A 72,089-nucleotide genomic window follows, 5' to 3' on the forward strand; every position below is an offset into this window, starting at 1 on the left:
TGTGGCACGCTAAATATAGCTCTTCATAGAACATCTTGTTATTCATCATCTTTTACAGTATCCACCTCGCGTCAATGGAATTCCTTGTCACAAAGTATTAGGTTCCGCAAGACAATAAACACCTTTAAAAACAGCTTAAAAGATAACCTTATTAGCATTCCACTCCAATCATACTGATTTAAAATATCACGGACTACATTGTTACTTCTTTCTTTAGACATCATCCTGATAGTGCTGTATTTTCAAAATTGTCTCATAATAATCTCTTTCTATTATCTAATATTATTTGAAATATATTAACATTCTACGTAGTTTAGCTTAATTCTGCTACACAGTTTATTTCAGGGTTTAATTAACAGTTCATAGTATTTTGTTGTTTAATTCGTAAATAATTATTGTATACATGTAACTCTCATCTAAATCAAATTGTTGAATTCTTTGTAAGTTCATGCATATGTATATATACTTTTTGCTGGTTCAGTGGAAGAGAAGGCCTAACGGCCTTAACTCTGCCAGCTAAAATAAATCATTAGTATTATTATTATTATTATTATTATTCTTATTATTATTATTATTATTATTATTATTATTATTATTATTATTATTACATCCGAAGTTCGATGTTTCGAAATATTTTTTATGTTTTCCTTCTGAAGATCAGAAGATATTTACTGCGCAGGCGAAATTTATTGAACTTTTTTTCGCCTGCAATAAAATTGAATTTCCACAGCCACCATCTCGACTAACATCCTGTCATCAGAGAATAATAAATTAACTTCACTACAGCACGAACGGAATTCCTAACGATGCTGGGCTGTGGTGAGTCTGAGGAGTGTACGATGTCTGGAGTCATTCAGAATGTAGGAACTGTCCCAACATTAGCGTGTCTTTCAAAACCGTAATCATTGGCATTATTATATTTATCACCACCATCATCATACATGCTGCACAAGAAATATAAAAATGACTATGGAGAAATTTATAAAAAAATAATTACCGGTAAATTAAAAACCTTCCAAAGAGACTTTATAAATATAATCAATTTAAATACTATTTATAAAGAGTTGTTCGAATTCTTCACCTGACATAATTAGGAGCATTAAATCCAGACGTTCGAGATGGGCAGGGCATGTAACACATATGGGCGAATCCAGAAATGCATATAGAGTGTTAGTTGGGAGGCCGGAGGGAAAAAGACCTTTAGGGAGGCCGAGACGTAGATGGGAAGACAATATTAAAATGGATTTGAGAGAGCTTGGATATGATGATAGAGACTAGCTTAATCTTGTTCAGGATAGGGACCGATGGCGGGCTTATGTGAGGGCGGCAATGAACCTGCGGGTTCCTTAAAAGCCAATAAGTAAGTAAGTAAAGAGTTGTTCGATGTTACTTATTAAATTAATAACGGATAATGTTGAAAATTTAGGGTAAATTTTGATTATGGAGTTCTATAATCTTGGTCATAGACTAATTCTCTGTTTTAAAACTGCTGTTCTGAAAAATTGACGATTATCATATTTGAAATCTCATAAGCTCTACATAACAATTTTAATGCATCACCACTGCAGGTCTTGAATAATGTATAAATACAATGTATGTATTTTTAGTTGGTTATTTTACGACGCTTTATCTGAATGAGATGATCTGAATGAGATGAAGGTGATAATGCCGGTGAAATGAGTCCGGGGTCCAGCACCGAAAGTTACCCAGCGTTTACTCATAGTGGGTTGAGGGAAAACCCCGGAAAAAACCTCAACCAGCTAAATTGCCCCGATCGGGAATCAAACCCGCGACACCTGGTTTCGCGGCCAGACGCGCTAACCGTTATTCCACAGGTGTGGAATGTATGTATGTATGTATGTATGTATGTATGTATGTATGTATGTATGTATGTATGTATGTATGTATGTATGTATGTATGTATGTACGTATGTACGTATGTACGTATGTATGTATGTATGTGTGTATGTATGTATTTTCATCCTTTTACTAGCTATCCCTAATCTCAAATTAATTATAAATGATTGAATTAAATTAGCTCATAAATTAAGTTACTACTTTACCTTATAGGTTTATCTAAATTTAAATAAATATGTAGTCTACTAGTCGTTAGCTTAACTGAAGAATATTGCTGGAGAACCTTTTAAGTGTAGTGTAAATATTCGTAATTTAAATATGTATTGTATTGATTAAAGCTGGTTGTATGGAAGAGAAGGCCTTATGGCCTTAACTCTGCCAGCGAAAATAAAACATTATTATTATTAACGGCTAGCTCTGCCATCTTCTTCCCTGAAGAAGATGGCAGAGCTAGCCGTCGAAAGCTTGGAAGCTAATCTCCAACTCACCTGGCTGAGAACCCGAGAAGAGTTATTCTACATCAAACGCCGGGAAAGCCTCAAGTCATACATTATTATTATTATTATTATTATTATTATTATTATTATTATTATTATTATTATTATTATTATGTTTGTATTATGTACGTATGTATTATGATAATAAATGAATGAAAGAATTTTAGTTTTGTCCTTTAAATGGGCAGAAATTTGATCCGGACAAATGTAACATTTTACAATTTATTTTCAGAACGAAAACTTACTTTTGTTTGGATCAAATTTCTGCACATTTAAAGAACAAAACTAAACTTCTTCCAATCATTTTTTATCATAATACACTGCTCTCTTAAAATTACTGAGCTTATTGGAAATTAAATCAATTGCTTTCTCAAAACACGTCATGAAATATTTGATACCAAACAGTTTTTTTTTCTCGAAAAAGGAAGCGAAAGCGAGCAAAATTGTATGAAACTTTTTTGTTTGAATCTTTTGGCGAATCCTCGGACCTCACTTTATCAATTTGGAAAATTACTACACTATAAAACTGTAAAAATTGCAAAATATTGTAAAAATTTGTAAAAATTGTAATTGTAATATTGTAAAATTTTGACTTGTTCCACATCTTAAAGCTTCATTGCTCATGTAAGATCTATGGAATAAAATGAATGAATGACATTTGACAGCATAACCCCCTGAAATGATTGACATTACTTACGGATCACCCTGTAAGTGCATTCTTTTGTTGTGAACTGGTTGGTGCGCGGCATAAGGTGTAGAGCTTCTGTGTTGCAATAAATGCAAGAGAAGAGAAGGAGTGGCTTGGAGCATCCAATATTCGCTGTGCACAAAAAGCTCGAGTGTATGAGCTGCAAGAATAACAAGCCTCATGTATTCATAATGAAATTATGCCTTGGTTCTTGGCTCGGAATTGCTAATCAACTGTTTTTTTCAGCCCGCCTACTACACTAGATTCATTTGCAGTCATGGCGGTATCTCTGTCAATCCAAGATCACACGTGCACAGATCTTAAGCAGCGATTCCTAGATTGTGCATCGTGACACAAACTGATCTGTTCTTCTCTTGCATTTTACCGATTTTGGTACTTTTCTGTACGTCCATTTGGATACAATGTAAAGCTTATAGAACCTTACAGGAAATTTTACTAAAACTTTGTGATAAAATAGTAATATGCGTTACAAGAGCGGCATGTTGAAGTTTTCATGTTCGAGGTAAAGTTTGAAAAAGCGAAACGTAGTTGAGCTTTTTTAATTTCCGATAATTGAAAGAAAACATACCGCTCGTGTATCGTACATTATTTTGTGCGAAGATCGTTTATTACATACCTGAAAGAGGAATTTCTAATTAGTTGCAATGAAATCTCCATCTTGGTTTCTGTTCAATGACGGCAAATTTGCAAAACAAAAATATCTATCTTCAACATTGTTGCTTTAAAATGTTTTCTGTATTTACTATACTCCAGCAGGCCGTGATATACGTATGTCTTTTTTTTTCCCCCAGTCTATGATGAGTCTGGAATCTTGTTGATTTATTTACGGCTTCCTTAATGTTACTTGCATCACGAATGCAGTAACTTTAGTGGAGTTGTAGAGTTTATTGCAAATATTTAAAAACAATAATTCATAGTGCAATTTAGGTGAAATTGCAGTGGTAAGGTTCCAATTTGTAATTATTACTATATTGAACGTCTCTAAAAATGATACGTTAAATGCCTAAAGCAGTAAAATCAATATGTCACTTAAGCGGTAAGAAGAGGGAAATTGTTATGTGTGTTACGTTGGGAATACTGAATGTGGAATTTTATACTTTCCGCGGATTGGTTTTGTGCGGAAACCAAGCAAATACGCACGATCTCGCACAATGTTAATTTATATAAAAAGTGACTAGAGAGGTACTTCTTTACGAGTTGATTAAATTAGAGTCCGTATTGCAACAAGCACCGTTTAGTTACGAGTCCTATCCAGTTTTTTCTTCATTATACTATTGTTTGCAGTAAAACATACGTCAATAACTTTTTTTTTAAATGTACAAATTTTAGTTAGCTATGAAAAATGAAACAGAAAAAATTTAATTGTAATCATTGTATTTAGATACGTCTCCAGAAGGCTGTGGTGGTTGGAAGTTTTAATGGTTACCATAGTAACATTTTCCCAACAGCGTAAAAAATAAGAGTAGATATTTGTAATTTCGTTGTTAATTTGTTTTCGATAAGTAGTGATAGTAAAGAAATACTTTTGTGCTGAACCACGTAGCTACCGGTCTGCTTATATGAAATTAATTCATACCCATAAGATCAAATTTGGAATTAAATCAGACAAGTAATAAGATTATCATAAAACGGCTCGCATTCGCTAAGATATACGGGCATGTTGGTATTGCATTGACACCTGTGGTTTATCGCTAGCACACTGATATTCCAACGAGACAGGTCGGTTCGATCCCCTTTCAGGTCGTAATGGAATTTATGTTGAAGAAACAAACGCTGAAGTTCTTTTTTTCTCTGGATGCTCTCGTTTTTATCTTTCAATGCATCAACATCCTCCGCTTCCTCTTCATTTCAACTATAATCTGCAATTGTTAAAAGTAGGCATATATAAGTTTTGTGGGTAGTTCAGCTTCCACCAAAAGTTTAAGGACACCCATTCAAAAGTGTCCGAGGTCCAACGCAGAAAGTTACCCAGGAATTGGTTAAGGGAGGGGAAACCTCGGGGAAACCTGAATCAGACAATTTGTCCTAACCAGGATTTGAACCCAGTACTTCTCGTTTCAGAGTCAGACATGCTAACCGGTACTCCACAACAGGACTTCTAAGGACTTGGGTCATGATCTCGTCTAGGATTGAAACCTTTTCCTAAAGGACTGATGCAGGATGTCCCTCTTGTCAGCGTCGGATTCACGAATACCATAGCCACTCGTCGGACTTGGGAAATCATTAGGTATATGGCGCACAAGAGGCAGTTTTGAGCCGAGTGTATTGACCCGGTCCAAGCCAAGCTTGCATTGACTGTGGACAAACATCCATTCCTTTGGTGACATTGAAACAGACAGCCTAGCTTTCAGCCGACTTCAAAGCTGCAGTGGACTCCGTGATATTTGCTGTGAGCGCATATCAGTGCCGCTGGCCTGTCAGTGCTTGCCCACGAAGTGAAGAGAGGTCGGTGCTCGTACAAACACCTGCTGTATCTACGGGCCACGGATTTCAGTGCTGAAGTTTCAATATTTGAAGATTTATCATCCCTACTATCTGCATAAACAACATAGAATAACTACTACCTTTTTAATTTCATGTTGTATGATTTATCCAAATTCAAATTCAAATTTTCAAGTTCAAATTTATTTACAATTTACATTTGAATTTACATTTGGATAGATACCCGAAATGAGCATATGCTCGTGCTCGGGTACAGTCCAGTAGTCTACATAAATTTTACAGGGTTCAAATAATAATGCTGATGATATAAAATAATAGTAACAATAATAATAACAATAATAATAATAATAATAATAATAATAATAATAATAATAATAATAATAATAATAATAATAATAATAATAATAGAATAGTCGTGACAGATGATACAATGATTGTAATACAAAATAATTCAATAATAATAAGGGAAGTGTGCCTAATATCGCACCCATTTTGAAAAAGTAGTTTTTCAAGTATTAATATATGACATAAATTTGAAATAAATACGGATTTTTAATACGGGTTTATTATACTTATATCAGTGAGGTCAAATTTAAAAATTACTTTTATTTTACATTTGTTTTTCAAGTACAAAAGGAAAATTGCAAAAACGGTATAAGGAGAAATAGTGCTCCTAATATCGCACCCCTCATTTTGTGAAAAATGTATAGGACAAATGTTAAGTTTATTGTATAGAAACAAATTTTATTACATATTTATTATATATCTGTTGTATTTAAGCACAAAACATGTTTTTTTAATAACATACGAATACAACACGGAAATCATAAGATTTTCTGACACAATGTGTTTGACAGTAAATAACTACATATTCAGCTATCAAGGTATAGAATGAATAATTTCGAGGGAAAATTTGTTCCGGGGTCGGGTATCGAACCCGGGACCTTTGGTTTAACGTACCAAAGATCCCGGGTTCGATACCCGGCCCCGGAACAATTTTTCCCTCGAAATTATTCAAATAAATGTACAGGGAGTTATACCTGAAAGCTTGATATGCAAGCTATAGAATGTTTGTTAATTAAACATAATCCAGATATTTAGAGAACTAAATCTAACTTTCCAAACAATAACACAATGAAACTTTTGTAGTCATCATCCCCAGAACACTCTTCATGGCACCAAATTCCACATTTAGTGCATATGATCCATTTTTCTTCCCTCTTGTCAAAAGAAAACTTCCCGTTGCATTATAGACATACTGCATCATTTTCGATATCTCCATTATCAATGGAGATGTATACTGACTCATCCAACTCTTCGTCTTCTGAATCTGAAGATACCTGACTTTGTTTCTTTTTTTGTCTCTTCCTCTGAGTAGGTACTTTATCAGTCTGCTTCTTTTGAACGCCTTTTCGTTCATAAGTCTCCTTATTTGTGAGTAATTTCCTCTTAATCATCAGCCAATTCGTTTTTATATTGTGAACTCTTTAGTAGAGCAGCAGAACCACTTTTACGTTCTCTATCAGTTGGACTTTTTTTGTTGTAAGTTATTTTAGGAATTGGTGAAATGTCAGCAGGTGTAACAAAAGATAGAGTTTACCACTAGACTAATTTTGTGGAGATTTTGGCCCGTTGATACTGCTAGAGCCTGGCCGAGGTAGGGAAGTGTTGGCATCATCTAATCTATTTGGTAAAGCTTCAGATGAATGATCACTTGCTTCATGGGTATTAGGAGAAACTTCTTGAAATTCAAAGTCGCTGAAGATATGGCGATTGCAAGGATACAGACCGCTATTTCTGAAGCCATTTGTAGCTACAGCAACAGTTGCTCCTTTATTGAAAGCTTCTCCCAATACCATACCAACCTGGCAGTGAGTCACTACTCTGCCTGCATTTTGTTTGAGCCACTGTTCAATTGCTTGAGCATATTAAGTTTTGAAAGGTAGCATGAATGCCACACACAAGAGTTGCATCTTATGCGTGCAATGTGGAGGTAAGCACACAATATGAGCACCATTAACACGTGCTAGTTCGAGGAGTTCAACAATTCTAGTGTGGGAATAATGCCCATCTATTACTAGAATTACTGGGTCATCTTTTGTAGGCTTCGCATTGCTGAGAATGTGATGACACCATTGAACAAAACTTTCATTCTGAATCCAGCCAGATTTGTGACAGACCGCTAAGCTACCATTTGGTGCTCCATCCAAAAGTTCGGCTTTCATGTTGATCCTAGGAAAAACCAAAAACGGGGGCAGGAAATGGCCAGCTGCACTCATTTGTGTCACTGCAGTCACTAAAGTCTGCTGAAGATACAGATCCAACCTGCCTCCTACCTTTCAGAATAAGTAGTTTGTTGCCTTTGTGTTGAATCACTGTCACGTCTGTCTCGTCACAGTTGTACAGTCTGTTTGGTGAATGGTTGACAGTGTTCATCAATGGTTCCCAAATGTCAAAAAAATTAATTACGTTCTCCTATTGAAACCTCTGATCCTTGCCATAGGCGTGCTTTGTGGTTTCCGGAGACTCAATTCCTGGTGTCTTCTCAAGAAAGTGTGCAGCCATTTCCGTCTTGCGGCTTCATCGTTCTTCGAAAATGGGTGGTTCAGACCTTTCATAAATGCTAACTGAAAAGCCATAGTTTTTAAGTCCTTTGCAGATAAACCATAAAATCGCTACTCCATTTCTAAGCAATATGAAACCAAAGAATCTTCCAGTTCAAATGGAAGTACAGGTTTTATACCAAGTTTCGTGCTCACTAGTTTATATACACCCCTTTGTTATTGACTTTATCTTTTAAAGTATACTTGGGAACATTGAAAGTATTGGAAGCACGTTGCAATCCCCATGACTTTGTTCCTAACTGATATGATTGCAGCCTTCATAACCTCCTCTTTCCACAGCTTACGACATTTTGGATTCATCTGCAATGACAATTTTTTAAGAACCTTCGAATTACCAGATTCATTGCAGGATTATATTAGTTTGCAGTAACATCGTCCTAATATCGCACCTCATCATCCTAATATCGCACTGTGCGATAATAGGAAAACAGTAAGTGTGCGATATTGGGCAAATAACATACACGAAACATAATAGCTTGTTCCAATAAAAATAAAAAGTTCATAATATTTCCATAGCTGATTAAAAATATTACACGACTGACTAAATCAAACTAACAGTGTATAAAAGTATTGCTCCTTACCGTTGGCTGTATACTCGTCCCGAACACCGCACACTACAAATACTTTCACATTGCCTATTCCTAACTCAAGGCGTGTAGTGTGTATTGAAGCCCGTAGCAATCCATCTGCGGGAGCTAACGCTTCTTTTAATTGAACTGAATAAGCTACTACTCCATTCAGGGTCTTATGCCTGTTCTGAGCTCATAAACCATGGGGTGCGATATTAGGCGCATGTGCGATAATAGGCACAGTTCCCTTAATAATAATAATAATAATAATAATAATAATAATAATAATAATAATAATAATAATAATAATAATAATAATAATAGAATAATCGTGACAGAAATGATACAAAGATTGTAATACAAAATAATTCATTAATAATAATAATAATAATAATAATAATAATAATAGTGATAAAACAAAAATATTTACAATAATAAAATAAATACTAAGACGGATAAAATAAAATATAAAATCACTAGCGAGAGTTAACACAACTTAAATAAGCATATAATAATCGGAAAAAATGCCAAACTCTAAAATCAACAGAAAAGTTCGTTGTATCGCAGACGACAGCAACCGCCGTATTGACATTGTGTTGTGCATTACTGGTAGTAGGGGGGAGCTGAAAGTCTACGTAACTGCCGTTCTGTTCGAATCTTCTCGTACAATCATGGGAAGTTAATGCTGAAAAAACAAAATGTCTACGAGTCAAACTGTTCATTATTACCAGGATAAATACAAATAATACTGAAATATATTAATCTAGTTTCAGTTATAGATCTCTCCTTTTGTGCAAGAGGTATCATATCAAAATATTTGATGAATGGCGGGGAAAATATAAATTTCAAGAACTCTCTAGTGACAAGAGATAGTGACAAGTACAATCAAGTGTATCTGTGGCGATGCTAAGAAATCATTTATTGGAGATATACACTGTTATTAATTAAGAAAATGATCTATTTATATTTATTACAATGTTTTATCTTGTAGGTTACATGCATCAGATAAATACAATATATATTAGTACCATATAATGCTAGTAACACTTAAAAAAAATTATAATAAAATTTATCAAATATCATACAAACATTTTCACTTTATTTTTAAACTTAAGAATGTGTAAATTGCTTAGGTCTGGATTATTATCCGATAAGCAGGTTGTAATACAATATTAAAATTGAAATATACCGTCTTTACTTATCTAGTATTATATGATTAATTATAACATAAACGTTTTCGGCACTAATGTGCCATTTTCAAATGTATGAAAATTTGCCTAATTACATGTTCAAATAGGTGCACATGAACTGTGTGAATGAAACATATAATGTGTACCCTGGTGATTTCATGTCACATATAAAACAATCTGTTTGTAGATAATTAATGATTAAAATTAAAAACACACACTTAATACTAACATTTAAAATTTGTTTTCCTGCTGCAATTATCCGTCAATTTGTGGAACACTGGGGTTGTCTTGACGTATTGTGTGGTCAAATGCAGTTATTCATTTACTTGAAATGTTGTAACCTTACACTAAGATATTCACTATTAAAATATTAAAATTGTTTATGTTGATTCGTTACTATTGCACCAAGGTTTCTTGTTGTTTGTTCACTTTCACATATCGGAGCACTTTGCCATAATCGAATGTGGTGCGTAATATAAGTTACATTGATACCTGGTTATTGGTTTCCTGTGGTTGGATTGTTACATATTCATGGTTGTCACCGTCCGATTATCAGTCAAGCCTTTACGCTGCGAACATAAAATTTGTTGTTACGTATTTGAATATGCTGATGGTTAAATGCACTGAATTGAACTAGTGACTTACGTACAATGGCTGGACATGTTGCGTGCTCGACGTTGGCCAGGCTATGAATTTTCATACATTTGAAAATGGCACATTAGTGCCGAAAACGTTTATGTTATAATTAATCATATAATACTAGATAAGTAGAGACGGTATATTTCAATTTTAACATTGTATTGCTACCTTTTTATTGCTTAGAATCAATTTGACACTGACAAGCCTGAAAAGTACATTTTTTTCAGTGATTCTCTCTCTCTTTCTCTCTCTCACCCTCTCTTTCTCTCTCTATCTCTCTCTTTCTCTCTCTCTATCTCTCTCTCTTTCTCTCTTTCTCTTTCTCTCTCTCTATCTCCCTCTATCTCTCTTTATCTTTCTCTCTCTTTCTCTCTTTCTCTATCTCTCTCTATCTCTCTCTTTCTCTCTCTCTTTCTCTCTATCTCTCTCTTTCTCTCTCTCTCTCTTTCTCTCTCTCTATCTCTCTCTTTCTCTCTCTCCATCTCTCTATCTCTCTCTTTCTCTCTCTCTATCTCTCTATCTCTCTCTTTCTCTCTCTCTCTATCTCTCTCTCTTTCTCTCTCTCTATCTCTCTCTTTCTCTCTCCCTATCTCTCTATCTCTCTCTATCTCTCTCTTTCTCTCTCTATCTCTCTCTTTCTCTCTCTATCTCTCTCTATCTCTCTCTATCTCTCTCTTTCTCTCTCTCTATCTCTCTCACTTCCTCTCTCTCTATCTCTCTCTTTCTCTCTCTCTATCTCTCTCTCTTTCTCTCTCTCTTTCTCTCTCTATCTCTCTCTTTCTCTCTCTCTCTTTCTCCCTCTCTATCTCTCTCTTTCTCTCTCTCTTTCTCTCTCCCTTTCTCTCTCTATCTCTCTTTCTCTCTCTATCTCTCTCTTTCTCTCTCTCTTTCTCTCTCTCTATCTCTCTATCTCTCTCTTTCTATCTCTATCTCTCTCTTTCTCTCTCTATCTCTCTCTTTCTCTCTCTCTATCTCTCTCTTTCTCTCTCTATCTCTCTTTCTCTCTCTCTATCTCTCTCTTTCTCCCTCTCTTTCTCTCCCTCTCTCTCCCTCTCTCTCCCTCTCTCTATCTCTCTTTCTCTCTCTCTATCTCTCTCTTTCTCTCTCTCTATCTCTCTCTTTCTCTCTCTCTATCTCTCTCTATCTCTCTCTTTCTCTCTCTCTATCTCTCTCTCTTTCTCTCTCTCTTTCTCTCTCTAAGTATACTCGAATCGACAATATTTTTGTCCCATAAATTTATAGAGAAACAACGGTAGGATTTTGCTTATCCTCACTATCTGCCAGTCAACTTCTCTGATAATAACATACATGAAATGTAACAATGAAGCAAATGAAGGTTAAAGAGAAAGAAAGAGCTTTGTCTACCTATTTTCAAAAATAGGTCATGAGTTCGCCCCGTAATGAAAATAAAGTGGTAGGGTTGGGATTATTATTGATAAACCCAATTTGATTCAATAGAAAATGTTTAACGCAGGACAGCAAAATATATGAAAATGGGGAAGGGACATGGCGAAGAGAAAATGAAAGACTTTGTGTAGGAATTCTTCGAATCAAGACGACGACAGGCCAGGCATTGTTTAAGGCACAACTGGGACACGAAACATGGATTACCGACATGAATGCTAGACACCATCATGCCTCGGCAGGGCTGATCATATTAGGAAGTTTAACTGCAGAAAACAAAGAATGGACGTGGCAAAATTTTCTTTCGTTAACTGCACTATAGTAGACTGGAACAGCTTACCTGCGGCAATCTTTCAAGGTGATCCTCTCAAAATCAGTACATTTAAGGACAGGTTGAGACATTAGACTGAGATTTTAATTGTAGGTGCAGTGTAATTATCTAAGTTGTGACATGTAATTAAGTTGACATAATTAATTAAGGTGACTTGTAGTTATTTATTTATTTAATATGACAGGATTAAGGCCATAAGGCCTTCTATTCCATCCTATCAGGTAGCACACATAAATACAAAAAAGAAGTGCAAACACTGATGAAAATAATACATATTAAATTAAAGTCCTAGGTATAGAGGTTCAACAGAGTCAAAAGTACACTATAGAGCTCTCATCGAGCTAATACAAGAAAAAATAAAGAAAAACAGAGATAGCAATGATGATAGTGATTAATAATAATAATAATAATAATAATAATAATAAATACATTACATATTGTGACAGCGACGTGAGATTCGAACTCACGACCAGCGTCCCGCAAGAGAGAAGATCGCGCGGAGCACTTTGGGATGGCGCGCGGCGGAGAGGGGAAAGGGCCAACGCGGCGAGAGAGTGGAGAGAGAGTGCGCGCGCATCTGGTGCTGGTAGAGAGGAGAGGCTCTGGATTTTTCTGGAGTGCCATCTCTAGAGACGCGTGGAACTTTCGAGGCTACGTCGCTGTGGTTATAAATTAAGGGCGCGAAGGAACGACAGCAGTTTTCAGTTGATTAGTCAGCCAGTCAATGAGAAAGCCAGAGCAAGCAAGCCAGTCTTGTGTACCGGAGTTCGACTCGAGTGTGCGTCCGCATCTGCGTCAGCATCCGAAGGCCTGAGTTCGAGTGCAGTGGACCGCAGTTGGAGGGACCTGAGTTCGAGTGCAGTGGACCGCAGTTGGAGGGACCTGAGTTCGAGTGCAGTGGACCGCAGTTGGAAGGACCTGAGTTCGAGTACAGTGAACTGTCTCTGGAGGTCTGTGGTTCGAGATACTGTGAACTCGAGTGACTGAGCTAGAAGAACTTTGAACTGAGAACTGATAGTTCTGATTTGTAAATAGTGCTTTGTAAATATTAGTTAAGATTAACAGTTCATTGTTGTTCATAATAGTCCAAGTAAATTGTCATTGTCGTCGGTGGAGTGCTATAACGAATACTGTGTTGAGTGAAGATCCAATTGTTGACGAGAGCGTTTAAGGCGAATTGTAGAAAGGAATTTTTGTTGGAAGAATAAATTACATTGTTGTTACTAATAAAATTCACAATATTAACTGTCAATTTTACAACAGCATAGTTACAATATTTACTATATGTCATGGGTTAAGCCGAAGTTACGCAACCTGACAGGTGTTCAACAAGAAATTCCATGAACTAGAATGTGATTTTTAATTTAAATCTGAATTTTGATATTGTCCGACAGTCTCTGACATGGTCAGGGAGAGAGTTCCAGAGGCGTGGAATCGATATGCTGAAAGATGATGAGTACAAGGATGTTCTGTGCAGAGGAATAGAGAGAAGGTACATGATACCTAAGTTGTTAATAAAATTGTTGGATTTAATAGAAATACTACGTTTATTTATGAAGATTTACTTTCTGCGTAGGTATGCTTTATAGCGTAGTCTTTATTATTGAGTAATAATTCTATTGCAATTATTTATTTGTAGTTAGGAGGAGTCCATAATCGTACCTATTTTTAAGAAGGGGGATAAGACTAACTGTAGTAACTTTCGAGGAATATCACTTTTGTTGACGTCGTACAAATTTTTGTCGAATATCCTTTTGAGAAGGTTATCTCCATATGTAGATGAAATTATTGGGGACCATCAGTGTGGTTTTAGACGTAATAGATCGACTATTGATCAGATTTTTTGTATTCGACAGATATTGGAGAAAAAATGGGAGTATAAGGGTACAGTGCATCAGTTATTCATAGATTTCAAAAAAGCGTATGACTCGGTTAAGAGAGAAGTTTTATATAATATTCTTATTGAATTTGGTATTCCCAAGAAACTAGTTCGATTAATTAAAATGTGTGTTAGTGAAACTTACAGCAGAGTCCGTATAGGCCATTTTCTATCTGATGCTTTTCCAATTCACTGCGGGCTAAAGCAGGGAGATGCACTATCACCTTTACTGTTTAACTTCGCTCTAGAATATGCCATTAGGAAAGTTCAGGATAACACAGAGGGTTTGGAATTGAACGGGTTACATCACCTTCTTGTCTATGCGGATGACGTGAATATGTTAGGAGAAAATCCACAAACAATTAGGGAAAACGCGGAAATTATTGTTGAAGCAAGTAGAGCGATAGGGTTGGAAGTAAATCCCGAAAAGACTAAGTATATGATTATGTCTCGTGACCAGAATATTGTACGAAATGGAACTATAAAAATTGGAGATTTATCCTTCGAAGAGGTGAAAAATTCAAATATCTTGGAGCAACAGTAACAAATATAAATGACACTCGGGAGGAAATTAAACACAGTATAAATATGGGAAATGCCTGTTATTATTCGGTTGAGAAGCTTTTGTCATCTAGTCTTCTGTCAAAAAGTCTGAAAGTTAGAATTTATAAAACAGTTATATTACCGGTTGTTCTGTATGGTTGTGAAACTTAGACTCTCACTTTGAGAGAGGAACAGAGATTAAGGGTGTTTGAGAATAAGGTTCTTAGGAAAATATTTGGGGCTAAGAGGGATGAAGTTAGAGGAGAATGGAGAAAGTTACACAACACAGAACTGCACGCATTGTATTCTCCACCTGACATAATTAGGAACATAAAATCCAGACGTTTGAGATGGGCAGGACATGTAGCACGTATGGGCGAATCCAGAAATGCATATAGAGTGTTAGTTGGGAGGCCGGAGGGAAAAAGACCTTTTAGGAGGCCGAGACGTAGATGGGAAGATAATATTAAAATGGATTTGAGAGAGGTAGGATATGATGGTAGAGACTGGATTAATCTTGCTCAGGATAGGGACCAATGGCGGGCTTATGTGAGGGCGGCAATGAACCTACGTGTTCCTTAAAAGCCAGTAAGTAAGTAAGTTAGATTTAATTTTATATTTTTGTAATGCAGTAATTATTGTATATTAGATATCACTGCCACCGGAAGTATAGCCAATGTAGTGATAACACATACATACATACACACGCACGCACACATTTGCACACTTATTGTGTAGGGTAGGAGTACAGCAATTTAATCCTAGAAATGAAACACTTTGACAATGTGAGTTGCCTAAGTGGAATGACAGATGTTAGATTTTGCGTAGAAGGAAATGTACTGAAGACAGACTTAAAATTGTTCTCCTGAACAATTTGCTAAGTGGACATAGCTCCTTCTTTCCCTGCACCTTTCAAATACTAATTTGAAACGATAGATACACAATGGCTCCCAACATAATCGTCAAGCGATTTCTTCTTGTTTTTTATATTACGTAGAATAAACGGACAAATAAGAGGGAAGATTTAATAGTCTAGCGACTATGTGAAATCATCATGTGAAGAATTATTTCTGCGTTCCATTGCGAACATCTACAAGTCCCGAACCCCTATGCGATGACCATGGACGCAACAAACGATCAGTCTGTTGTTTGTAAGAGGATTACTGTTCTATTGTAAGAACATTTGTTAAGCGTGGCTGAATTGAGAGAGAGGTCTTAACGGCTTGGGATTACGTGAAAGCAAGAGACTTGCACAAAATCTGAAAATGCACTAACATACTTTCAACAGTAAATAGGAAAGCAGCATTAGAAATTATTGCAATTTAGGTCTACGTAGTCTACTGAATTTAAGGGGACACTGTGGCCAAATAATGATGAAAAATTAAGAAAGTCCACTTAAAAATTTATCGTGACTCTGTGTTTAGGCTGAGCTCAAAAAGCTAATTAATTTGTATTCCCATGATTATTTTCAAGGTTTTGAGCTTATGATGTGAACTAAAAATTTCGAAAAGTTTGTCGCAAGGAGCCCTTTTAGTGACATTAATATAAGATATATTAAAAAAATATAATTTCAAAACTGTTAGTCCTAATTGCACCAAATTTTTTACACATGATAGTATTGTAGGCATGTTTATGTACCCAGTTTAAAATTAATATTTGTATGTATTTATTTACACTGCAAGTGGGCAAGCACCCGGTGGCAGTGGTATATACAATATTAACAATACACAATAAAATGATAACCAATACACAATAAAATTTACAATACACAATACAATTTTACAACACATATACAATTTTACACACAATACAATAATAGTACACAATACAATTTAACACAATAATAATAAAACATAAAATAAAATACCTAATTTTACAATACAACCTACATAATTATCTATAGGTCCTACGTAAGTTTCAATAGTCTTTCACTTTACTCTCATCTCATTCCCTGTAGTGGCACTATGACGCATTTCACTGACACTTTAGCACACATTTCACTGACACTCTGTAACTCATTTCACTGACACTATAGAACACATTTCATTGACGCTATAAATTATCACTGATCGGAACTGTTCACTGCACTGTAAAACCATAACTTCACTGACTCACCTCGCTTCACTGATACAACAGTTCAAATAAGTCAAATAATTACATCCTTATGCATATTTATAAACAGAACTACATTTAAACTAAACATTTCTAGTCTAAGGCCCTCTTACACGCTAGTTTTAAATAATTTACAATTCAAACCAAGGAAGTAAACTCGTCAGGCTAGATAAATACATGTCACCTTAAAAAAATTAAATGTTGAATTTCACCTTAATTTTAATTTTCACTTTATATACAACTTTTTAAATTATTCTTGAATCTCCTTAAGGAAGGACAGCCCTCAAAGACCGCTGCAGGTAGGTCATTCCAATCATTTATAGTTCTATTTAAAAATGAGAATTTACCTAGATCCGTTTTCTGTTTCCTACATTTGATTTTAAAATCATGATCGTTCCTACCGTAGTACGTTGGCTTTTCTAACCGAGCCGTTATGTCTACCCATGCTTTCTGACCTAGATGTGCTCTATACAATGATGTTATTCTAGTTTTCCTACGTCTGTTTTCCAAAGTTTCCCACTTAAGTTCTTTTATCGTATCGTTTCCATCTTCTCTTTTACCTTTAACAAATTTCGCTGCCCTATACTGGATTCTTTCTAAGGAATTTATCTGGTATATTCTATAGGGATCCCAACATGTAGTTCCGTATTCCATTAACGGTCGCACTAACGTTAGATATGCTATTTCCCTCGATTTGGGGCTAGCCTTTCTCAAGATTCTCATGAGCGGATTACTGTTCTATTGTAAGAACATTTGTTAAGCGTGGCTGGATTGAGAGAGAGGTCTTAACGGCTTGGGATTACGTGAAAGCAAGAGACTTGCACAAAATCTGAAAATGAACTAACATACTTTCATTGTGAATAGGAAAGCGGCATTAGAAATTATTGCAGTTTAGGTCTACGTAGCCTACTACCTTTAAGGGACACTATGGTCAAATAATGATGAAAAATTAAGAAAGTCCACTTAAAAATTTATCGTGACTCTATGTTTAGACTGAGCTCAAAAAGCTAATTAATTTGTATTCCCATGACTATTTTCAAGGTTTTGAGCTTATAATGTGAACTAAAAATTTCGAAAACTTTGTCGCAAGGAGCCCTTTTAGTGACGTTAATATAAAATATATTCAAAAAATATAATTTCAAAACTGTTAGTCCTAATTGCACCAAATTTTTTACACATGATAGTATTGTAGGCATGTTTATGTACCCAGTTTAAAATTAATATTTATTTTATGAAAATTGTAGAACTTTTAAAACCAACTTACGTGTCGTCTTATTTTTTTGTGGTTCCTGAAAACTACTTACACATTGTATCTACTTCAACCATATACAGGCGTGTACGAATTGGTGTTACAAACTTTCAGGAATGATGGCAAAGGGTACATGTATAAATTTGAGATAAGGAACCCTGGTCCGGAAATGACTGAGTCGAAAGTTATAAGCAAAAATAGTTGCGTGGAAATGGAATTGTAATTTGTCACCACGTGTCCTCCTTCCCTTAACTTTTGGAGTAGTCGTGAAAAAATAATATGGGCCGGATGTCTCCTACGTGGGTAATTGGATTACAATCTGTGAGCTTGTCTACTGTTCCCATTGGCTCATGCATATTGGAAAATCAGGTCTGCTTATTCCGCTCTCGTGTACTCCTCCATTTCACTAGGACTGATCGACTGTACTGTACGCACGAATGAATAATCCCTTCTGTAGCTCACTGTAGACTGAGGAGAACCGCACGAATGCTACTCCCGACAAACAGCGACGAGCTTCTTCGAGTATGACATGCAAGGCAAAGTCTCTCTGTGTCCCATGGCATCATATACAGGAGAACCTGTAAATGCAATGTACCCAGGGTTGCCAGATTTTAGATCTACCAAGGAGGGACATCCTTTTTTACCATATATAGTACTTACATTTGTCTTAAAGAAAGAGTAATATGAATTTGGGCATAGTTGACATTTTCATGACTATACAAAATAAATAAATAAACAAAAATAAAAAAAAATATCCCGCAGCTGAAGAAAGTAATCTGAATCTCAAAATTGCAATTTCAATAAAAAAGACATATTATAGATATAGCTATCCCAGTACAAACTTTATCTGGGAGTCAGTTGCATCACGTTTCTCTGTCTTTCTGAAGAGCTTGTGGCAATAATATGTTAGGCCTATGCCAAATTATAATAATAATAATAATAATAATAATAATAATAATAATAATAATGATTTATTTTAGCTGGCAGAGTTAAGGCCGTAGATTTAGATGAGAGTTACATGTATACAAGAGTTATTTACGAATTAAACAACAAAATACTATGAACTATTAATTAAACACTGAAATAAACTGTGTAGCAGAATTAAACTAAAATACATAGAATGTTAATATATTTCAAATAATATTAGATAATAGAAAGAGATTATTATGAGACAATTTTGAAAATACAGCGCTATCAGGATGATGTGTAAAGAAAAAAGTAACAGTGTAGTCAGTGATAGTTTAAATCAGTATGATTGGAGTGAAATGCTAATAAGGTTATCTTTTAAGCTGTTCTTAAAGGTGTTTATTGTCTTCCAGCCCCTAATACTTTGTGACAAGGAATTCCATTGACGCGAGGTGGATATTGTAAAAGATGAGGAATAACAAGATGTTCTATGAAGAGGTATATTTAGCGTGGCACAGATAATTGATCTGGTATTTACGTCGTGGTTAGAGTATAGATAAGAGAAAGGAGACGAAAGGTAATTTGGTGTTGAGGTGTGCAGAATTCGAAAGAGTAAAGATAAAGAGTGTAAAGTTCTGCGTTCTTTAAGTCGGAGCCACGAAAGACTTGCGAAGGACGGTGATATGTGATCATATCGTAGGATGTTGCACACGTATCTGACGCACATATTCTGAGCTCGCTGTAACTTGACTGACAGTTCAGAACTTAGGTCACTTAACAAAAGTCACAATAATCGAAGTGCGGCATTACTAGGGTTTGTACTAGGGTAAGTTTTAGTTGCTGGCGCAAGAAGTTTCTCAAGCGACTCAAAGAGTGAATGGAGGAACAGATTTTTTTATCGTTTCTTTAACTTGAAAATTCCAACTTAGATTATTATGAAAAAAGAAGCCAAGATTTTTTACGACAGATGAATAAGGGATTAGCGTGTTGTTAAGGGTAACAACTGAAAGATTACTGTTATTAAGGGAGTTAACTAAACGCTTATGTCCGATAATTATGGCTTGAGTCTTACTTGGATAGTCTTATTAACTTAAGTGACTTAATAGTCTTGCATCTCATGCGACAAAATATTTAAATTTCTATGTTTATGAATTGATAACAATTACAAAATTTATTTATACCTAAATTCATATTTAGTTTGTGCCTTAGCATATTACTGCTCCATAACCATCATTTATCGTACAGTAGGCCTATACATTTTTAAAGCTTCCTACATATTTATCACTGAACTTCAGCATTTTCAACAAGCTTCTGTCCATTCTCTGTGCCATGCATTTCTGATGAGCGTCTCTTTTTAAATGTTTATAAATATCATATTCACCGCTGATTTCGCGGCTACAAACCTTACAGTTGCCAAAATGTTAGTTTTTTTTCCAATATGAAAACCTACATTGTTAAGAAAATTAATACAAATTTAATGTAATTATTTAGGCCTAGAAGAAAATGGTTACTACATAACGATAAAATTATTCAAGTGATGTTAATTCTCTAAAGGAGGGACCTTCATTGAAGCGGGACTCGGGAATTTTATATGAAAATCGGGACATCTGGCAACCCTGAGTATAACTTTATTTTTCCATCCAGGCAGTCCGAATTCAACAAAGCAAATGTTGCAGATTTTTCCTCTCGTTACACTCCCATTTCCTTCTGTCTTTCTAGCAACGCTCTTCACCTCACCCTGATTTCATCTCTCTGGAATAGTAAAAATATGCTGCAGTGAACTATTTGGGGTAGTACGGGTTTCAAATGCTCATATATAAAGGGATTTAGGCTCCGGGTCCTTGGGACATATTATTATTTATTATTATTTATATATTTATTTGTTTATTTAATCTGACAGGATTAAGGCATAAGACCTTCTCTTCCATCGCACCATATAGCATATATAAATACAAAAAAAAAAATACACACGCTGGTGAAAATAATACAAATTAAATTAAAGCCCTGTAGAGGGTCAACAGGGTCAAAAGAACGCTATAGAGCTCTTATCGAGCTAATACAAGAAAAAAAGAAGAAAGAAAAACAGAGATAGCAATGATGACAGTGATAACTGATGATGATGATAATAATAATAGTAGTAGTAGTAGTAGTAGTAGTAGTAGTAGTAGTAGTAGTAGTAGTAGTAGTAGTAGTAGTAGTAGTAGTAGTAGTAGTAACCCATGTATTGTGGGTCCCTATCACCACGGTATGGCGCGTCCTCAGGTTGCGGATCGAGGAGACTGCCTCCAGATATGGAGGGTAGTTGTGAATATATTGAATAAGCAGACGTGGACAGCCGATGAGGAGTGGTCCTCCAGCTTGGGGGTTGGGGGAAGGGCTAACAACCCATCACCGTAAAAACAGCTTGTTACAAATCCTTCAAATAAAAAGTTACACAACACAGAACTGCACGCATTGTATTCTTCACCTGACATAATTAGGAACATTAAATCCAGACGTTTGAGATGGGTAGGGCATGTAGCACGTATGGGCGAATCCAGAAATGCATATAGAATGTTAGTTGGGAGGCCGGAGGGAAAAAGACCTTTAGGGAGGCCGAGACGTAGATGGGAAGATAATATTAAAATGGATATGAGGGAGGTGGGATATGATGATAGAGAATGGATTAATCTTGCTCAGGATAGGGACCAATGGCGGGCTTATGTGAGGGCGGCAATGAATCTCCGGGTTCCTTAAAAGGCATTAAGTAAGTAGTAGTAATAATAATAGTAGTAATAATAATAATAATAATAATAATAATAATAATAATAATAATAATAATAATAATAATAATAATAATGTTACTCGTCTGAGAATGGGACCTGTTCTATCATTGCTGAGGCAGGATGGCCCACCTGCCAGCGTCGGTTTCACGATGCTGATTCTTGAAGGGCTTGTAGCTCCGGGCCCTTGAGGCCTATCAGACTACTCGTGTGCGGGTGGAACCTAGCTCTATCAAGGACTGAATCTGCCCTTTATCTAGTTTTATTATATTCATTTACAGCCTGTTAGCCCTATTTTATGAGCTAGATTCTAAATGAATACGATTACTCTTACATTAAATATCCAAAAGAGTGTGCTACACCATGCATTCTGTTAACCCATTCAGAAACTTCCTCCCGCCAGAATTAAAACAGACTCTAGTGCAAACCCTCGTACTACCACTGTTTGACTATTGCGACGTAATACTTACAGACTTGACAACTGACCTTTCGAACAAGCTGCAGCGTGTGCACAATATGTGTGTCAGATTCATCAGCAATGCTCACAAATTTGACCACATTACACCCTCGTTCAAATCTTTATCCTGGCTGCAACTTAGTAACCGTAGAACACTTCATTCGCTGTCTCTTCTGTTTCGAGTTCTCCACACTTCTACTCCAAATTATCTTCGTTCCCGGTTTAACTACTTATCCTCCAGTCACAATCTAAACACCAGGTCACAGGAGAGCCAAATCCTAGCGATTCCTGCCCATAGAACATCCCACTATTCATCCTCTTTTACTGTTAAACTGAAGTTATAATTGTCATCGAGTTTAATAATTTAATTTAATTTAGGTATGACTATCATTACTATTACTATTATTATCAATATTATTATTATTATTATTATTATTATTATTATTAATATTATTATTATTATTATTATTATTATTATTATTATTATTATTATTATTATTATTACATAATTATTTTATTGGTGTTGTGAAGATAAAAAGAATTGTCATTATATTATATTAATCACATTATATTTTCTTGTATTGTAGTATTGTATTGCTTTGAATTGTATTGTATTGTATTATATTGTACAGAGTGATTTAGGTAGAACTAACACATTTCTTTCTTTCTTTATTTAAAAAAAGAATGCTGCTAGCCACAATTTGTTATACCCCAAATGTAGGGTGCCTTTGGGAGATTATTAACCTCTATAGAAAATGTTGAAAATTCTTTATTTATTCAGCTGGAAATTCACTTAATTGCCAGTTTTTAACTTTAAATTAAGCAGGAGTTTTGATTCCTTGTCACGAGATGCGCAGATATTTACGGTTATGGATTACGATGTTTACCTTTTCCACTCACCAGAAATGAGTTGTTTTCAATTTGTTTACCAGTCCCAGTATTGTGTTTCTTTGGGGGATTACGAATACCAAATTCTCTCTGGTATACCATTTGAGTAGCTGTAATTGAATTCGTAATCCCGTATTGCTTCACAAGGAAGAGCCGTTGATTTAATGTGTACTGCATTTTCAGTGACTAAAACAAAATGTCGAAAACAACTGCCAACAATGAGGAATAAAGAATAAACATCTGCGCATCTCGTGACAGGGAATCAAAACTCCTGCTTAATTTAGCGTTAAAAACTGGTCAATAAGTGAATTTCTAGCCGAATAAATAAATAATTTTCAACATTTATTATACCTAGGTAGAGGTTAGTAATCCCCCAAAGATACTCTACATTTGAGGTATAAGAAATTGTGGCTAGCATAATTCGTTTTGAAATAAAGAAAGAAATGTGTTAGTTCTACTATTGGGTTCAGAAAGTTCCCGGAATTTTACTACCATTTTTCGTATTAGTGTATAACAAGGGATATTATCAGGGAACGGATTTATATGGACTAAAAATATATGAAATATGTAAATATATATGTAGTTATTTTTACCAAAATATGGAATTAAATATGGATTTTTACCAAAATATGGAATTAAATATGGACTTAAAATTATAAAAAAATGACTATGTACGTTAAATATTGGTACATTTTAATCAAACTAAACAAAAAATATAATGGACGTACCTTATCTTCCAATGTAGTTTCAACAAAACACAATTTTTATTGTCTGTTACCATAACAATAGGTTACAAACATTTCTTTCAAGTGCTGAAAAGTGAATCTTCTTCTATTGTCTCTGAGGATAGATTTATACTGACTAAAAGAGCGTTCGACGTCACAAGAAGTAACTGGTACATAATTCAATTTCACAATGTCTGCTGGGGATAAGTCCAAGTTAATCTTCACTGTTGATTCACCACTCATCACAGCAACAACCTTTTGTAGTTCTTCATATCCAGGGTTTTTTGAAAGTACAGTGTCCACCTTAGCTCTTACTGCATCTGCAACTTTACCTCTACCACGATTCAGTTGTTCCACAGTACTATTTATAATTTCAAAACTTTCAGATAGTGAAAGGTGCCTATTTTGGAGACTTTTGAGCGTTTTTATGATGCATGAAAATGTATGCTGAATGTGAGCTAAGTCATTCTTCACACTTATGTCACAGGTAACTGTTTTCGCAGTATCAATTGAGACTGCATCTTCAGAGTCCAATGCAAGGAGAACATTGTTAATAGAGTCTATATGTTCGGCATAATATTCAACTGCTTCTAGCCATGTACCCCATCTAGTTAAAATTGGCTTTGGTGGCAATGGAATTTCAGGGTACATTTCTTTCAACACGTTAACTCTACTGGGAGCTTTGAGAAATACTTTTTTCACTGATGAAATCAACAAATCTACTTTAGGGAAATTGTCTCTGACCACTTCTGCCACACGATGAAATGCATGCGCCACACAAGTAAAATGAGTCAATTTAGGATATACAACAGATAATGCTTGTCCAGCTTTGACCATATAAGGGGCAGCATCGCTAATAAAGAATAACACATTATCGTACATAATACCCTTTGGCCACAGGATACCCATAGCTTCGTTGAACAGTTTAACTATAGTTTTGTTATTGCACTTTTCTAGAACATCACAATGTAAAAGAATTCGTTCAGAATATTGTTCACTTAACAAACCGATAACTACATTACCAACAAGTCTACCTTCTTTGTCGGGAGTCTCATCAATGGAAACCCAAATTGAACTATCTTTAATTTCATCTCTTATCTTCTGTATTGTCTCATCGTAGATGGATGGAGCATACGTCTTCCTAAGTGTTGACTCATCCGGGATTGTATGTTAAGTATATTTTTCAAGGAATTCCCTGAAGACCTTATTCTTTAGTTTGTAGAGAGGAATATCAGCAGAGATGAGAGAACGGCACAGGTCGATGTTAAACTCAGATCTTACATTCGATGTTGTTGGTTGTGTTAAAAACAATTGTCTCTGCTTGGAATTTAGTTGTTTGTTGGCCTGATGTTTACTAGTTGTAATGTGTTGTTGCACCAGGAACTTTTGTGTAGATGATACTGCACACTGACACAAATTACAAAATAATATTTTATTGTCAGTTGATAAACCATCTTCTTTAAATTCTGAAATGTAACTTGTTAGTTTTGATTTTAAATTGACTGAATGACGTACTTTTGGCATATTTACCGTCTTTATAGTATGATTTACAAAACTGAACCTATGTGTACTCTGACTGGCATTTAACTGTTGAGCTGCACAACTGAAGTCTGTTAAAAATTTTAAATTAAATTAATACAGTTTTGTAACTTACTTTCCCATTGTTGATAGGACTGCTAATTTTCAAATAACTCTGATGTTAAAGGGATTACTGAACATGTGTTTAAATCTCTATTGTTGAAATGTATTTTTAAAAGTCAATGGAATTTTGTTTTGTTTTATTGTTAAACCTAATATAATATGGACTGTTTTATATGAAATATGGAAAATATATGGAAATTAACGAAAATATGTACTAAACTCTAAAATATGGAAAAATATGGAAAATAAAAGTAGGATTTTTCAACCCTACACATTGTGAAACATAAAGATAATGCAAAATATAAATTATATTAGCTTTATAAGTAAATATGTATTTACATATAAATCCTTTCCCTGGATATTATACATTTATTTTGTTGGTAACATTCATGATGTCATTTCCTTAAAGTCTGTTGATAATGGCGATTGTTGGTTCTGAGTTGTAGGCAATTGTTTATCATAGTGTTTTGTTTGTTCGTCGCATTTTGTAATTATGTCCACAGAGCAACGTACAAACATCAAGTTCTCTGTTTTGTTACACAAAACTCCTGCAGAGACATTAAGATTGTTGGAAGAAACATATGGCGAACCAGCAATGAAAAAAACTCAAGTGTATGCCTGGCATAAACGCTTTTCTGGTGGCCGTGATAGCATCAAAGATAACGTACGCAGCGGCCGACCAACAACTGCAACAAATGAAGCAATCGCTCAGCGTGTGCGTAATGTTGTGAGGGACGACCGACGTAAAACCATAAAAGAGATAGCAGCAGAGGTCGGAATATCAGTCGGAAGTATACACAATGTTCTTCACAAGCATCTCAACATGATATTACGTGTCTCAGAAGTTAGATCCGAAAATGCTGTCGGCAGAACAGAAAGAAACAAGAATGACTCTTGCTGGGGACATGATCAGTACGGCTGATGAAGATGGTAATTTCTTAAACAAAATTATTGCTGGTAATGAAACCTGGTGCTACTTGTACGACCCAGTCCCTAAACGACAGTCATCTGAGTGGAAATCGAAAACATCTCCTCGGAAGCAAAAATTTCCTAGGGACACTTCCAAAGGCAAAGTTATGTTGGAAGTTTTCTTCGACTCTCAGGGTCTCATCCACCATGAGTTCATTCCAGAAGGTCGTACTGTAACGAAAGAATTGTACGTAGAAATCCTCCGTCGTCTCCGGGACGCAGTGAGAAGGAAACGTCCAGAAAAGTGGGTAGAAACAACTGGTTCCTTATGCATGACAATGCACCTGCTCATCGCGCAATTATTGTAAAGAATTTTCTTGCCAGGCACAACATAACTGCTTTGGATCACCCACCATACTCTCCTGATCTCTCACCACCTGATTACTTTCTGTTTCCCCGTCTGAAAAGTCATCTGAAAGGACGGAATTCAATGCTGAAGAGGTTATCGCAAACGCGACGAGAGCACTAAGACGGGTTTCATAAAATGGCTTCCAGGCCTGCTTCCAGGAACTCTACACGCGTTGGCAAAAGTGTGTTGTTGCGGAAGGCAACTATTTTGAAGGGAATGCTGTAGAATAGTGTTTAAGGTACGTTGTTTCTATGATACTAGCAAATTCCGGGAACTTTTTGAACCTAGTATGTATATAAATCACTCTGTACTATATTGTATTAATTATGTTATATTCATAGCATTGTAGTAATTTTCTATCATACTGGTTGAGTGGAAGAGAAGGCCGAATGGCCTTAACTCTGCCAGTTAAAATAAAACATTATTATTATTATTATTATTATTATTATTATTATTTTTATTATTATTATTATTATTATTATTATTATTATTAAGTAACAGTTGTCGATTCAACCTACACGAAGCACTTAATTTGGAATAAAAAGCCTTTTCGTGTTTTGTGCTTAACAGCATTCATGATAGCCTACTGAGTTGCTTCTTCTTTTGCTAGCCACGTTTTTCTGGCCTATCATTTCACTCAGGTCTGTCGACATGGCTTGAGGAGTTGTAGTTATTGCTCGTATATCTGATAAATGGTCGCGCCGGTATGTTAATAGCTTGTATGTGGCGCAGTTATTGATTCATGACGCACAAGGGACAATCCGATACAAACGCTATCATATTTATTTTGAGAACAAATTGACAATCATAAGTTGTGAATCGGTATAATGGTTCACAAAAGTATGGTAATATTTTTCAAGAAACAATATTTGACGTTTCCACAAGATACTCGTACAGCGTTTGTGTATTAAGACATTGTCAACAGCGATAAAAATACTGTAACGGAGTTGTCATAGATTCTTCAAAAGGAAGTAGAGATTTGATTTCCACGATCGGTAGCCTATTACGACATGTGAGAGAAGACTCTCCCTATCTGTACTGAGAGATTTTCAGGCAAATTCAGGCTTCCTTCTCATTAGCGTTCATAACAAAAGATTCTTTTATAATCCGATATACAGGGACATCATTTTATTTTTACTTCAATTTTTATTGTACCTGAGTTTTTTAATGTACTTCACTCCCACCCCTTCTACTAGTAAACTTCCAACCGTTCTCCACACAGAATCAAGCGTATACAGTCAAAGTCGCCTTATGGTCATAGAAACACGAACAGTACTGAGTTAGTGAGTATAGTACGTTCCAGAAATATGTTAGCGTTTTCCAGTGACGAAAGAGCTTTCAATATTGAATTATATTTCCTGATAGGTACTGTCGTCCGTTTGCCTACGTCACATCTCGGTTTCTCCCACCCGCTTCTGCTCGCCCCTCTGTAAAGGCTAGTGGCTGAGCTGTCTTAGCTCTTTTCTGAAAACATTAATTTATGTTAGGAATTGGGCGTCTACGTAATATTATACAACTATTTTAAATAACTTAAACAAAAGGCCTCGTTAATTAATTGTCACGTGATTTCCCCCTTTCTGCGATCCTGCCACAAAACCACTTGGACGGACAGTAGATAGCTTGTATTTTATTTTTTATCTTAGTAGGTTATTTTACGACACTTTATCAACATCTCAGGTTATTTAGCGTCTGAATGAGATGAAAGTGATAAAGCTGATGAAATGAGTCCGAGGTCCAACACCGAAAGTTACCAAGCATTTGCTCATATTGGGTTAAGAGAAAACCCCGGAAAAACCCTCAACCAGGTAACTTGCTCCTACTGGGAATCGAACCCGGGCCACCTGGTTTCGCTGCCAGACTCGATAACCTTTACTCCACAGGTGTGGACGACAGTATATAGCATGTCTGAGTAATTTTATGTTTTCGGATCGGGCAGAAGTGAAGATTGAATTTACAGTACGTAAGGTACTCTTTTATAGAGAAGGTACAGAATTATTTCAACATGAGTTACTAGTACGAAGAACGAAGCTGGTAATTGGGATTAGGTATAACAGTCTATAGTGCGATAATATGCACAAAAGAACTGAAGCCTGTATCGAAATGAACGGCCACCATTTTCAGAATTGTTTTTAAATATCCATATTATGATTATTTTTCAATTTAACTTCATTCTCTATATTGTACGCTAATGCAGTACTGTGTTTTGATTAAAGAAAAACCTAATGGAAATTATCAAACTCAAAATCGCGATATTTCCTAGTTTACGTAAATGGATGAACTACTTTTCTTCCCTTCTATACCCAGCCAAGTGATTTGTTTTTATTTTACGCCAGTATCATCGAACTCCAGTCGTGGAAGGAGGTAGCAAACGGTGTTCTCAGCCGCTGATCCAAAGGTATAGTCAGGTTATTATTAGAAATGTTAGTAAAAATAAAATGATGTCCCTGAAGAACCAGGAGGCCTAATGGACTTCTTGCAACACGCTGTAGTGCTGTCTACAAATCTAATCGATTCTATAACAATTTCGTTATTGAAATACATGCCTGTGTGTTGTGATTGACGAATATTTATATAACGGCAGTGAAACGTTGTTTAATACTTCAGAATATCTGAGTAACTAGGTAAACATCGAACCGTCTTCTCAGTTTTCGAAACTCAGTCGTTCTGCTGAATAATTAACTTATACTTCAGACAACGAAAACACAGGGAAATGAATATACGTCATAAAAAGGAAACGAAAAGCGAGTTTAATTTTTGCAATGCCTTGCTTTGTGTTCACAAAAGCGTAAATTCGGTTTGCCGTTGGGAGAATTGTTCTTTTCCACAGCAAAGTCTTTCAACATGATACCTACAAGAAATTCACTTGCTTCACAATCAAGCTTCCAGACTTCCATACCGAATATTATACATTTACAAAGAATTCCGATACCATCTGGCATACAGTATGTTTTAGTCTCTTTCATTTCAATATTAAATACAACAATCAGTTGTGCTGGTATATTATTTATTGTAAGCACCGCATTTTCTGATTACAAATAATTTTTCTTCCTTCTAGGTCATATAGGCCTATATTTAAGATCATTTTTGTTGGTTACTTTGTGATCTGATCACTATACATATTCGCACTCAATGTAGCTGTATTTATTACTTTTTTGTTTTCTTTCGGACTTCAAATATGCAGAAGAAAGCGAAATAATGACGCAGATTCAAGGGAACCATAGACTACATAAAATTAAACTAATGAATAGGAACCGGATTTTTATGTAATATCAAGGTGTGAAATATGTACATATTTATGTAAGAAAAATAAGCTGAATATGTACCAAAATACGTAAAATCATCAAAATATTTAATATCAATATCTGGCAGGTATAGGATAGATAAGACTCTCCAGTTGTGATTTCATAGAGCACCTGACTTTTTTTACCGCACACTTGACACATTACTATTTTTCCATCTGTAGTGTAAGCTTCGTCCATCGCAATTCATGATTGTATTTTTGTCGTTAGGGTTGAAGATACAGGGGCCATTTTATTTAGTTAAAAGCAGTAGATAAACTCACTTGCACTTTATGCTGTAAGTACTAAAACTAGAGAACTGAGTGAAATGAATGACACAACAGTACTGCAAGCACTGTTTCGCTTTACTGGATTAGGAGAAAATAAGAGGAGATGTGGGACACACTCATTTTAGCTGCTCCCTGTAAGAAACAAAGTACCTACTAAAATCTCAAACTATAGGCATATACAAACTGTTGTTTGAAAAGTGACATTCCTGTCTCATTCAGTAGGGTAGGATTATTCCAGCCAAGAACCATACTTTCTAATTGCTCGGAAAATCCCATTTCCGTATACGTCTACTAAATTTAAAGTAAAGAGGTCAACATTTTTCCAGTTTGTTCTTTTACTCCAGCTTCTTTTCAAAAGTCGGCTACTTTATTGCGGCTCATGTCAGACTTGACATGGGTTTTCCCTGCAAGGATTAGGAAGAGGGTGGGTAAGGTTGCAAATTGCATGGGAACGGCTTGTTAAGACGTGTGCAAAACAATTATAGTTGGAGACAAATCATGTCGTCCTCGTCCCACTTCACCGCATGAAGGCAACTCTACTTTCTGAGGAATTTTTAAAATACAAGGTAGTTGTATGAGAAAGGTTACCTTTTGTTCACTCAGATTTACAGTGGGTGGTATGGGGTGAGTGCCTCTTTTACTTCATGGAATTAAGAATGTTATGTTTCGTCCCAAAATATGTCCTTTCTTGCGTAGGTAAAAAGGCTTTCTAAATCTGTGTATTTCAAATTGTAAACTTCCCCAGCAGGAGTTTTTTTTTGTTCCTTTTAGGGAAGTAAAAATGAATAAAACCTCTAAATATGTAGATTTATGTAATACCAAGCCATAATATGTAATGTGGGGTAAATATATAAAAATATGTAGTATCAAATTTTAATATATTGTACATTTTTATTAGTAACAACAATGTAATTTATTCGTCACAACAATAATTCCTTTCTACAATTCACCTTAACCGCTCTCGTCAACAATTGGATCTTCACTCAACACAATATTCGTTATAGCACTCCACCGACGACAATGACAATTTACTTGGACTAGTACGAACAACAATGAACTGTTAATCTTAACTAATATTTACAAAGCACTATTTACAAATCAGAACTATCAGTTCTCAGTTCACAGTTCTTCTATCTCAGTCACTCGAGTTCACAGTATCTCGAACCACAGACCTTCAGAGACAGTTCACTGTACTCGAACTCAGGTCCGTCCAACTGCGGTCCACTGCACTCGAACTCAGGCCTTCGGATGCTGACGCAGATGCGGACGCACACTCGAGTCGAACTCCGGCACACAAGTCTGGCTTGCTTGCTCTGGCTTACTCACTGACTGAATAACTGAAAACTGCTGTCGTTCCTTCGCGACCGTAATTTATAACCACAGCGACGTAGCCTCGAAAGTTCGAATTCGCGAGTCTTCCACTTCGACGGATTTCTCGGCCTCTCTAGGCAAGCAGAAGATGCGCGCGCAAACTCCCTCTCCACTCTCTCGCCGCGCTGTCCCAAAGTGCTCCGCGCGATCTTCTCTCTTGCGGGACGCTGGTCGTGAGTTCGAATCTCACGTCGCTGTCACAATATTAATGGTAATTACAATATTCGCGAAGATTTGTTATTTATATACGGTTAGGTGGAAAGGAATATAATATGTAATTACATAAAAATTCGGTCCCTACTAATGAAAACATACTACACGTTTAGTAATTACATGCACGGTTAATTAGTAAATTAAGTTTCAAGTTTATCAGTGTGGTAACATCGCCGGTCGCCTACCTCAACCTACGTACAATCTGTAACCACCTGCGAGTCTTTGATGCAAATTAACGGAAACAAAAAATTTCGTAACTTGGACATCTTCATTTCTTTTTTAATGTTATGTATTGATAATATAACGAGAATTAAAAACAATGTTTTAACTGTAGCATCATTAGACATAACACATAAGAACAGTGAAATTAACTGAAGCATTTCAAGTCACTTGCACAACACATGATATATTTCGAGCTTTCAGAGATGTTCAAAATGACCACCATTCACTTGTGCATATAATTATACGCTTCACACCTTTTCATCTACTGTATTATAGTTCTCACGCTGCCTTGAGAGGATCCCTGCGTTTTTCCTATATCCTTGGCTGCCTGGAAAATACTAGTTAGCCTATACAGAAGAGAATAATTATTAAGCAAAGTGTTAGAACAAATAGCTTTTGTCGTACATAACAAAAAATTATACTCCTAATACTATACTGTTGGGAAGTTCATATATTTCTAAAAAAAATGCTTTTCCGAAACACCTTACACTCTTTTACTCTATGATTATTACAAATGTGATGATGATTTTGTCGATGCTGATGGGAAATATAATAAATAATTACTTATGCCTATGGCGTATTTCAATTGAGTTGACGACTTTCGTGAAATTTAATAAAAAAAACACTAACTTGAAGCCACTGTAAGAGGCGAAGATTTTTTCATGACTAATTTATTAACTAGCGGATTTACTCGTGTTAATTATGTAAGTTTGTGCGGCTTACAGCTGTTTCGGTGCTTATCACCCCATCCTCAGAGCCTACTAGATCTCGGCATCATCTCGAACTTCGCTGCCTGTTGTGTGGGTGCGTTCGATTGTTGAAATGTGGTGTCAAATAGTGTGTGTGTTCTGAAACACACTGTTTGACACCACATTTCAACACATACAAACTCACATGCAATAGTTGCGACAGTTTCTACATTGGACAGACAGGCAGATCATTCCAAACTCGATACAAAGAACACATTAAAGCAATAACCAGAGGACACAATACATCTACATATGCCGAACACATAACTAATGCTAACCACACATACAATAACATAAATACAGACATGGAAATCCTACACATACAACCCAAAAACAAAAAAACTCAACACACTACAACAATATGAAATATACAGACACACTAAAACACAACCCCAGTCAAATTCTCAACACACTATTTGACATCACATTTCAACACATACAAACTCACATGCAATAGTTGCGACAGTTTCTACATTGGACAGACAGGCAGATCATTCCAAAATCGATACAAAGAACACATTAAAGCAATAACCAGAGGACACAATACATCTACATATGCCGAACACATCACTAATGCTAACCACACATACAATAACATAAATACACACATGGAAATCCTACTCATACAACCCAAAAACCAAAAACTCAACACACTAGAACAATATGAAATATACAGACAAACTAAAACACACCCCAATTAAATTCTCAAAACACAGATCAATTTCAGAACACACACACTATTTGACACCACATTTCAACACTTTTCAATAATCGAACGCACCCACACAACAGGCAGCGAAGTTCGAGATGACGCCGAGATCTAGTAGGCTCTGAGGATGGTGTGAAGAGGCACCGAAACAGCTGTAACCCGCACATGTTTACACAAATAACACGAGTAAGATCGCCATTTAATCAATTATTTTTGATTTCACTTCTTTTTGTCTTCTTCTCATTCTTAATATGATTAAGTTGAACAGTTCGTTGTGTGTTTTGTAACTTAATCATTTATTATTATTATTATTATTATTATTATTATTATTATTATTATTATTATTATTATTATTATTAGTGCGCGATGACGATGTGAGAGCGGTTGTGCAGTCCATTAAGTTGCGGGGTGTTTGTTCTGGTGTCGGGTTGCACGGGATCCAGCCATTAGTTGGCGACATTGATAGCCCGCCGCCTTCTCTTACTAAAAGGACATAAGAGCGCCTGAAAAACAAACACATTAGCCATGTCTAGTCGACGAGACGAGGCGTTTTGTGTCCGCTTTGCATGCACCGGCACTCGGATCGATGCCTCATTCTGCTAGTCATACGTACGTGCGACAATTGCCACTCTGCCTTGTACGAGCATCTCTGAGCCTGAGGGCACAAGAAGTACGAGGACTCGTACTGGATTCCTCGACAGGTAATGAAATATCACCTGAGTGTCTGTGGCCTTGTGCCTGTCTGTGTAGCGTTGGTTGAGGACAGAGGATGGTTAAAATTGATTTTTCCCCCCTTAATCGATGCACAATGTTCTTTTTTTTCTATGCTACAATTGATTTTTCCCCCTTAATCGATGCACAATTTTCTTTTTTCCTATGCGACAATTGATTTTTCCCCCCTTAATCGATGTACAATGTTCTTTTTTCTATGCAACAATTGATTTTCCCCCCTTAATCGATGCACAGTGTTCTTTTTTTCTATGCAACCACTGATTTTTCTCCCTTACACGATGCACAATGTTCTTTTTTTCTATCCTACATTTGATTTTTTTCCCCTTAATCGATGCACAATGTTCTTTTTTTCTATCCTACATTTGATTTTTTCCCCTTAATCGTTGCACAATGTTCTTTTTTCCTATGCAACAATTGATTTCTCCCCCCCCCCCTTAATCGATGCACAATGTTCTTTTTTCTATGCAACAATTCATTTTTCCCTCTTAATCGATGCACAATGTTCTTTTTTTTCTATGCTACGTTTGATTTTTTCCCCCTTAATCGTTGCACAATGTTCTTTTTTCTATGCAACAATTGATTTTTCCCCCTTAATCGATGCAGAATGTTCTTTTTTTCTATGCAACAATTGATTTTTCCCCCTTAATCGATGCACAATGCTCTTTTTTTTCTATGCAACAATTGATTTTTTCCCCTTAATCGATGCACAATGTTCCTTTTTTCTATGCAACAATTGATTTCCCCCCTTAATCAATGCACAATGTTATTTTTTTCTATGCAACAATTGATTTCCCCCCTTAATCGATGCACAATGTTCTTTTTTTCTATGCAACAATTGATTTCCCCCCTTAATCAATGCACAATGTTCTTTTTTTCTATGCAACAATTCATTTCCCCCCTTAATCGATGCACAATGTTCTTTTTTATGCAACAATTGATTTTTCCCCCTTAATCGATGCACAATGTTCTTTTTTTATGCAACAATTGATTTCCCCCCTTAATCGATGCACAATGTTCTTTTTTATGCAACAATTGATTTTTTCCCCCTTAATCGATGCACAATGTTCTTTTTTTATGCAACAATTGATTTTTTCCCCCTTAATCCCGGTCCTATAACTTATGCTTATACTTATAATTGCTTCCAATAGCATAGCATCAAGCAGACGTCAAAATTATATTCAAGTGCTAATACAACTAAAAGTAAATAATGCTTACCTACGTATAAAATATTATGCGTTTTTCTGAGGAAAATTAAGATCCATTTATCGTAAAAACTTCCCAAGAATGTTGTTTTCTCTAATTCGAGTTGAGCGTGCACTCCGTTGCCTAGCAGCAGTTAATGAGTGTTTCAGTGGGAATGAAGGGCGAACTGGTGTTTAAGTCCTTCATGCTCTGGGCAGTCACAATACAGATTTTATCTTGGACCCCAGGGCAGGCAAATAAAAATGTTCGAGGCCTAACACTTCCCCATTGCTGAGTTTCTTCAAGTGTTTATTCAGAGGGGCAGATGGACGTATCTGGTCAGCAATCACAATGCCATCGTCATATTGCCCAGACCTTTATCCCTCATGCTATGCTTACTAATAGCATATAACGTGTGTCGTAAGAGCAACAGAAAACTCGTAAAGTACTGCATTTAATAACTATTCATTGGTGGAATCAATCTTCACATATTGTGTGTATGAGTATGTGTATGTGTGTGTGAGTGTGTGTGTGTGTGTGTGTGTGCACGACCTAGACAAGATATTCTAAAAGGAATCAAATCATCTTGTATTCCACTATTCAGTATGTCTGCCATTCAGACAGAGAGTGAGTCGATAATATTTTATTTTTTATTTTATAAGTAGCCGTACCCGTGCGCTCCGCTGCACCCGTTAGAAATAAATATACAGTAATTACATAATTAAAATAGGACATTTGATCCAGGGAACATTCGTGTTTGATAGAAGGATAAATCGTTTAATATGTTACTTAATTTAAATTGTATTTAAATAATTAAAATGCGATCATTTTGGTCCATAGACCACTCATTTGGTGCAATGACAATTCCTATAACATGTTTCTTAATTTTTATTACATGCAACTATAGTTTAATGAACATTGACATCATTTAGATTTAATGTGTTACTTTATTTTACTTGGTAATAACTTAATTTTTACAATTGTTTTCTACGCATTCAGTAAATGGCGCTTGGCCCACTATGGTTCTGAACCCTTCAAATAACTTATTATATTATATTATATTATATTATATTATATTATATTATATTATATAAAATGTATGTTGATAACGGATGTAACTTACATAAATATTATTTTAAGAAATACAGGAAACGAATATACAGAATAGCCTATCAAGTTTTCTGTGCATAAGAAGCTATTTTAATCTTACTCGTCCTCGATTCACTCAGAAGTTACTGTAATAACATTATAGCATTATGTCCATCTAGAGAAATTACACTTTCAAATGGTGAAATAATAATTAATTATACAAATCGGTTAATTTAGCTTCCGATATTACTTCATACAAACACAGAAACATTCTCTGTAGGCTCTCTTTCATAGCTTTCGATTGTTGCTGTCCAAGGCCCCTTATAGACGAAGTCATTTGTTTTTTATTTCATTACACCGCCTTAGATGACAGTTATTTTAATTTTAAAACTCATTTATCTCATTAAATATCAGTCCTATCAAAATTTTTCAAAGATTAAAACTTATCGGAAATGATTTTTAAAGAAACGTTTGTTATGTAACATTTTGCACAAAAATCAATAATAAGCGAGGTATTTCGATTTATTTAATTCAGGCCCCCTTATAACCCCCCTTTCAAATAACGTATTTTGAATGCCATATAGCCTAAAATCTAAGTTACAACGAACTTAATTTATATTCTAATTTTCATCGAAATCCGTTCAGCCATTATCGCGTGAAAAGGTAACAAACATCCAGACAGACAGACAGACATACAAACACAAATTACAGAAAAGCGATTTTCGGTTTCAGGGTGGTTAATTATATATTTTAGGACCAATTATTTGTGGAAAATCGAAAATTACCAGAAATATTTCGGCTACAGATTTATTATTAGTATAGATTTGTCTCGATAATCCTTGTTGAATCTTTCGTACACTACTTTTAACGCTTGAATATAAATAATTGATTAAATGGCGATCTTACTCGTGTTAATTATGTAAGCATTTGTGGCTTACAGCTGTTTCGGTGTTACTTGACACCATCCTCAGAGCCTACTAGATCTCGGCGCTATCTCAACTTCGCTGCCTGTTGTGTGGGTGCGTTCGTGTGATGAAGAGTTGTATCAAATAGTGTGTGTGTTCTGAAATTGATCTTGATAATCCATGTTGAATCTTTCGTACACTACTTTTAACAATTTCAATTTCAGAACACACACACTATTTGACACACCTCTTCATCACACGAACGCACCCACACAACAGTCAGCGAAGTTGAGATAGCGCCAAAATCTAGTAGGCTCTAAAAGATGGTGTCAAGTAACACCGAAACAGCTGTAAGCCACACGTGCTTACATAATTAACACGAGTAAGATCGCCATTTAACCAATCATAATCACAAAAAAACATAAGAACACAACACAAACACAAGAACACAAAAAATACATCACACTAACACACGAAAACAAAAACGGACAAAATTGCAACCTCATTTAAGAAATTAAATTACAACATGGCATACAGAACAAATAACACTGTACAAAAACATCTCAACTCACAAACAACACAAACAAACAAATACGGGTACAACCACACAGGCGTACACAAACTCAAATGCAACACCTGCAACAACTTCTACATAGGACAGACCAGGCAGATCGTTTCAAACACGTTACAAAGAACATATCACAGCCATAACAAAATTACAAAACACCTTCACATATGCAGAACACATCACAAATGCTAACCACACCTACAGAGACATCAACACAGACATGGAAATACTGCACATCCAACCAAAAAGCCAGAAACTAAACACACTAGAACAATATGAAATATACAGACACACGAAAACACACCCCAAGGATATTCTCAACACACAACTCAATTTCAAAACACACACACTCTTTAACTCTACACTATACCACAGGAACACACCCTCACAGGAAACAGAACAAGTGGCGCCAAGACCAACAACGACCAGTTCTGAAGATGACCCATAAACACGTCGAAACATGTAAACGAGGTACGTTGAAATTTAAGACAGGAAATTCTTACCATACATATTCTGGAATTATTTATAATTTGTCTTGTAATCAGCAGTGTAAAAGTGCTGTTGTTTTATTGCACTGAATTTTTTTGTTGGGTTATTTTACGACGCTGTATCAACATCTACTTTATTTAGCGTCTGAATGAAATGAAGGTGATACTGCCGGTGAAATGAGTCCGTGGTCCAGCACCGAAAGTTACCCAGCATTTGCTCATATTGGGTTGAGGGAAAACCCCGGAAAAAATCTCAACCAGGTAACTTGCCCCGACCGGGATTCGAACCCGGGCCACCTGGTTTCGCAGCCAGACGCGCTGACCGTTACTCCACAGGTGTGGACTATTGCACTGAATATTCCATGAATTTTTGCAAATGATATTTCCAAACTGAATGTGAAAATGAGTACTCAATCTTCGTATATGCGAGTGAAATAATATTGCCGGCTACATTATGTATCATTCTCAGAGTAGCATGAACTGTGGAATGTGACAAATTATACAGTATAGTGTGCTGGAAACTCGCATTCGATCCCTTGCAGATAATTAAACAACACGATTGTATGTTCGTCACACGAATAATAATCATCGGAAATATGTTTCGTGTCTGAAACACGACTTTTTCCATGTAGCGACATGGAAAGTTAGTCGAAGCTCAGATCCAATTAAAAATACATTTTACACAATAGTCCCTACATTGCAGGTAAAACTGAGCACAGACTGCATAGCGTGATTTGATGGCTTGTAGTACATAGCCAGCCTATGTAGCTTATATGACGATATCCTGCTAACACTGCAGTATTTTGATTTCATCGTGTGTAAGGGTATCAGTTGGACACATGTTATTCATATCCAATTTCTCATAATAACTTACTTACAATTGGCTTTTAAGGAACCCGGAGGTTCATTGCCGCCCTCACATACGCCCGCCGTTGGTCCCTATCCTGAGCAAGATTAATCCACTCTCTATCCTCATATCCCACCTCCCTCAAATACATTTTATTATTATCCTTGATCTCCAGAGAACAAGGTGCCGGTGCAGGTGTTACGTGCTGTCTCTTCTCACTTTATAAATCTCTTGGATATGGAACAACAAGTTTTGATGGAGAAATCGTTGCAATAAGTGAAAGTCTCGGGAATCTTATATTTCAGATCAATAAATTTAAGAATGCAGTTGTATTGTCAGACTCCATAGCCGCTATTCTATCAATAGTCTCTAAACACACACCTTCATCTCAAACAGCAGAAATAACTAAAATGCTCTCTCAATTAATATCACTCAATAAAAGAATTGTATTCCAATGGATACCATCCCATTGTGGAATCCTGGGAAACAAGAATGCGGATGCATTAGCAAAGAAGGGAAGCACTGCTACTTAAAGACCTGTTACTAAATCCACATATTACTCTGTGAAAAGATTTATTAAGTCTACATACTTAGACTTCAAAAACAAAATTCCATAACACAATCTCAAGGGAAAAAATGGAACTCTCTGCATCATAATCCACAGTTAATTCCCGATTTACCACGAAAATCGTCTGTAGCTGCATTTAGATTGGCAACAGGCCATGATTGTTTGGCTAAACACCTGCATAGAATTGCAATATATCAGTCCCCTAATTGCCCACTGTGCAACTCAAACCAAGAAATGGATTCGGAACACTTCAAAATCTGTGCTTCAGTGGCTGACCATGATAATATCTTTGAAAAATATTGGAGTGCAAGAGGTCAAATGACTTTATTGTCAAACGCCTGGCATTAGAAAACAACAAAAACATACTATCCTCCCATCTACGTCTCGGCCTCCCCAAAAGGTCTATTTCCCTCCGGTCTGCCAACTAACACTCTATATGCATTTCTGCAATCGCCCATACGTTCTACATGTCCTGCCCATCTCAAACGTCTGGATTTAATGTTCCTAATTATGTCAGGTGAAGAATAAAATGTACGCAGTTATGTGTTATCTAACTTTCTCCATTCTCCTGTAACTTCATCCCTCTTAGCCCCAAATATTTTCCTAAGAACCTTATTCTCAAACACCCTTAATCTCTGTTCCTCTCTCAAAGTGAGAGTCCAACCATATAGAACAACCAGTAAAAAACTGTTTTATAAATTCTAACTTTCAGATTTTTTGACAGCAGGCTAAATGACAATAGCTTCTCAACCGAATAATAACAGGCATTTTCCATATTTATTCTGTGTTCAATTTCTTCCCGAGTGCCATTTATATTTGTTACTGTTGCTCCAATATATTTGAATTTTTCCAACTCTTCGAAGGATAAGTCTACTCTCTGCATCATATTCCACAGTTAATTCCCGATTTACCACGAAAATCGTCTGTAGCTGCATTTAGATTGGCAACAGTCCATGATTGTTTGGCCAAACACCTGCATAGAATTGGAATATATCAGTCCCCTAACTGTCCAGTGTGCAACTCAAACCAAGAAATGGATTCGGAACACCTCAAAATCTGTGCTTCAGTGGCTGGCATGATAATATCTTTGAAAAATATTGGAGTGCAAGAGTTCAAATGACTTTATTGTCAAACGCCTGGCATTAGAAAACAACAACATTTTTATATTTCCATTTCGTACAATATTTCCGTCACGAGACATAATCATATACTTCGTCTTTTCAGGATTTCTCACAATAACAATAATCACAATTCTTGACCATTATTATGTACACTGACTGGTATTCAAAGATACCTGACCTGCAACTTTCGAATCGTGTAAGCGAACTTTCTAACCGCGGGATGTCAGATATAACAAATTGGCAATCTTTGAAATAGTTCCGCTAGCTGTCGATAGATGACACTATTATTGGGAACGTTAAGAAAGGATTTTGGGAAATGTTGATGTAGATTAAGTAAAAGGTAAAGGTATCCCCGTAACATGCCATGAAGGCACTTGGGGGGCATGGAGGTAGAGCTGCATGCTTTCCATAACCTCGGCACTAGAATGAGGTGGTGTGGTCGGCACCACGCTCTGACCGCCTTTTACCCCCGGGAAAGATCCGGTACTCAATTTTATAGGAGGCTGAGAGAACCTCGGGGCCGTTCTGAAAGTTTGGCAACGAGAAAAAATTCTGTCACCACCTGGGATCGAACCCCAGACCTTCCAGTCCGTAGAGATTAAGTTAAGTATAAATTATTATTCTCATAATTGACAATATCAGCGGTTTCCAGCTAAATGTAGTTTTTTTTTTATAATCACTAGAGGGGGATGATACAGTAACTTCTCTCTCATCCGGACAGTAGGGTAGGTAATTATTATTGGCTACTCACAGTACAGTACGTGCCTCCTTTCCCCCCGCCATATACTTCCCCCCCCCATTTGCAACCCCGTCGTGCTTTCAGTAAATCACAGGTTGTGTGTGGAAGAAGTTCACTATGCTTTCTAAGACATTTACTGATAAACGCTCCAAGTTTAGTTATTTTTTAAAAGACAAACTGGATATTTTGAAGCGGCTGGATGAAGGGGAAACTATTTCTGGTATCTCAAGAAGTACAATTTGTGACTGGAAGCGTAATCGGGCTGCATTGGAAGAATATTGTGCATCCACGAGCTCTAATGTCAAGCGCCGTGCATTGAAGCAGCCTAGTGTATTCAAATACGATAAGGAACTGTTTCTATGGTTTCAAGAACAAAGAAGGAAAGGTACTCCAATATCTGACTCGATTATGAAAGAGAAAGTGCTTGATATGCTTAAGAAACATGGAGGTGATAATTTCTCTGCTAGTGATGGGTGGTTGTCAATGTGGAAGGAAAAGTATGGTGTTCGTCCACTGGCAATTTGTGGAGAGAGGATGTCAGCTGATACCGTTGCAGCTGAAGAATATAAAACTACATTCCGAGATTTGGTGAGTAAACTAGAACTATCTCTCCAGCAGATATACAATTGTGACGAAACCGGTTTAAATATCAAATGTTTACCGAAAAGAACTTTAGAATCTACATCATACGAAACTGCGCCTGGTTTCAAAATACAAAAAGAACGTGTGACTGTATTAGCTTGCTACAATGCATCAGGGGCAAATAAGCTTCCCTTGATGTTAATTGGAATAAATTTAAAAACATACTGATTGTAACTACTGTAATCGGTGATTTAATTATTGTATTATTCAAATTTTCACAAATATTTTCTTATCGTATTTACTCATATCAATTATGCAGACGATGGAGGGATAGTTAACTAATTTCCGTACCGTCTTGCAGTAAGACGTGGCCTATGAAATCACGTGAATGCCGGACGACGAAGCGGACGGACGACATAGCAACGGATCACAGAGAATTACTGTATTTTGAATTTTATAATGGAGGTATATTTAGCATATACTATTGGCGACACTAACTGGTATCTTCGCCATCTGTTTATAGAAGTAATAACTAATACACGAACCAATTATCGGTGACTATCGATTAGTAGAGGTCAAGTATCTTTGGACGTCAGTGTACTAGAATAGTCGAATACAGCAGTATGCTGTGTACGTGGCATGGAACGAGTTAAGAGCATTGTAGGGGTGGAGTTTGAGAAAGGGATAAGAACTTGCAGGGACCTAAAGACGCACGGATGTAATGAGAATATGACTTGTGTAAATTATATCCAAGGGATTAAAATTATAACTGGAACGGTGAACTGTGTAAGTTAATCCAGACAGAGCACAAATGAAATTAATTGTAAATAAACTATTTTAAATCGTATAAGGATTAAATTATAATGACGCTCTTTTTAGGGGAAAAAAAACCGAGACACACTTTTATTGCAGTAAATGTAACTATGTAGCCTATATACGGATACATACATAGCTTGGATAAAATGTTATGGCAACACTGCTGTCCCGTGACGATGGTACGTTCGAGAGCTGGCAGCTGTGTGAACATGAACAAGGACTGTTAGATGAGTTAGTGCAGCCAGCGGCGACAGTACTCTGTCAATCTACTGCAGTGTGTAGAACGTTGACTTTCATAGGGATAGTGCGAGCGCCCTAAGACCACGTTTACAAAACTACAGCAACGTTCCTGGATCAAAATTGAAATGACACGAGGTCGTAGTGCACAAGAAAGTTTTTAGGAACTGCGTGAAGCATGTGCCGATGCAGCGTTGCCATATCGCACAGTGGCACGATGGGTTAAAGCGTTCCGGGAAGGCAGGGATGCCGTTCAGGACAACCTCCGTACAGGACGACCCCGCGTGGAGGACAACACAGTTCAACTCCTTGCTTCCCTGTTGGATGCTGATCGCCGATGGACTGCGCGTGAGTTAGCAGCGGAAATCGGAATACAGTAGAACCTCTATTATCCGTGATAATGAAGGAGATGGACTGAACTGTTAATCGAAAAAATCGGATAATCCGTACCATGAAAGATTTTATAATTTTTTCCATGGTCTAGTATGTAACTCGTTATGTAGTTGATCAGAAGGTCGCTAATTTAAGTCTGGTTGTAAACGACTGCTTTTTAAGGGATAAGGAAGCCCTTTGTAATGACTGTCTCAGGAAAAATAGGAATAAAGGAGGTCTTATGTTGTAGATTTACATACTTTTTTACACTTTATCCTTTTTTCTTTTAAAGCGCAGTTGTAATTCCAATCTCGTATTCTGATGCGAGATAAGCCACAGTTTCTCTTTCTCACACCATTCAATTATTTACAATTTTTTTTCGATACTTAGCACAACACGTTTGCTGTTAACACCCGTATTAGACATTTTATATACAAGTTATACAGAGTGATTTATATAGAACTGACACATTTATTTCATTAATTGTTTCAAAACGAATTGTGCTAGCGACAACTTATTATACCTAAAATGTAGAGGAATTTTGGGAGATTATTTACCTCTATAGCAAATGTTGTCCGGCGTTGTCAAATCCGGAGATCTCGGTGGCCACAGGTTCCTGGAAATTATTCGGTCGTCACATAACCGGATAAATGGAACCATGCTTCATCTGTGAACCATGTGATGGACAATATGGCAGGATTTTGCACAATGAACGTCTGAAACCAACGACAACAATTCAATCTTTTATCCTTATCTGGTTCCTGTAGCTGATGAACAACCGTAACCCTATATGGCTTTAGGCTCTCTGACACATTGAGTAGGTGTACCCTGTCTCCTGCGACAAACGTCTTAATGATTTTTTGGGTGACTGCTCCAGTCGTGCTCTTACGTCAACAACAACCGTGGGAAGCCTAGATGAACGATGCTTGCCCTTTTCACTCACCACAGATCCAGTTGTTTCCAATTTGTTTACCAGTCCCAGTATTGTGTTTCTTTTGGGAGGATTGCGAACACTAAATTCTCTCTGGTATGCCCTTTGAGTAGCTGTAATTGAATTCGTAATCCAGTATTGCTTCACAAGGAAGAGTCGTTGATTTAATGCGTACTGCATTTTACGTTGACACAAAATGTCGAAAACAGCTGCCAACAATAGGAATAAAACATAAACATCTGGGCATCTAGTGACAAGGAATCGAAACTCCAGAACATTCTGCTGTTGGTTTCAGACGTTCTTTGTGCAAAATCCTGCCATATTGTCCATCACGTGGTTCACAGATGAAGCATGGTTCCATTTATCCGGTTATGTGACGACCGAATAATTTCCAGGAACTTGTGGCCACCGATATCTCCGGATTTGACAACGCCAGACAACATTTGCTATAGAGGTAAATAATCTCCCAAAATTCATCTACATTTTAGGTATAATAAGTTGTCGCTAGCATAATTCGTTTTGAAACAATTAATGAAAGAAATGTGTCAGTTCTATATAAATCACTCTGTATTATAGAACGATAATTCGAACAGTAGACAATGCTGTGTAACGATGAAGGCTTGTAATAACTCTCTTGCAAAAACATATGTAGAACCTACTAATAAAATATACAAAACAGTACTCCATATAGGTTACTTATTTCTGAAGAAAAAAAAAAAAGAGCGAGAAATACAGTCGGATAATCCGCCAATTGGTTAATAGAGTGACGGATAATCAGGGTTCTAGTATATGTCACAAAACTGTGCTCCACATTCTGCAAGACATTCTGGGTTACCGCAAAATTACAGGGCGTTGGATACCCCATGAAATTTCCGAGGTTTAACAATGGCACCGCTATGCAGTCGCACAGGCCTTGTTAGACCAGTACCAAAGGAAAGATGAAGACTTTCTTGGACGAATCGTTCGCTATGGACGAAACCTGGGCTCGCTCATACGAACTAGTCCTAAAAATACAATTCGTAATTTGGAACCTCTGTAGGCCCTAGATAGGCTATATTCCTTCGACACTAAAGAGAATCACTGACTTACCGATAAGTTCAAAATCACTGGAGACATTACATATGATAAGCAATGAGTCATATTATTTACTCAGCTAATGTATATCACTTAGCGGTAATCTAAATGTAAATTAATTAACACGATTGCTAGTGAATGAATCAGCTACACAAACAGTAAGTCAGGCGGTGCTGTGCCCATCAGTCAATTAATGAAAACTGTAGTCAACCGACAGAGTTTCACAAAGAATGTAGTGAAAATCCTCGCCCAGTGGCGTTCACAAGCTATGGAGGTTCAGCATTTTTGCAACACAGTTTCCATTCTTTTATTACGCTGGACACAATTTCTAAAGCCATGCACATACGATGTTATTAGGTGCAAATTTACAAGCTACTGCAATACCTCTGAAATAGCCGAATTAAAGAGATTTTAGGGAACGTGGATAAAAAACTAAAAATAAAAAGCCAAATTTACATTTATTTCAAATCAAGTTTCATTATGGGCATGGACTGGCCTGCTGTTTTGTGCTCTTCACTCACAATCACCTTGGATTACCATGGAAACGCAGACTAGAGGGGAACGATCATGGTTACGATGATTATGATACATCCTGGAAACGAACCCGCATCCATACATACATAAATACATACATACATAAATACATAATTTTCTACTTTATTTTATATATTATGTAACCGATCTTGACTACTTGTAATTTTATATTATGTAACCGATCTTGACTAATTGTAATTTTATATTATGTAACCGATCTTGACAATTTGTAATTTTATATTATGTAACTGATCTTGACTACTTGTAATTTTATATTATGTAACCGATCTTCACTAATTGTAATTTTATATTATGTAACCGATCTTGACTACTTGCAATTTTATAATGTATAACCGATCTTGACTACTTGTAATTTTATATTATGTAACCGATCTTGACTATTTGTAATTTTATATTATGTAACCGATCTTGACTATTTGTAATTTTATATTATGTAACTGATCTCGACTACTTGTAATTTTATATTATGTAACCGATCTTGACTATTTGTAATTTTATATTATGTAACCGATCTTGATTATTTGTAATTTTATATTATGTAACCGATCTTGACTACTTGTAATTTTATATTATGTAACCGAACTTGACTATTTGTAATTTTATATTATGTAACTGATCTCGACTACTTGTAATTTTATATTATGTAACCGATCTTGACTATTTGTAATTTTATATTATGTAACCGATCTTGATTATTTGTAATTTTATATTATGTAACCGAACTTGACTACTTGTAATTTTATATTATGTAACCGAACTTGACTATTTGTAATTTTATATTATGTAACTGATCTTGACTACTTGTAATTTTATATTATGTAACCGATCTTGACTACTTGTAATTTTATATTATGTAACTGATCTTGACTATTTGTAATTTTATATTATGTAACTGATCTTGACTACTTGTAATTTTATATTATGTAACTGATCTTGACTACTTGTAATTTTGTATTATGTGACCGATCTTGGCTAATTGTAATTTTATATTATGTAACCGATCTTGGCTACTTGTAATTTTATATTATGTAACCGATCTTGACTATATGTAATTTTATATTATGTAACCGATCTTGGCTATTTGTAATTTTATATTATGTAACTGATCTTGACTACTTGTAATATCAAATTATGTAACCGATCTTGACTATTTGTAATTTTATATTATGTAACCGATCTTGACTATTTGTAATTTTATATTATGTAACCGATCTTGGCTATTTGTAATTTTATGTTATGTAACTGATCTTGACTACTTGTAATTTTATATTATGAAACTGATCTTGACTATTTGTAATTTTATATTATGTAACTGATCTTGACTACTTGTAATTTTTTATTATGTAACTGATCTTGACTACTTGTAATTTTATATTATGTAACTGATCTTGACTACTTGTAATTTTATATTATGTAACTGATCTTGACTATTTGTAATTTTATATTATGTAACTGATCTTGACTACTTGTAATTTTATATTATGTAACTGATCTTGACTATTTGTAATTTTATATTATGTAACTGATCTTGACTACTTGTAATTTTATATTATGTTACCGATCTTGACTACTTGCAATTTTATAATATATAACCGATCTTGACTACTTGTAATTTTATATTATGTAACCGATCTTGACTATTTGTAATTTTAAATTATGTAACTGATCTTGAATACTTGTAATTTTATATTATGTAACCGATCTTGACTATTTGTAATTTTATATTAAGTAACCGATCTTGACTATTTGTAATTTTAAATTATGTAACTGATCTTGACTACTTGTAATTTTATATTATGTAACCGATGGTTACTATTTGTAATTTTATATTATACTTGTAATTTTATATTATGTAACCGACCTTGACTACTTGTAATTTTATATTATGTAACCGACCTTGACTATTTGTAATTTTATATTATGTAACTGATCTTGACTATTTGTAATTTTATATTATGTAACCGACCTTGACTACTTGTAATTTTATATTAAGTAACCGATCTTGACTACTTGTAATTTTATATTACGTAACCTATCTTGACTACTTGTAATTTTATATTATGTAACTGATCTTGACTACTTGTAATTTTATATTATGTAACTGATCTTGACTACTTGTAATTTTATATTATGTAACCGATCTTCACTACTTGTAATTTTATATTATGTAACTGATCTTGACTACTTGTAATTTTTTATTATGTAACTGATCTTGACTACTTGTAATTTTATATTATGTAACCTATCTTGACTATTTTTAATTTTATATTATGTAACCGATCTTGACTACTTGCAATTTTATATTATGTAACCGATCTTGAATACTTGTAATTTTATATTATGTAACCGACCTTGACTACTTGTAATTTTATATTATGTAACCGACCTTGACTATTTGTAATTTTATATTTTGTAACTGATCTTGACTATTTGTAATTTTATATTATGTAACCGATCTTGACTATTTGTAATTTTATATTAAGTAACCGATCTTGACTATTTGTAATTTTATATTATGTAACCGATCTTGACTATTTGTTATTTTATATTATGTAACCTATCTTGACTACTTGTAATTTTATATTATGTAACTGATCTTGACTACTTGTAATTTTATATTATGTAACCGACCTTGACTCCTTGTAATTTTATATTAAGTAACCGATCTTGACTACTTGTAATTTTATATTGTGTAACTGATCTTGACTACCTGTAATTTTATATTAAGTAACCGATGTTGACTACTTGTAATTTTATATTACGTAACCTATCTTGACTACTTGTAATTTTTTATTATGTAACTGATCTTGACTACTTGTAATTTTATATTATGTAACCTATCTTGACTACTTGTAATTTTATATTATGTAACCGATCTTGACTACTTGTAATTTTATATTATGTAACCGACCTTGACTACTTGTAATTTTATATTATGTAACCGATCTTGACTATTTGTAATTTTATATTATGTAACCGACCTTGACTACTTGTAATTTTATATTATGTAACCGATCTTGACTACTTGTAATTTTATATTATGTAATCGACCTTGACTACTTGTAATTCTATATTATGTAACTGATCTTGACTACTTGTAATTTTATATTATGTAACCGATCTTGACTACTTGTAATTTTATATTATGTAACCTATCTTGACTACTTGTAATTTTATATTATGTAACTGGTCTTGACTATTTATAATTTTATATTATGTAACGGATCTTGACTACTTGTAATTTTATATTATGTAACTGGTCTTGACTATTTATAATGTTATATTATGTAACGCATCTTGACTACTTGTAATTTTATATTATGTAACTGATCTTGACTACTTTTAATTTTATATTATGTAACAGATCTTGACTATTTATAATTTTATATTTTGTAACTGATCTTGACTATTTGTAATTTTATATTATGTAACTGATCTTGACTATTGTAATTTTCTACTATATTTCATGTAATTTCTAAGGTATTTTCTTTTGTGCTGTTTTGTAATCTAATTTTGTATTTCATGTATATTATTGAAACCCGGTTGAGTGGAAGAGAAGGCCTCATGGCCTTAACTCTGCCAGGCAGAATAAACCTACTACTACTACTACATACACACATACATAGCTAAATACGTACGTGCATACTGATGTATACACAGTAAACTGTAAATAATGCTATTAATTTCAGGGGGTTATTCTTTGAGATATTTCAAACAAAAGTTTTAATAAAATTTTACTCGCTTTTGCTTCCTTTTCGAGACAAAAATGGTTTCATATTGAATATTTCATAGCATGTTTTGTGAAAGCCATTTATTGAATTTCCAATATGCTCAGTCAGTTTAAGACATCAGTGTATTATGATAATAATTGATTGAACGAATTTTAGTTTTGTCCTTTAAATGTGCAGAAATATGATCCGAACAAATGTAATATTGTAAAATTGTTTTGCAGAAGAAAAAGCTATGTTTGTTCGGATAAAATTTCTGTACATTTAAAGCGGAAAACTCAAATACCTTCACTTTATTTATTATCATAATACTTTGTTCTCTTAAATAGACTGAGCAAATTGAGAATTCAATCATTGGATTGCCCAAAATACGCCAAGAAATGTTGTATGTTACACAATTTTTATCTCGGAAAGGAAGCAAAAACAAGTAAAGTTATATCAAGCTTTTTGTGTTTGAAATATCTCAAAGTATAACCCATTAAATTAATGACATTACTTACGGACCACCCTGTATATACATATACAAATGCATACACATATGTACACATATGAATATACATACACACAAGGCGGAGCAATGAGCAATTTTGTTCTAAAGCCCTAGGGAAAGTTGAACAATCCGAAGATACAGAAAACAAGTGCAAAGCTAAACCTATCTCGTATACAAACTGCAGGATTACTTTGGGTTCTCAAAAAATAACTTCAGCAAGAATAACTACATCATAGAAATAAAAGACAAATAGCAACATTTTTCAAATAAATGTTTTCGAGTAGATACAGTATTAGCTGGTAAAGTCCCACGCAGGTAACTATGGCAACGACCCAGCGCAAAACCTAGCTACAGATGTGCCAGTTCTACACATCAAGACTACTCGAAGATACCAAGAAGCGCGAACATCTTTACATCGAGGGCAGAAATTAAAGCCGTCTGGCAGAGTGAATGGCAATCAACTTCGAGAGGAACTGAAACGAAAACTGTTTCCCTAACGTGATACGCAGGCTGGCTATAAACCCCTCAGTATCTCCAAATCTTAACAGAATTCTGTCAGGCCAAGGAAAACTGACTGCGAGCTATTACAGATTAAAATTACAAAGAGGATTAAGTATATCACTAATGGCTTTATTGCGACAAGTAACTTCACATTAAAAACCTATTATTATTATTATTATTATTATTATTATTATTATTATTATTATTATTATTATTATTATTTGAATAATTCCGAGGGAAAAATTGTTCCGGGGCCGGGCATCGAACCCGGGACCTTTGGTTTAACGTACCAACGCTCTACCAACTGAGCTACCCGGGAACTCTACCCGACACCGATCCAATTTTTCCCTCTATATCCACAGACCTCAAAGTGTTCGTTGTCAGCCCACTTTGAGGTCTGTGGATATAGAGGGAAAAATTGGATCGGTGTCGGGTAGAGTTCCCGGGTAGCTCAGTTGGTAGAGCGTTGGTACGTTAAACCAAAGGTCCCGGGTTCGATGCCCGGCCCCGGAACAATTTTTCCCTCGAAATTATTCAAATCTACTTTACAGGGAGTTATACCTGAAATCTTGATTTGCATTATTATTATTATTATTATTATTATTATTATTATTATTACTACTACTACTACTACTACTACTACTACTACTACTACTACTCAATTGAACTGGGTTGTATCAGCTCCTTTTTTATGTGGATGTCGAAGATGTTAGGAGAAAATCCACAAATTATTAGGGAAAAGACGGAAATTTTACTTGAAGCAAGTAAAGAGATAAGTCTGTAAATAAATTCCGAGAAGATAAGGTATATAATATGTCTAGTGACCAGAACATAGTATGAAATGTAAACATAAAAATTGGAGATTTATTCTTTGAAGAGGTGGAAAAATTGAAATATTTTGAGCAACAGTAACAAATATAAATGACACTCGAGAGGAAATTAAACGCAGAACAAATATGGGAAATACCTGTTATTATTTGGTTGTGAAGCTTTTACCAACAAGTCTGCTCTCGAAAAAGCTGAAAGCTACAATTTATAAAACAGTCATATTACCTGTTGTTCTGTATGGTTGTCAAACTTAAACAGAAATAATTCTTCATGTTTATAGTAGTTGGTCTTTATTTTTATCTTTCACGTTATTAATTCCCTCCAGTATTGACTCTCGCTTTGAGAGAAGAACAGAGGCTAAGGGTGTTTGAGAATTAGATGTTTAAGAATATGTTTGGAGCTAAGTGGGATGAAGTTACAGGAGAATCAAGAAAGTTACACTCCGCAGAACTGCAAACATTGTATTCTTCACCTGACATAATTAGGAACATTAAATCCAGACGTTTGAGGTGGGCAGAGCATGTAGCACGTATGTGTTAATCAAGTTGGGAGGCCGGAGAGAAAAAGATCTTTTGGGAGGCCGAAAGGTAAATAGGATTATAATATTAAATTGCTTTGAGGGAGGTGGGATATGATGGTAGAGACTGGGTTAATCTTGCACAGGAGAGGGATCGATGGCGGGCTTATGTGAGGGCGGCAATGAACCTCTGGGTTCCTTAAAAGCCATTTGTAAGTAAGTAAGTATTGTTATTTTTACTCTGGCCTCACATTTTGGAATTAAAAAATGAAATTGGATGTGAAGGGGCTTTCTGGCCATAAACTGAGCACAACATCGAACCAAGGTGTGCTAGGTTTGTGGCTGCACTCGTTACTATGTGAATCTTATGCTGTGTTTGTAAACATAATAAATAAATGACTGTATAAATAGTTTATATCTTTTTTGCACTGATATGATTATAAATAACTAAAGGAATGCATGTTTCCAGTAGAGTTCTGATTCCATCCTTGTACAGCCAGTAATAACTAATATTATCCTCTTTCATAAATGAGTTTCATGTGAAAAGTTTTGAAATGCGAGCAGTTTAGTGAAATATTCAAAGGAAACGCACCGGTATTGTTCGTTTGTATTCAAAGTATTTGCATAGTTTGACCGTCGCACATAAAAGGCATAAACTATGTACGCAGGAATAGTTATCATTCTTTTTCCAGATCATGTATTCCATTCATGTAATGAATCATAGTGTACATACGTTGCTGCCTGCATTATTTACACGTTACTAAACACAGTTTTATTAGCGAAGAATATACGCCATAAACTACACCCCAAGGTACTGCACATTTCTGTTTATCTATTGCGTGCAACTTCTCTATATATTTACACAGCCACGTCTGTCTCAAATGCTACCGCGCTGGTCTTTAATCCAGGCGGCCCAGGTTCGATCCTCGGTCAGGTCGTGATCGAATTTGTTGTGAGCAAAACAAACGTTGCAAAGGGGTTTATCGGAGTACTCCAGTTTCCTCTATCATTCCACCAACATTATCCACCTTTCCCTATTTCATATATCATCCGCAGTATTTAAAAAAAAAAGGTGGAGTGAAGTAATACAGTTTTGCGATGCTGATATTACAGGCTTCGAGACTTTGGACCCGATACAATAAGTTTACTGTGCATGCACTATAGGTTGTTGACTCGCTGCAGGTAGATAGAGATGTGTTGAGGTAACAACGTTACTGTTTAGAGTAGAGTGCGGTAGTATGGGGAAACACACACATATGTACATTCTGAAAGTAAATATACATTACACAATGATAATTTCAAAAGAATGTGAAAAGCATTTATTCTCCTGTCTTTTATAAGCATTTGTGTTTAATTATGCACAGTGTTAATGGTGGAAATAAACAAGTAGCAATTTTAATTTTTTCATTTATCCTATTGGTCGTCTTTAGGAAGTGCAGTTACAAAACCGAATTGCAATGTACCTACTACAAGATCATTCTCAGTGTCTCAGACGTACATCTTTTTCGGTTATCTGTCAAAGTTTGTACTGTAGAAAGCTGCTCTACGTCGCATGACGTGATAGGAGCAAAACGAAAAAAGCTAACATCATTGCTGTCTATGTTACACAATGTTCCATATCAGTTATTTTTACATAAAATTGATTTCCACTTCTGTTTTACACGTTCAGTAACCGGTGTACTTGGTGTCTCATTAATTCTCTGTGTCATTTTCTAAATTAATTTGAGGGCTTCCGGCATCTCTTGCTCTGACTTTTCTAACCGTGTAATAGTTTCAGACACAGTTTGAAAATGGGTTTGTATAAAAATCAAATTATTCGTCAGAACCTTCAAATCCAGAGCGTTTTCCTTTGCGTATATGTTGGCATTCATTCTACAGTACCCCCACCCACTGTATGCTTTACCACTATACTCAGTACGCCGTTATGCGGATTTCCCACTGAACTGCTCTATTGGGTCCGAAGTCTCGAAGCCTGCTGATACAGAAGACTTGGAGCTCTGTGCCTTATCAGGCCACTCTTATGCGAAACGGGACCTGATTCTATCAGGGTCTGATCTCCGTTTGACTTTTTGGCAGCAGCTCATGTTACTGCTTATGTTACACCCGAAGTATTTGAAGGTGTCCACTTGTTGTACTGCCTCATTTAGAATTCGCAAGTTTACCTTCTTTACTTTTCTTCCTATAACCATGGTCTTCGTCTTGTTTGCATTTATCTTCATCCCAGGTTTCTGTCAGCTCTCATTTAGCTCCAGTAGCATATCCCTTAGTATCGACTTCTCTTCTGCTAACAAATCAGAAAATCTTATGCACTTTATTCTTCTTCCTCCTACTTTTACCCCTCCCATGTTCTGAAACATCAAATCCTCCAAGTAGATGTTGAACATGGTAGATGACAAAGGGGCATCCTTGCACTACTCTCCCTATTTCACTTCCTTCAGACATTTCTTCTCCTATCCTGCCTTTGACTCGTTGTTTCATGTAAAGGTTACTTACCATCCTCCTCTCTTCACAATCCACAGTTATGTTCTTCAGAATGTCCATCAGTTTGTTCCAATCTACTCTGTCAAACGCCTTTTCTAAGTCCACAAGTACTATAATATATACACTTCTTTATTCTCCTCTAATACATAAATAAATGTTGGACATTACAATAATACAATAAATCACAATAAAATCAAAATTATTTACAATGTCTACGTGCTTTACGAGTCTCTTTTACAAAAAAAAAATAGGCTTAAGGACTTTACTAATAGACGGTAGTATATTATACACACTACTTAAAGGGTGTAATTGATATCTTGTTATTTGAAGTGTTCTATCAGTGAGGAAGTGTGTTGTGTCAGTGAAGTCTATTGTGTAAGTGAAATATGTTTGTGTCAGTGAAGTGGCTGTGCAAAGTATTTGAACAGTGAAATGGTTTTGAAGTGTTAGTGTAATCAGGATAGAATCAGTGCGGTGAGTGAGTTGACAGCGAAATAAGTGTAGAGCCGAAAGGTACTTGTGCAGGTATAAACTTGTCACACTCGTGGGTCTTAGTTCGAACTTAAGGTTAAGATGCAAATTAGATTTACTTTAAATGTTATTTTAAGTGACCATGCTTCATTTATTTTAGGATGCTCCTTGTTAATATTACTACTGCTACTATTATTATTATTATTATTATTATTACTTACTTACTTACTTACTTACAAATGGCTTTTAAGGAACCCGAAGGTTCATTGCCGCCCTCACATAAGCCCGCCAGCGGTCCCTATCCTGTGCAAGATTAATCCAGTCTCTATCATCACACCCCACCTCCCTCAAATCCATTTTAATATTATCCTCCCATCTACGTCTCGGCCTCCCTAAAGGTCTTTTTCCCTCCGGTCTCCCAACTAACACTCTATATGCATTTATGGATTCGCCCATACGTGCTACATGCCCTGCCCATCTCAAACGTCTGGATTATTATTATTATTAATATTATCATTAGTATTATTATTATTATTATTACTATTATTTATCATTATTATTAATTATTGTTTTTTATTAGTTGTTTTTATTATTAATTGTCATTATTGAGTGTAATTAACTAAAGACAAAATCTATGGTCATAAGTAAGAACCCAATACGATGCAAATTAGAATTGGAAAAACAAATAATTGAACAAGTGATGTGCTTTCAATATCTTGGCTTCCAGTTATCAAGCTCAGGCCTTTCACAAACCGAAATTTTAAACCAAGTTACTAAAGCAAATAGAGTATCGGGATATTTGAACGACACCATATGGAGAAATAAATATCTCCACATTGAACCTAAGGTTCGAATCTACAAGACCGTGGTGCGCCCTATTCTCACTTATGCAGTTGAAATAAGATCTGAAACAGCGAAAACGAAACAGATGTTGGATACAACAGAAATGAAAACCTTAAGGAAAATTGTAGGAATCACAAGAAGGACCATATACGGAATGATCAGATCAGAGAACAATGCAACATACAACCAATCACAGAATGGACGCAAATAAGAAGACAACAATGGAATGAGCATGTATCTTGAATGGAAGAGGATAGAATTGCGAGAATCGCCAGGGATAACTACCCATCCGGAAGAAGATCCCCAGGAAGACCATTAAGTAGATGGAAAGATTCTCTGGATTAACAGGCTGGAAGCCTAGAGAGAAGAGAAGAAGAAGAAGAAGAAGACGAAGAAGAAGAAGAGTGTAATTAGTTACCACTGCCATCCATTTGCAGTGTGAATAAATACATACATACATTACAACGAGTAATTGTAAATATTTTAAGTGTTTCAAAAGAAAAAAAAAACATTCTTCTTTCTGATAAAATACGTTTTCTTCTTTCCTATTGGAGTACTCGCTACCAAGTTCTTCTATTGGAGGACTCATATCCATCCGTCTAGCTTTGTTTTGTTTTGACATGTTCGCTGAACATCAGACCTGAAGTGTGTACGCTGCGCTATACTCCGTACATACCTACATTGTTGCGGGTTGCTAGGAAATTTTAAGTAACCAAACATAGAGCTCTTGTGATAACGAACTGGCAAGGTGAGGCCATGTGATTACCTGAAAATCGCCTTACAGTTGGAAAATCCCAAGCGAAAGTCGAACTCAAGCTTGAGCGTTACTCCAGATCAGTTGGCAACCGCGCTACCGCCTGAGCTCAGACTGTGGCTTTCCCCCGATCTTATGCAACACTCCGGTGAGCGCAGGGGCTCGAAGTCGAGAGTTTGGGGAATGACAATACGTGCTCTGTGACTGAACCACCGCAAGAGTATCGATTTGCATGAGCTGTGTAGTTCATAAGTAGAGGCAGTGTAATTCCATGCTTATTGTACTTAGAGAATTAGCTTAAGGCAAATTCTGTTGAGCTTGTAACAACTAATGTCATCCAATTTCGTCCAACTTTGAACTCCCAAATTATCCGCTAAAAGTCAGGCTTAGAAGTCTGTTAATAAAATGTAATTCACGGTACAAATTTACTCTAATGACAAGTAAATTACAGCCTTGGTTGTCGTATATGAGTACTCGAATCCTAGCGGGTTCAAATAATCATGGTGTGTCCTTTATTTCTGTTTGCACTTGTATCTTCTCGTTGTCTCTTGTTACTTATCGTTGAAGGAGAATATGGAGGAAAATGATTCTTTGACTGTGATATTTGATATATTTAACTCAGCGATAACAGTAACTTGTTTCTGTCTGTTTTTATCTTGATTTATGCTTCTAAACTTTAGAACTGACATTTACAAGAAAGAATTCGCTATTCTGTCGTCATAAATAGCAGAGACATGCAAGAAGTAAATCCCATAAAGAGGGAATTTTATGGCATACGGGGTAAAATCTGGGTCGATATTCAAGACTTGTTCTTTCCTTACACTTTTAAACTGAGGACTTAATTCGGAATTTGACAGATGATGCTATGGAAGACATGAAGCAAATGTGAATTATTTACTTACTTACTTACTTACTGGCTTTTAAGGAACCCGGAGGTTCATTGCCGCCCTCACATAAGCCCGCCAATGGTCCCTATCCTGAGTAAGATTAATCCAGTCTCTATCATCATATCCCACCTCCCTCAAATCAATTTTAATATTATCTTCCCATATACGTCTCGGTCTCCCTAAAGGTCTTTTTCCCTCTGGCCTCCCAACTAACACTCTATATGCATTTCTGGTTTCGTCCATACATGCTACATGCCCTGCCCATCTCAAACGTCTGGATTTAATGTTCCTAATTATGTCAGGTGAAGAATACAATGCGTGCAGTTCTGTGTTGCGTAACTTTCTCCATTCTCCTGTAACTTCATCCCTCTTAGCCCCTAATATTTTCCTAAACACCTTATTCTCAGACACCTTAACCTATGTTTCTCTCTCAAAGTGAGAGTCCAAGTTTCACAACCATAAAGAACAATCGGTGATATACTGTTTTATAAATTCTAACTTTCAGATTTTTTGACAACAAACTGGATGATAAAAGCTTCTCAACCGAATAATAACAGGCATTTCCCATATTTATTCCGTGTTTAATTTCCCCCCGAGTATCATTTATATTTGTTACTGTTGCTCCAAGATATTTGAACTTCTCCACCTCTTCAAAAGATAAATCTCCAATTTTTAAATTTCCATTACGTACAATATTCTCGTCACGAGACATAATCATATTCTCCCAATCCGAGGCTTATTTGAAGGATTCACAACAAGCTGTTTTTTACGGTGATGGGTTGTTAGCCCTTCCCCCAACCCCCAAGCTGGAGGACCACCCCTCATCGGCTGTCCGCGACTGCTTATTCAATATATTCACAGCTACCCTCCATATCTGGTGGCCGTCTCCTCGATCCGCAACCTGAGGACTCGCCATGCCGTGGTGATAGGGACCCACAATACATAGAAATGTGAAACAATATCATATGAAACTAAGTACTGAGAATTAACCAGTGTCCAGTGGGCGCGGAGAAATATTCCACTTCTGACGTCTCTTGCAAACCACATGGAACGTAAAGAGCTAGAGTGCGACTTTGAAAATAACAGCATTCACTCCCATGGTAGACAGTCCGCTGGAGGGCGTATCGACAGACAAATGAATAAGCCAGCAAAAGTTGTTATGGAATATATCTATGTGATAATGTCGTATCCATTTACTGTTTCACTCCAGAAAGGCGGGTCCACACCTGTGGAGTAACGGTCAGAGCGTCTGGCAGCGAAACCAGGTGGCCCGGGTTCGAATCCTTGTAGGGGCAAGTTACCTGGTTGAGGTTTTTTTCCGGGGTTTTCCCTCAACCCCATACGAGCAAATGCTGGGTAACGTTCGGTGCTGGACCCCGGGCTCATTTCACCGGCATTATCACCTTCATCTCATTCAGACGCTAATAACCTAGATGTTGATACAGCGTCATAAAATAACCCAATAAAATAAAAAAAAAATAAAAACTCCAGAAAGGCTAGTAACGTAGGCCTATATCAAGTTCCCATTGGCTGAGGGATCCGGGAAAGGGAGTTAAAAATATCTACGTTATCCAGCTGTAGGGGAGAGTCGGGTAGTATCGGACAGTGCGTTTCTTTCATCTACCACCATGTGGCAGTACCTGAATGACATGGTTACGTTTCTCTATGCGACATCACAGAAACGTAACCGTGTCAATCAGGTACTATCATCGTGTGGTAGATGAAAGAAACTCACTGTCCGATATTACCCGACTCTCCCCTATTAGTTGCTTCTTTGCCTGCTCGAGCTTTAACGAAATTTCGTCACTGAACATCACTGTATGTCCCCAAAGATAGGAATAGTATCCATAGTAGAGACTAGTCTATAACAAAAATGTATTTTATTAGTATTTTATTATGTTTATTGTTGTTGTTGTTATTATTATTATTATTATTATTATTATTATTATTATTAAGGGGTGGTCCTCCAGCTTGGGGGTTGGACTATGGGCTAACAACCCATCATCGTAAAATGAGCCAGTTGCGAAACTCCAACATAAACCTCGGAATGGGCCTGATTCTTTGTACATGATTATGTCTCGTGACCAGAACGTAGTACGAAATCGAAATAAATGTTGAAAATTTATCCTTTGCACAGATGGAGAAATTCAAGCACATTGAAACAGCAGTAACTAATAATTATACGGTATATGACACTCGAGAAGAAATTAAACGCAGAATGAATATGGAAAATGCTTGTTATTATTCGGTTGATAAGCTTTTGTATTTAGTCTGCTTTAAAAGAAACTGACAGAATTAAAAAAAAAAAAACAGTTGTATTACCAGTTCTTCTATATGGTTTTAAAACTTGTACTCTCACTTTGAGAGAGGAACACAGGTTAAGAGTGTTCGAGAATAAGGTCATCATCATCATCATCATTGGCGCTACAGCCCTTGGTGGGCCTGGGCCTCCCTTAGTAATTGTCGCCATCCGTCTCTATCTTGTGTAGCAGCCTTCCAATTCTTGCACCCCAACTTTCTGGCATCCTCTTCCACTCCATCAATCCATCGCAAGTGCGGTCGACCTCGTCTTCTCTGACCTCCCGGATTTGTTATTACAATTTTTTTGCAAGGTTCACTTGGGTCCATGCGTATTACATGTCCTGCCCACCTCAGTCTGCTAGTTTTAACTGTATTGATTATATTTGGCTCTCCTAGAAGTCTATATAATTCATAGTTGCATCTCCTCCTCCAGAGACCTTCCTCAGATGTTGGGCCATAGATCCTTCGCAGAATCTTTCTTTCGAAAATCTCCAGTCTTTTTTCATCATTTTTGGAGATTTCGAGAATAAGGTGCTTAGGAAAATATTTGTAGTTAAGAGGGATGAAGTTACAGGAGAATGGAGAAAGTTACACAACACAGAACTGCACGCATTGTATTCTTCACCTGACGTAATTAGAAACATTAAATCCAGACATTTGAGATTGGCAGGGCATGTAGCACGTATGGGCGAATCCAGAAATGCATATAGAGTGTTAGATGGGAGACCTGAGGGGAAAAAGGCCTTTGGGGAGGCCAAAGCGTAGATGGAAGAATAATATTAAAATGTATTTGAGGGAGGTGGGGTATGATTGTAGAGACTGGATTGATCTTGCTCAGGATAGGGACCAATGGCGGGCTTATGTGAGGGCGGCAATGAACCTACGGGTTCCTTAAAAGCCATTTGTAAGTAAATAAGAAAATTATAATAGTAATAACAAAATAACGGGAATTGATCCTACTATAAGCCTGGTATTTACGTATTATTTTTTTTTTCACTTTTGCAAGTTTGTTTTGTACCAGGTTGAATACTTTATACTTACATTGGTTTCCATGTTCGTTTTCCTCCATTCGCACTCTAGGAATTTAAATTTGTAATTGAGTTTTTGAAATGTACTAAAATTTTGTATTTTAGTTACTTATTAATTGAATATATTGTAGGAAGTGATCAATAAATTGCTTTAATCCATTTCATGAGGCACATCTTCATTCAAAATCAATGTCCAGGTCACAGATTAGATTTTTTTTTTTTATTTTGTCTATTTATTATTTATTTTTATTTTGCTAATAATTGTAACATAAAATATAATATATACACAAAAACTTTAGCTCGCCCCTGAAAGAGTGCAACTCGTGCTCAAGGGCGAATTTATGAATTGAAATTAATAATTATACAATACAATTTGTCTTATGTCTACTATGCGATTGTAATATATAAATTTAAATTTACAATTTTTCAATTTTTATAAAATCCATACATAACCTTTTAAATTTAATACTAGAACTATTAGAATTGACACGATTAGGATATTTAAATATAAATTTGTTATATATTCTTGGGCCTAAATTACTACTATGATTAAATACTGTAACAGTGTTGCATTTTGGTTCAAACAATTTTAAAGGATTCATACCTTTCGTTTCATTACTATGAGAATACAATTCAAAATTATTTCCATTTTTATGTATGAATTTTATTAATGCGATATAATAAATTTGTCTTATGTTAAGTACATTAAAGTCTAGAAACAAATTTTGAGATGGAAAATCAATAGGTTTATGAAGACATATTTTAATTATTTTCTTCTGTAATGTTAATTTAATTAATTTATTGGTCTGACCCAATATTTTGGGTTTGCCCTGCGACACAGAATAGCTTACAATAAAATTTAAAATGAAAAATTATATAAACAGATAAAGTGGATTAAAATTATTGGATTTAAATGATATTCCATACATAATTACCGATTGAAATAAAGTTAAATATATTTTGCGTAATAAACTTATTGACAAGTAATTCCTCAATAAAACAAAATAATATAGTATTTTACGTAAGTTATTACAAAGGTAATTAATGTGTTGGTTCCATTTTAAATGATTATCGAAAATTATGCCTAAATCCTTAACTTCAGAGGACTCTTTAATAATCGGACATTTACACTGTATAAGACAACAATCAGAATTATGTAATTTAATACTTAATTTAGATGTAGGAGGTTTGTTACATTTTCAGATAATGAGAATGGAATAATTATGGTTTTATTTTCGTTGATAGAAAGATAGTTTATGTCAAACCATTTTTTTTATTAATTTAAGTCCATTATTTGAATTATTATATGCATCATACCAGGTTTTTCCACCAAAAACTGTATCATCTGCATAAGAATAGTGAACACCATTATATTGTTGTAAGTAAATTTGTAATTAGTCATTAATATATATTAATATAATACAATAGGGCCTAGAACTGTGCCTTGGGGAACACCTATAAAAACCATGATAGAAAGCCGTGTATTTCAGGATGCAATTCTGATATGAAGGTAAATAGAAATAACTTTTCCATTCTCTATTATTGGCAGAATAATTTTGGTTTCACTCAATCTATTCATGTAATATTCAATGGGTGTTCTTCAGGAACAGAAGTGTCTGGAAAATGACACCAACCATTAACTTCTTAGCTACAAAACAGAGATAGGTTATAGGACCTCTTGTCCTTTGTCCTCAGAATTCCTTAATGATGTAGACAGAGATGTAAACTGTCTTTATGAATATCTTGTGTAACAGTCCGATCGTAAGTTGCATTGTATCTCGCCACCAAGATGAAAGCGACAGATAAAGAGTTATAGGATACTTTATACTGTCAACTGTCGAAGAACGACTGGAGTCATTGATTTCTAGTAACCAATGGTAACGATGCATATTTCACCTGTCTACAGGCTTCTGCGTAATGTATTACTGACAGTTCCAAAACCTGAAACTAGATAATTGACGTCAATATATGACAACCTACTCTGTTCAAAATCTACTTGAAGGATTTTGTGAAGAACTGTTTCCTGTATAGCAGCCGTGGCGAAAATGTGACTCGCCACCACATTGTGGCTCGTAATGATAGCTATGCATTTCTCTTGCTTCCTACATCCCCCAACCCCCACCCTCTCACTCACTGAAGTCAAACTCCGTTCCATTTGCATTTGTCTCTGACCTGCGAGTGGCGTATCGTCGCAATGTCTCTCTCGAAACCATGTACCTCTGTAAAAACGAAAGTTCCAAGTAAGATGGGAGGACGCATTTTTTTGGTCCCAATATGATGAGAATATTAAATGTATGATTAGTTCACAAGTATTATAAGGAAAACGGTTGTATAATATGAAACAGCATTATACTACATGTTACTGATGAAACATTAAAAGGTTAAGTGTTTATTATTATTACTATTATTATTGTTATTATTATTATCATTATCATCATCATCTCTGTACGTTGAACCTTTTTCAGCAGATGTACGAATAATGCGGTTAGATCTTCAATTTAAACGCACAGATTTACTATGTGATGCTACAATGAAAGCTAGATGTGAGGACTTGACAAATGTTGAACTTTTGAAATCTTTGCCAAAAAATAAATATCCGAAGCTTCGTTCTTTCGCTTGCCCTGTTGAAGCCATGTTCGCTACAACTTACGTTTGTGAAAAATTATTTTCAACAATTAAAATAGTAAAAACCAAATTTAGATCACGACTGACACACAAATACCTTCGTGATCAACTACGACTGGCAGTAAGTGACATAATTCCTGATTTTGAAACTCTGTCGCAGAGACATTCTGAAGACAGTTAATTTTAGGTTGTGATATTGTTCATTTATTGTTCACTTCTTTCTTTGTTACACGTACTAAACATTAGTTTGTAATCTTATACTGTATAAAATTATATTTAAGTGCTTGACGTAAGGAATATGAAAATCCGATAATAAGTCCGACAGTTGCTTCACTTCCCCTTCGGGTATCCGCCTCCCTCCATAGGTGCTATGCACGTTGCAAGTTACGCATTGGCTAGGCGCACGATCACATTTTCGCCACGGCTGCTGTATAGCATAGTACGGGTATGTTGCGAATACAAATTATTACGATATTCACCAAAATTAATTTATTATTGTACTTCTGAATATTAAAAATTAATGTTGTATTTTGTTGTTTTATTCGTGCGAGCTCAGGAAAATACACCTAATCTTCGTTCAAGTCTTCATAAAACTTCATGTACTTTTCTTTTGGAATGTATTGTCAAATAGTAATGCAATTCCGCTTCCTTTCCACGAATACATTCTGCTTCTACACAAGGCAGATTGCGCAAACTTATTCCAGTTCTACCTCAAGAAAGTTTGGTCACGTTTACTGAGTGCCATGGCTGTAAGACATTATGGAATTTTCGACACTGTAGAACTGTAGGCGAATTCGACAACATTTTAAACAAGTATAATCAGTCAGTTTAAATGATATGAAATTATTCCCAGACGTTTCAAAACCCCCGAGAAAAGATTAAAAAGGGTAAATCTCTGAAGATAGTAGCCTACGGGTGTTTGGGACTGTAAGGTTGGAAACCCTGCAGTAAGTCGTCTCCGTCCGTTAGTATCGGGAAGGTACTGATATGTATACGAGATGGTAATAAAAACGTATAGCTACAGTCCACATGTGGTTTAAACATAAATCGAGCTACCAGAGTCCCAACAACTGGAAAACATGAAAACCGCCCGAATAAACTTAAATGTGGTGTTAAAGATGCCACAAGGAATCATATACTGCGAGCAAAATGGTTTTTACAAGCAATTTATGAATTTTATAGCAGAGGAAAAGATTCAGTTCTTGTTAGAATTTTACTTCAGAACGTTTTATATTTTTACTTGGCATTCCATAATACATGTGTATCAATATGTTGAAAGAAAAGAAAACATGAAAAAGAGCTTCAATTTCTGAAATAAACAAAACGTTGTGTTTTCCAGTGCAGAAAGATTGTATAAGTTACAATCTTTTGACTCTGCTTTTAGGAAAACGATCGTACAAAAAATATATTTTATTTGCAATTTTAAAAATATGATTCTGCAAACAATTTTGTACAGTACACTTGTGTGAAGTGCATTACAAAATCTCGGAAATTGAAAAACTCTCATCTCGTTTTGAAACTTTTCCTCGATTTTGTGAAAAGCAGTTCCCAATCTTGTATTGTAATATATTAATTTGAAAAATTATCTTAGGCCTAAATATATATTGACATATACATCTGTATACGATGGTAGAAGTGCAAAATGCATAATGCTTTAGTTGTATTGCGCCCTTGTTAAATTTAGAGGTATATTGACTCAGTATAATTTTATTGTAGGAATTGTTAAGGGTAGCTGCTTTTCGAATTTGAAATGGCGCAGCAAATTTTCCCAGAACTGCAGGGAACCATTAATTTAAACCCACAACGCTGTAGCCAGAAATGAAACTCCTACTTGGAATCCGAAACCCTGGGGATAAAATCGATGGGTAATAAAACATCTGTATAGCAGTCATTAAGGGGGAGAGCATAACACATGGCCGTCTTTGTTTTGCACGCCCCAGGTTCAAATTAACGGGAGTGCATTTTGCTGTCATTTACAGTACACATTCCTTACTTCAAGAACAACATAAAAATTAATTCGTGTTCTTGTTTTACTCTAAAAGCTAATTAATAGACTGTTTTGCATGGTTGTGTAATATCGCAATCGTATACAGTAGGGTTCAAGTGAGATTATTACTAGGGGCCGGATTTTTATGTAATATCAAGGTGTGAAATATGTAGCCTACATATTTATGTAAGAAAATTAAGCTGAATATGTAACAAAATATGTAAAATCATGAAAATATTTAATATCAATATCTGGCAGGTATAGGATAGGTAAGACTCTCCAGTTGTGATTTCATAGAGCACCTGACTTTTTTACCGCACACTTGACACATTACTATTTTTCCATCTGCAGTGAAAGCTTCGTCCATCGCAATCCATAATTTTATTTAAAGTAAAGAGGTCAAGCAATAATCTGAAAAGCTATTTATTTTAATCTTTCAACATCTTTCCAGTTTGTTCCTTCACTCCAGCTTCTTTTCAAAAGTCGGCTACTTTATTGCGGCTCATGCCAGACTTGACACGGGTTTTCCCTGCAAGGATTAGGAAGAGGGTGGGTAAGGTTGCAAATTGCATGGGAAGGACTTGTTAAGACGTGTGAAGAACAATTATAGTTCGAGACAAATCATGTTGTCCTCGTCCCACTCCACCGCATGAAAGCAACGCTACTTTCTGAGTGATTTTTACAATACAAGGTAGTTGTATGAGAAAAGTTGCCTTTGGTTCACTCATATTTACAGTGGGCGGTATGGGGTGAGTGCCTCTACTACTTTCTGGAACTAAGGACGTTATGTTTCGTCCCGAAATATATCCTTTCTTGGGTAGGTAAAAAGGCTTTTTAAATCTGTGTATTTCAAATTGTAAACTTCCACAGAAAAAGTTTTTTTTTTCCCCCTTTTAGAGAAGTAAAAATGAATAAAGCCTCTAAATATGTAGATTTATGTAATATCAAGCCATAATATGTAATTTTGGGGTAAATATGTAAAAATATGTAGTATCAAATTTTAATATATTAATGGTAATTACAGGATTCGCAAAGATTTATTATTTATGTACGGTTAGGTTGAAAGGAATATAATATGTAATTACATAAAAATCTGGTCCCTAATTGTTACTTATGAAACAAAAATGGTCGTTCTTTAATTATACCAACTGTTACCAGATATCACGAAATCAGATAAAATCACAATGTTATGTTCTGAAATAATAATACTGATATTTTTATGTACGGTTAGGTTCAAAGGAATATAATATGTAATTACATAAAAATCTGGTCCCTAATTGTTACTTATGAAACAAAAATGGTCGTTCTTTAATTATACCAACTGTTACCAGATATCACGAAATCAGATAAAATCACAATGTTATGTTCTGTAATAATAATACTGATATTTTTATATGCTTGATTGATTTATTAGTAAAATGTATCTCTTCAGGCAATATGAAATTCTTTGATTTGATTAAACAGTTTTACAATTAATTACATTTATTCTATTTTCTTTCACCACATCAAATGATTAGTGCGGACTTCGAAATCCGAAAACACGCTAAAATATATTCTGTTTTTTCATTGATTATTCATTAATTCATTCATTCATTCATTCATTCATTCATTCATTCATTGTTTCCTAACAAACGGCAGGTATTTTACTGCTAATCCAGCATTGTCCAATTTTCCCTATTTTCTGTCTTGACTCCGCATATGGTCCATATACAGAGAGAGGCAGCGAAAAGTTACTGCACTATGCAGGAGGCGTCGGGGAACAGATTGCCCGCAATCCATTGCTCGACTCACCAGTCAGCTGTAGCAGCGCGGGCGGGCATTCAGTTTCATTATGGTAGGCCTCAAATTCCGGAGTGGTAGGGATGGAGTGCTCTAACAGCGGGAAGTGTACAGAGTGTTTATTATTTGTGTTCGTTATCAGTAGACTTCGTTGAATTGCCACACGCACCATGCCATCAGGTTGCCGATGTACGATAGTATAGAAGAGGAGAGCGACCGCCCGGTCTCGTAGTATAAGCAGTTCATGTTAAGAGTTGTGACCGGTCCAAATAGATAGAGCAGCTACAGCTAATGTATACCTATGTAAGCACATGTTTTTGCATTACTGTGGTTGGAATAGTCAAAGCTTAACATTTGTTCAGTGCAGACAAGAATTCAATCAAACATACTACAATGAGAGTGTTGCTGTTCCAAATAATTGCCCCTGGAATACCCTTACCCCCGCAGCCAGTCTTGACCCGTAGGGGAACGTGGTTGGATGCTGTTAATAATATTACCGCAAAATAATGAAGGTAATTGATCCATTGGATATCACAGACAGTTCTGCTGTTGCAGCTGTAAAATCATTGCCTTCTGAACAGCTATTGAAAGATATTCTGTTCATTGATTCTAATTTAAAAATCGTGACCAAAAGCATCATCCTGTTAGAATCGTCTAAACTACAACTCTCAGAAGCCCTTAACAAACCGTTATCCAAAATAACAATTCACTAATTTCAGAAAAAGTAATACGTAATTTGAGAAACGTTATTGCTAAAAATTCTGCCTATTCAGAACTTCGTATTATAAATGATGTACTATTAGGTCACGACAAGACGTCTGAAGTTGGTGAACTAAAAAGTAGTGACTTTCCGTTCTTCAAATATGTACGTATTACATCGTGTGATGTTGAAAGTACATTTTCCCAAAATAAAAACTGTTTAAGTGACCATCGGAGGAGGTTACTTTGCAGTCGCTCAAAATGTACGCAACTCTTCACTGCAATGCACATATTCAAGGATGATATGAGTATCTTACATTTTTGTGTATTTACATGTTAGACATTTCCTACTTCAATGATCATTCATTATATTTCTTGAATGCAGGGTACAGGTTTTATTGTAACCGCAGTATACTGCTCAGTGTTTACATCAGAGGCATACTCCATCCGTTGCACCTCCCCTTCTCATACAGTCTATACCGCGTGCGCAATAAACCTTGCGATTCTCGTGGCAATTCCACGAAGTCTAATTATCAGTATGGTGACGTATAGTTTTGCACAACGGATATTTCTAGTTGAGTCATTCCTCCTAAAGAAGAAATTGTATGACAGCACCGTTTGCACGCTTCTACGCCAGTTCCGTGACGCTGCAATGCTTTGGGGAAAATATATAACCAAGTTACCCAGAAAATGGCGAGAAATAGGGTCTGTTCTAAACGAAAAGAGACAACCAGATAAGAGGGTATTATCAGACAAGAAGCTTGCAGATATTTAAGAAGAATTGAAACCAGCCCGAGGAAATCTTCACACTGATTGGCGCAGGAGTGTGGTATTTCACAACGATCGCCATTGCGGGGATGAAAATGCTACACTTTCATTCATAAAAAGTGTCAGTGGTTCATCAGTAGGGACCGGATTTTTATGTAATTACATATTATATTCCTTTCAACCTAACCGTATATAAATAACAATTTTTTTCGAATCTCGTAATTACCGTTAATATATTAAAATTTGATACTATATATTTTTACATATTTACCCCACATTACATATTATGGTTTGATATTACATAAATCTACATATTTAGGGGTTTTTATTCATTTCTACTTCGTTAAAAGAAAAAAAGAAAACTTCTGCTGGGGAAGTTTACAATTTGAAAAACACAGATTAAAAAAGCTTTTTTACCTACCCGAGAAAGGATATATTTCGGGACGAAACATAACATCTTAGTTCCAGGAAATAAAAGAGGCACTCACCCCTTATCGCCCACTGTAAATATGAGTGAACAAAAGCCAACCTTTCTCATACAACTACCTTGTATTGTTAAAATCAAGAAGAGAATAATCTCATACGCATAAGCAGACGACATAGTAGTGGGGTCTAAAGATCTTACAAAGTTGCAAGAAACAATAAACATCATGGTAAAATGGTGCAATAGGAACAAATTTGATATAAATGTGGACAAGACAGAAATGATGATATTCACAAACGGCGGAAGAGCACCAGAAACAATAGAAATCGTAATGAAGAAGGGAAAATTAAAAATTGGACCAGATTACAAATATCTAGGCTTAACAATACGTACCAGCGCAGATATTGATATTAAATATTTTCATGATTTTACATATTTTGGTACATATTCAGCTTATTTTTCTTACATAAATATGTACTTATTGCACACCTTGATATTACATAAAAATCCGGTCCCTATTCATCAGTAGGGCTAGGATTTTGATGAAATTGCATCTTTTTTCTAGTAAGCCAGAAACATAGCCGCTTTAGTATTTATATGTTATGTGATAAACTGAGTGTTTTCAGACATATTTGTTAGGGGATTTTTTTGCATTCTTTGCCTGTTTGAACTCATAAGAGCATCTTTTGTTTTATTCGATCATTTTTAGGCATTTTCATTTAATTTAACCATAAATCCCCATTATTAATGTAAAATAATGTTTATTTCCTTTGATATTTTCTTTACACATTTTGTCCATTAATACCCATTATTTTGTGTGATATTTTAATCGTTTTTCTACACAAATATTACCATTTTAACGTAATACACCCATGTAATGGATCAGTCCAACGATCCCTTCAATATAGACTCCTCTATGTCTCCTAATTATGGATAAGAGTGGTCTTGTGGTAGACTACATGGAAACTAAAAGTAAAGTAACTCCATGGCGCTACAGCCCATGAAGGGCAAAGACCGAGCAGCTGATTGCTGACCTCACGTCCACATGCCGAAGCAGAGGTGAACGATCATACATGGAAACTACTGGGTGTTCAGTTCAAAGTGTGTCATGGCTCGCTGTATGCCGTCATGTGGCTAGTCGATGAGCCTAGAGAATTCAATATTCCTACATTTCCGCAGAGGTGTATTACTTATGTGCCAGAGAAGTTGCCTAGCAAGTACGACGTTCATTCAGAAGAGTACTTACCGATACGTACGGTAACGCAGGTAGTGGCAGGAACGTGAATTGTTTGGAAACATGTATTGAGGTGAGTTTTTTTCTTACTGTCGGGATATGGGGAGAGGGTTAAGACGATTACTTACGTATTTGTTGACATTAACTTCGACGGTCAACATGGACACGGAGCATTTGATTTGGTTGTGGAATGTTGCCGTACGCAACCGATGGTAACAATTACAATGCGTACGACTTGCCCGCGCAAAACACAGTTCGAAAGAGGTTATGGTAGCACACATACCGTACAGACCGCCATCTGTTGCTACGACGTTCAAGTTATACCGTACACGTTCTCAAGTTCAGATTGAACGCCTTGATTAATAGGCAACTTCTGTGACACAAAAGCTGAAACTCGCTTCAAATCGCTGACTCATCAATAGTGACGTCATGACACACTTTGAAATGAACACACAGTATATCAGGTCAAATAATTAATTAAAGTGTACTACTTAGAAAAAATTATGTAAAATTTAATTTAATTACTAGTCTAAATATCAAGTACTACAAAACCTCTTTTCCTATTAAGCCAATTATGTAAGATCATTTTTAGGGCATTTTTAAGGGCATTTTGGAAAGATTTTTAGGTCATAAATGCATTGTTTTTAGGACATTTTTTCATGATTTATAGGTCATCATAAATCCTAGCCCTATTCATCAGTTAACACAGCAGATGCTGTAATCCGTCCATGATGGTACTGTAGATCCTTCTCTTTTAATAATGACGCACGAAACTTATTTCCGTGTGAGTGAATATGCGAATTCTCAGAATTAAAGGTATTGGGACACTGACAATCCTCATGCAGTGCATGAAACATCTCTTCAGGATCAGAAAATCGCTTTTAGCGTGGTATTATTACACGCAGAATGACTGGATTTATTTTCTTTTACAGACTGATGTTTCGGAATTTTTCAACACGCAGCAACGTTTCTATCGAGAACGCTGGACATCATTATCAACAGCTGTTTTAATGAAAGGTAAGATCTACATCAATTTTCAACTTCATTCTTTCATTAGGTAACTCTTAACTAATAATTTAGGTGTACCGTAATGATGAAACTAGTTCGATTAATTAAAATGTGTCTCAGTGAAACGTACAGCAGAGTTCGTATAGGTTAGTTTCTGTCAGATGCGTTTCTAATTCACTATGGGCTAAAGCAAGGAGAAGCACTATCACTTTTACTTTTTAACTTTTCTCTAGAGTATGCCATTAGAAAAGTCCAGGATAACAGAGAAGGTTTGGAATTGAACGGGTTACATCAGCTGCTTGTCTATGCGGATGACGTGAATATGTTAGGAGAAAATCCACAAACGATTAGGGAAA

This window comes from Periplaneta americana, chromosome 1, assembly GCF_040183065.1.
Source record: "Periplaneta americana isolate PAMFEO1 chromosome 1, P.americana_PAMFEO1_priV1, whole genome shotgun sequence".
NCBI lineage: Eukaryota > Metazoa > Arthropoda > Insecta > Blattodea > Blattidae > Periplaneta > Periplaneta americana.